The sequence below is a fragment of the Vigna angularis genome, chromosome 2 (assembly GCF_016808095.1).
Source record: "Vigna angularis cultivar LongXiaoDou No.4 chromosome 2, ASM1680809v1, whole genome shotgun sequence".
NCBI lineage: Eukaryota > Viridiplantae > Streptophyta > Magnoliopsida > Fabales > Fabaceae > Vigna > Vigna angularis.
Genome location: NC_068971.1, coordinates 46,740,262 through 46,811,081, shown reverse-complemented (window position 1 = coordinate 46,811,081; position 70,820 = coordinate 46,740,262). Strand labels below are relative to the sequence as shown.

Genomic DNA, 70,820 nt, shown 5'->3' with positions numbered 1-70,820 from the left:
ATATCTCATTTTAACAGTGTAATATTATTAAAATAAATATTACAAAATTTAATATTAAGAAAAGATAATTCATAATTAAAGTAGGCTATTACATATATTAAGAATATAATTGTAGTAACCTAAGTACAATCTAAATAATCTAAAGATTTATAACATAAAAGATTATAACGACTTTTCAACAACGACTTTTCAAAAAGATATTACAAACTTCTAAATAATTGCATTACTACTCTTATAATTTAGATCAACAGTTGTTTCTTTATTTCTTTACTCAATCAAAATGATCATTACAAAAGACGAAAACAAACATAAAACTAACTAACACAACAAAATGGTAAGCTAATTTACAAATGAGATAGTATATATCATAAAATCAAGTTATATTACATATCAAGAATTCATAAAAACATACATTACACAAACAAATATTATTCTAGACTCAATTATTCGGATAGATGTATTGATATCAGACGCTGATAAATTTTGCACTTGTGGTTCTTTACTACTCTGCAAAACCATTGTTAATGGATTTCACCCTACCAAACACAAGGTTAGTCCTTTCATCGTCATATGAACCCTATAACTGTTCAACACTTAAAACCTCCTCCTACTCTCACAAATAACTCATTCCCCTCTATATGAGTATGAATGATTATTAGAGTGTCGGAATAACCTCAAATACTAAATCCTTACATCAATACATATACTACAAAAACTCAAGCCTAATCCACCTTAAATCAATGTACATCATCCTAAAACAGTTCACATCCACAAATATTTACAGTATTAACATCCTATTATCATAAAAAATATCTCATAAATACATAAATTTGAGAAAATTGAAAAGCTGAAAAAATTTGCTAGTCTCGCTTAGCAAAAACATACATTCACTCAACGAGCAATGCTTGGAAGTCTACTCGCTCAGTGGACATCTCAGCGAGCGACTTTAGCACCGAAACAATTTTCGTAATAAATCACCCAATGAATGTCCAAAAAAACACCACTAAAGCTCCCCAGAATTTTTTGTGATAAAATTCACCCAACAACGTCAGGTAGCGTCCAACGACAATCAAGTCAGTTAGCTTTATGACTTTAAAGTTTTCTAGTGAGAATACTCTCGCTTAGCGTCCACAAAGTCAGTGAGTTCTTTGACTTTGACGTCGTTAATCAATACAACCTGAGCCTAGCAACCAAAGCTCTCCAAAAAAATTGAATTACACAGACTCACCCGACGAGTATACCTCTTGCTAGAGAGTCTGCATAATTCAAAGATCAAAATTTGTGTTTTTTAGACAATCTGAGTCATACCAAACCAATTTGATGTTTCATACCTACAACAACATGTCAATTTAGAAATTCAAATATCCTAAACCAACAACATACAAATTCAATGTTGTAATCTACAAAACACATCTAAAAGTTCTTAATAGACCAAAACACTTTTAACTTCACAAGATATTCTATCTACACATAAAAACATCACAAGAACGATCATATCATGTCAATTTGATCACAAATTAATTGAAACTCATATAGATGACATATGGTCATATGTGAAAAAAGTTCTCACTTAAACGTAAATAATATATTAAACCTAGAGAAAATAGGTAAAAAGATAATTTATACAAATTAAAAAAAACTGATCGAATAAAAGTAAAAAACTTGTTCTAAAGACGATTCAAACTATCTTAATTTTATTCAATTGTTATTTAAATGTTTCTTTATTAATCTCCACACCAATAAACATTAAGGTATTAAGATATGAATATGAATCCTTAGACTGAATTTACATTAAAAAAGTTTAAAAATTTACTTAAAACAACTTAATATTCATTTAAAATTATCTGAAACTAAATTTTATAAACAAAATCAATAACTAAAGTATGAAAAATAAAATTATAATTATATAATAATTTTGACAATAATTATAAAATTTAAATATTTTTATACTAGTTTTAGTTTTTTAAATTAAGAAAAAGACGGGTTGGTTGATTTTAATGCACCAAACCATTTAGAGGAAAAGGTATACTGTATTTAAATAAACTCGATAAATAAATTTAATTTAAAAATGTTTTAAATAGTTTATTTGGTAATTTAATTTAGTCTGAATTTTTTATAGTCCCTATTAATGGCTAGTTGGTGGAAAAGGGTTGACCATTATCGTCATTATTATTGTCATTACTATTTTTATTATTTCTTTCTAAGATCCATTATTCATTTTATTGGTTAGTCAATGTTCTAGATGATTGGTGAGCAAATGATGCGAGGCTTCAATAATTCTATGTTCTCATCTTCATCTTCTTCCAGTGGAATGGACATTGTTGTCAACTCTACGTACATCTTTTCTGAGTTTTCTCTTCAACTTTCATTATTATACACATCATATTCTCAACCTTATCACCTCTGCCGTTTTTTTAAAACCTTTCTAAACATGTCTGCCAGGTCGGAAACTACCTTCTTTTTTCACAACCATCAAATTACACTAATATAATCTTTAAAAACTAAAAAGATGAAAAATAAAAAGATTTTGCATAAGCTTTGTACATAACATCATAATATTATAATTTCAATTCACTAATGAATAAGTAAATAAGTAAATAATAAATTCTTATTTATTTTAATGTTATCAATAAAACATGTTTCCCCTGAAGTTTTCATTAAAATTAACTTTAGATTTTGACTAATTTTAATTTAGTTTAATAAACTTATCTAAAAAGCAAAATGTTCCAAACATTTATTTTGTAGGCTTGGATATTAAACGAAATAAAATAAAATAAATTTTTTTGTGATTTTTATTAAAAATATTTATTCAAATATTTTAACTGATATTATTACTTGTTTATTTATAAGACTAATGAATACATAATTAGAACATGACTACAAAAAAAGTTTAGAACAGTTAACCACTATTGAATCAAAACCTTGCATCATATAAACACAAGGATTATTATTGAGAAAACAATTAAAAATACGTAAAGTAATGTTTTATAATGAAATCAGTTAACTTTTATCATTAATACTATCATCTCCCCCTTTCTTTTCTTTTATAAAACCTCACAATCCTTTTAAATTAAAATTTTTTTTGAGATTTAAAATACATATATTATTAAATACATGCAAAATATCTATACGTATATATCACGTATTTTATATAGGAAATAATGCCTTCCTAACATTGAATTTTTGCAAGACTTTGAATTCGACGCATTTCTTAAAAAAAGAAACAAGGCATAATGCAATTCAATTTTTCTTTTTTAAAATGCCTTTGTCAAGAAAGCAAACATAGAATAACACGTTGAGTACTGTTTTGGCAACACCCAATAAACTATAAACTCTACAGTTTGTGCAAATAAAATACAATGATAAAAATAGTAGTTTGTTTGTTTGGTTCTACTAAATGCCTGTAATTCTAAAATATCAAAGTATTTCAGAATTGATTTTTTAAAATTCAAACTCAAATAATTTTAAAATAAATAAAATTACATATATTCGAATACTTCACTTAAAGTTATTATTAATTTTTATAAGCATATATGAAAAACAAAAAAAAATACTATAAAGTAGGGTTTAAACAAAAAAATGTGGACAACTAACTTTGTAAGGGGTGAACTAAATTTTATTGGTTTTGAGTGACTTTTTATTGTCACAATTTCAGTTATAATCGGTCGTTAAATAGTACGATTATTATTAGTTTAAGTAAAATGTAATTGTAATTAGTGGATCTTTTTGCTTGATAACTAAAGTTCTTATATAAATTTAATCATTTTTATCAATGAAAATAAAAATAGAGTTTTATTCATAAAAGTAGAGTTTATTTATTTTATTTTAGTTAGAATGATTTTTTTCAAGTTCTTGAGTTATTTAAGAATATTTTGATTGTATTAGAAAACTTTCTTATTTTTGTATGTTCACCCTCTTAAAAAGAATGATTTTTTTTTTCATCTTTCATATTCACCTATTGTTTTTCATTGACCCGAAATTCAAAAATTCACTTTTGTCCAAAATTATTTTGTAGTTATATCTCTCTCGTTCTATCAGAACAAATTAAGTAATTCTCCAACTTAACTTGAAATTTAAAACGTAAATCTTTTTCTCATTTTTGAAATTCTCTCAATTAAAGTTATATAATTCCATATATCTAAGTTTCTTAGATAGTGTGTAACCTAAATTTCCATAAACTTTTTAATTCACCTTCTCATTAATTTTTCAAATTCAATTCAAAGTTCTAACCCTATAAATAGTGAAAAGGGTTTCATCAAGTATATTTATCATATTGAGTTGCAGTATTAAATACAAAATTATATTAAATAAAATATAAATTTAAGAAAGTTAATGAATTAACATGACAGTATTTAAGAAGGAAGAAGCAGCAATTTCAACTGCCAGCTTTGCCACCAATGGAGTTCACCACCAGACACTTCGTTTTGGCAATTATGCTGCTGATGCTATCACGCGCCCCGCACGTGTCCCCCGCCACACCGTGTCCCGCGTGCGGCAACACCACGGTGCCGTTTCCCCTCAGCACCACCTCGACATGCGGCGATCCGCTGTACAAAATTCGGTGCAGCTCCGGCACACTCATCTTCGACACGCTGAACAACTCGTACCCGATCGAGTCCATCGACGCGAAATCGCAGCGCCTTGTGATACGGCCTGCTGCGCTCGTGCAGAACACGTGCGTCTCCACCGATAAGGTGCACCAGGGGATCCAGCTCAACAGCACCCTCCCCTTCAACATCACCAGTTCCAACACCATCGTCTACCTCAACTGTACCCTCACGCTCCTCCAGTCCCCCCTTAACTGCTCCGCAGCTAGCGCCTGCAACGCCTACATCAATGCCACCGCCTCCGCCTCCGCCTGCCAGAGCGGCCTCTGCTGCACCTATCGCACTGGCGGCTCCAGCAACTCCTATATGATTCGCGTAAGAGACTCTGGTTGCAGCGCCTACTCCAGCTTCGTTAACCTCAACACGGCTCAACATATGAGCCGCTGGCCCGAACCAGGTTTGGAGATTCAGTGGCTCTCGCCCAGAGAAACCGTTTGTGGATCCCAGGAGGATTGCGACTCTGCCACGTCGACTTGTGGGCCCGACGCCTCCTCTACTAGCGGGATCAAAAGGTGCTTCTGTCACGATGGGCTCGTGTGGAACCCCATCCAAGGGGTGTGTGCTAAAAGTGAGTTGTACAGGATTATACCCCTTCTCCTATTTCTTCTTACGTTGACTAAGTTTGGAATTCCGGTTTGACTTTTTATGCAGAAATTACATGCCAGAACCCAGACGGTTGTGGGGATTCAACTAATAAAAAGGTCATAATCGCAGGTATTAGTTTCGCCTTTTTGTTTTCCTTTTTAATCTCTCATTTTTATTTTACAAAAAGATTAACTTGATTTTTAGAATATGAACCAGTTTAATAGACATAATGCATGTTTAGATTAAAGTTTATTGATGTATGGTTGGTGAATTACTAGTCGAGTTTGGATTAAAACGACGGTATTATTTTCATTATCAAATATGATGATCTTGTAAGCGTAATTTGAAGAAAAGCTAACATATCTCAGTGAGTTTACTGAGAAATGTCATTTAAAAGAGGCCAAACGGTAAACCGAACAAAACACAACCGGATGTCGTCAGTATAAAAGAAGTTATATTATCAATTATCGGAAGTCATGTTTAATATAATTTAAGATAATTTTTTATTGTTAAGTTTAAAAGATTTATCCTATTGTGATTAGAAGATAATGTATAACCTTGTTAATTAACATCAGCACATGTATTATTAATGTAACTTCTGGATTTTTTTTAGGAAAAAATGTAAATTTTTTAAAGTCTATAATAATATATATTTGGATGACAATTGAAAAATTAATTGCGAGAGGATTCTAACTAAATTTTATGTATGAATATGGTATTGTTTAATAATAAGCCTTCTTGGTTTGCTATTTGTTAGAGGTGATTTTGTTTTGACATCTCTTTTTCATAGTCTGGACTAGTTGTAACACGGATTTCTTAAAAAAAGTCAGGGATGTTTCGTGCGGATAATTGGTCGTGCACTACATGATAGGTGAACACATAATTCATATACAACGAAATTGTTGAAAAAGCGCATTAATGACGGCATGTGAATTGAGTCTTTGTCAATAATGAAGGTCTGACTAATATAAATTAAATAGATAACAGTTGGAAGTTAAATACAGGTCAAAGAATCAACCTACCCAAGCATTGTGAGTTAATAGAAGAGATAAAATTTTAATTTGCATGTAGAGAACTAAATAAATATGTACCGGTACATTTTTGTGTGAATTTAGAGCTGATAAATTGCTGGTATATTTCATCCATTGAGGAAAAGAAAAATATGTTCTCAGTATCCTTGATGAGTGAAAACTTGACCACGATTCTGAACAATGGTTCTTGTGGCCTCTTTCGTATGATGCACTATTTATTTACAATTTGATGGTAACAATGTGCAGGTTCGGTATGTGGGGCTGGAGCAGCAATCATCCTTGCCATCATTGCCTTTCTATTCTACAAACGCCACAAGCGCATCAAAGAAGCACAAGCCCGGTTAGCCAAAGAGCGTGAAGGAATTCTGAATGCCAGTAATGGGGGAAGAGCCGCTAAACTTTTCAGTGGCAAAGAGATAAAGAAAGCCACAAACGACTTCTCCAATGACCGACTTCTTGGTGTCGGGGGCTATGGTGAAGTTTACAAGGGCTTTCTTCAAGATGGTACTGCTGTGGCTGTCAAGTGTGCCAAGCTTGGCAACCCCAAAGGCACTGATCAAGTCCTTAATGAGGTTCGCATATTATGCCAAGTTAACCACCGAAACCTTGTCGGTCTACTTGGTTGCTGCGTGGAACTGGAGCAGCCTATTTTGGTTTATGAGTTCATAGAAAATGGTACCGTTCTTGATCACTTGCAAGGTCAAATTCCTAAGGGCCGTGGTTCGTTTAGTTGGACTGATCGCCTTGAAATTGCACGTCAGACTGCTGAGGGTCTTGCTTATCTTCACTTCATGGCTGTGCCTCCTATCTACCACAGAGATGTCAAGTCTAGCAACATTCTGCTAGATATCAATCTGAATGCCAAGGTTTCAGATTTTGGGTTGTCTAGATTGGCCCAGACAGATATGAGTCATATCTCCACTTGTGCTCAGGGGACCCTTGGGTACCTTGATCCTGAGTATTATAGAAACTTCCAATTGACTGAGAAGAGTGATGTTTACAGTTTTGGAGTGGTGCTTCTTGAGCTTTTGACAGCTCAGAAAGCAATAGATTTTAACAGGGCACCAGATGATGTGAACTTGGCAATTTATGTTCATAGAATGATGGAGGAGGAACTGTTGATGGATGTCATTGATCCAGTGTTGAAGAATGTAGCCAACACTATAGAGCTAGAGACTATGAAGGCAGTGGCATTTCTGGCATTGGGCTGCTTGGAGGAAAAGAGACAGAACCGACCTTCAATGAAAGAGGTAGCAGAGGAGATTGAGTATATCATCAGTATTATTACCTCAGCAAAGGTAGTGTAGTAGTTTATTTTGATGTTAATGATGTTGTCGAGTTGTCTGATGTTTTTGATTTGGAAACTTATCGCTGTTTGTTGTTGCTATACTAAATTTTGAGTTCTAGAATTCAGGATCTTGTTTTGCAAATGTATCATATCTATGTAAATTTATTATTACCTTTGCCGGATGAAAAGTTCTGATGTAAAACAATTGCAAAAGCTGTTTCAAATCCTCGTCCTGCTAAACTGAAGCATAAAATATTCAAGGTTTTGAAATTGGATTGATTTTATAGGTTTCAACACAAGCCATTACCAATGTCTGAGAAATAATCCAAGTTTATTAGCCTAATAGCTTCAGTTAGCTAGTAATTATTGAATTGACAAGACAAGCACTTGTACGTTACGTCTTGTGGACATTTTCGAAGAACCTCGTTGCCTTACACCTTTCTCTCGTAGTCGAGAATAATTAGAGTTTACCTTTCTTTAGCTTCCTTTCTTGCACAGAAATTCAATCAGTTAAAGGAAAGTAAGTTGATAAATACTAGTGACAGTGAGGATGGATACAACTATAATTAAAATTACAAGAGTAATGTCAAGATATAGGAATTTTAGAGAAGAATGGAATGGAAGGCAAATTTGCAATTTTATTTGAATGGTAGCTGGATTGAGCTAGCGACCACATTCACAAACTTCCATTTTGAACTTCAAAACAGAAACAATAATTTATTCTGAGGACTAATACCACTTCCTCAAAAGCTTATGAAAAACAATGTCAGACTCTCTAAACATAGGTTAAAGCAACAGTGAATTTAATGAAATATGGTTAATATCTTCTTAGACACCCATCCACCAAAACCATGTCCATCCTTAGAAGGCGAAGGTGCAGGGGCAGGTGGTAGGGTTGGGGGAAGTGTTTGGGGTTGAACTGTGATAACAAGCTTTTGGCCAGCACTGCAGTGACCTCCAAAACCACATATGTACCATTTTCTCCCAGGAATAGCCAATACAATACGGTCACTTCCAGTAGTCAATGCTTCACTTGGTGGAGGAACAGTGCAGCTCTGGAATGCAGTTCCATTCACTTTGAACACATTGTGTTCTCCAACAGCATACTTGAATACTACAGATTATAAAATGAATACAGCATTAATATGAAGCACTTGGTTGTATTCGAATATAAAATAATTGAAATGATTCTTAAGTAATCATTACAAAAATCAATGATATTATGGTGTATTAGAATTAATGATTGGATGAAAATATAAAATAATTTGATGAGTTGAACATACCAAGTACGTCCCCAACAAAGAAGGTCTTATCAGCAGCCCAAGCAGAGTAATCAAAGCCCACTGTCCATCCATGATCATCCCCAACTACAATATCCTTGGCCACAGCAATGGATGGGAGGAAGATGGTGGCAATGACCACAAGTATGGTGAGTGGTGAAAGAGCCATAGTTGGCAACTCAACTTCTCCTTTATGTATGAGTGTTTTGTTAGTAAATGTCGATGTTGCTCATGTGCTGTGGAAGTGTGCAGGTTAGAAGTGATATATATAGAGCTCGGAAGAAGATAGTTCCAATACTGCGATTCTATGTTGGACACTTCAGACACAGACGGCTCAGGACGGCATGCCGAAAACAGAATAAACTTTATCTGCAAAGTGTCGTGTGTGTTGAAAGAGAATATAGCAATAGAGTAAGTAAAAAAATGCCCTATACTTTGTAGAAATAACCGATAAAAGGGATTCATCAAATCAATGTTCGAAGATTTTGACAGCACTGTGGTGTAAGGTTCATTTGACCAGTTCGCTTCTAACATAATGATGATCATCGACAAAAATACATGCAACAATCCCTTTTATCATCCTTCCTTTCATATTTTCCAATATAACTAATAATTATGTTTTCATTCAAACCCTTTTTTTTTATATTCAAAAATATTAACTATTTATCATATTAAAAAAGAAAAAAGTGCTTTTACTGTAGAAGTATTTTTAATTCAGAAAATTAGACTTTTATTTACAATGGTAACAATTTTGTCAAAAAATAGTTAAAAGACATTTTGGAAAATATTATTTCCTAAGAATGTTAACTGTTAGAAAGTTAAAAAAAGGAATGATAGACACATGATTTCCATTTTCAATCCCATATTGACATATATATATATATATATATATATATATATATATATATATATATATATATATATATATATATATATATATATATATATATATTTGTAACCTAAATCGCGATGAAAAAACAGACAAAAAAATATTAGTTTGAAAATAAAATTTTAGAATCGTTACAATAATTTATTCAGAAAAATTATAAAAAATCATAAAATAGTACATAATTTGTGAAAAGTAGATTTCAAAGCGCATGCACCGGATAGATAGTAAATGTGTAAAATGATGTCATTTTTAAAAATATTTAATTTTCTTCAAAATAAAAATATAAAATGTACTAAAAGAATAAAAAAATATTTTTAGCGGAATAGACAAAAAAAGAAAAAGGATTTTTTGAATAAATGTTGCTTTTTACATTTTTGAAAATTTTATATTTCTTGATATTTTTAATTTGAATGTCATACAGTGATGAAATAGACACCAAAAATGCGATCAAATAGACGCCAAAAAAAGTAAAAGGGAAAGAAACATTTTTAATATATTTTTTATTATTTTAATCGAAAAGTTGCATGTGAATAAGTGATTTAATGAAAACATGGGTAAAAGTAGAATACTAATTATGGAGGTGCAACATGTAAGTGAATGGTGAATGAAGTAAATCAGTCCAAAAGTAAATAAATTGGCGGTGCAGAGAGTAAATGAATGGTGTAGTGAGCATTATATGTATGGTGTGTGCAGTGAACATTGCGGTGCATGAAGTAAAACAAAATAAGCCAGTCCAATGATTAAAACAAAATGTGGATAAGATTAAAACAATAAATGTGATTGGTTAAAACAAAATGTGGATTAAAACAAATCTGTGAGAAGATTACGTTAATTTAAAATAAATGTGATTGGTTCAAATGATTTTAATTAAATATTGAATTATAAAAAAATAATACTATTATTAATGAATTATTTATCATTATAATTTTTATTAGTATTTTATTTAGATGTTGAATTATTTTCTCAGTTAATATTATTTTTAAATACTTTATATTTCATCATTAGTATTTAAATTATTGTTATTGTTATTATTTTATTTTTTTATTATGATCATTAGTTGTTGTAAATTAAAAAAGAAAACTATTTAGTAATTATATTCTTCATCCTTTCCAATCACCTCATTTTAAAAGAGTTAAAATCTTACTTCTTTTCCTCATTTATCCACGAATCTCGTGTAAGAACACAAAATGTCATTCCCACTTATTTCAATACGTAATATATATTAATTTAATTAAATGACGATATAAATAATACTTACGCATAATTTGTTTTTATTTGGTAACACTCGTACATTATTATCAAATTACAAGGGGTTTGATGTTACAATTCCACAATTTCATTGAACAGTTTCCTCCAACTCCAAGATTAATCATGAGATATTATGACGTTTCACAGACTTTTTCTTTTGGTACAAACTTCTAATTCTAGTTAGAAGACCTATCACTTCTAACAAAAGTAAAAATAACTGTTCCATAAAAACATGATTAAAAAAGCAATGGAAACTATATATATACAGGGATTGAATTCCAAGACCCTATATTTTTCTTAATTATTATTTAAGTGATATTATATATTTCTTAATTATTATTTAAGTGATATTATATATTTCTACAAATTCTGTGACTTGCTTGCTATTCTGCAAAAGGAAAAAAAAAGTCAACGCGTAGTTTTGTTTATTACACTCTGATGACTTTGACTGCAATTTAAAGAAATCACAAAAGAAACTTGCTTAGCTGATCACCATTTCTTTTTATTTTCACGAACCATTATTACAATGGAAATAGTCTAAACCCACAAATCCAGCTCCAGTGATAACTATAAAGACTTTTTATATTATCATATTATATATATATATATGTTAATTTTTTTATAATAAACACTAAAAATTACAATAACATTGGTTTTTATATGATTTTTTTTCAAGCAAGTTTATTTTTTAATGATAAAAAATAATATTTATTAAACTCTAGAAATTTCTAAATGGTTCAGTCAATGTTTATTTATTAAAGCTAGCTTCTGCTTTGACCAGATTTGTAAGGGATGAATGTATACAAAGAGCCTTACCAAGAATGCTTGCCACCTTTTAGGATCTTTCAGTTGAAGCAAAATTGAAGGCTTTTGTTCAATTTTTTCAAAATGTTTAATAAAGGTTGTATATCTGTATCTATATATAATATATATTTTTCATGAAAGTTCTCAAAATGCGTCCAAATATAAAACCATTAACTATGTTGAAAACTTGAATGAGAAAGGTATTATTTTATATATTGAAATTAACTCTCACAATAGAAACACGTAAAGTGGTTGTTTTGAATTATTGATGTAAAGAAATGGTTTTTGTGTTACGTAGAATTGCCAAATTAAAGTCGAAAACAATTTGGAATAAAATGGCAACTGGTTTTGCATTTATCTAAAAAAGAAAAAGAACGATCCGAGAAAACATTATACTTTAGGAAAACGCTGGATTGGCAAATAAACTAACCATTATGGTTAAAAAAGATAAAATATATTTATATTTTTCTAATTTTTTTAAAATTTGTTTTCTATTCTTCAAAAATACATTATTTTTGTTTTATAGGTATTATTCAACAATTCAGAAAAAAATAAAAAAGGTGTATTTTAGGAAGACAGGAAATTTATATAAGAAACATTTTAAGTTTAAAAGATATTAAAATAAAGTTAAATGCATGATAGTGACTTCTTAATTTCCTAGTATCTTTCCATATATATTAATGTCATCAATCACAATACTATAATTGTGAATAGAGTAATAAAGAGTTAAGGAACAAAATGAAATATGGAAAACCGTGAAAGCCGAAGCCACCGACGCTTTCACCAAACAAGGCCTAAGGTTCCTTGAGAGACTGAAAAGATATCCAATTAATTATTAATCAATTAATTTATTGTAATAACGATAAAAGAAACAAAAAAAGCGTGCGTGGTTATAGCAGTGTAAGGTTGGCGCGTATATAAACAAGGACGATGACGAGCGGTGACCAACGCCATTGTAACAGCTCACGTACTGAACCGTTGGGTTGTTCTTCGAGACCCACTCTGACTCGCCTGGTTGACTCGTTCGAGTTGGGGGGTTTCTGATTCGCCCCCAGACGGATCTCAATTTTTCCTCAGGTCAATTCTGTTCTCTTCGTCTTTCGATCTTTATTTTATTTATATATTTGTTACTGTTTGCTTTCTGCATGAATGGAGGTGAGGTGAATGTTTTATGTGGCAATGTAATTTGCGTTTGTTCTGATTCCGAATTGACGGTTCCTTTTTTTTTTTTTTAATTCGTGTTTACTCCGTTTTGTTCTTTCATCACGCGGTGTTTGTGTGATTGCATTGTACTTTAGTCTCATCCTGTGTTGAATTTGATGAAAACAATTGTGTAGTATCAGATCTGGTGCTGTTGTTAAGTATTCGGTAATTTGAATTCTCTTTTGCATGGTGCCTTTACTGCTTTGCTTCAATTTAAGCTTTTGTGAAGTATTGTATAACAAAATATTAAAAATACAAATACTACTGAAATTTCTGATACCTTGCATGACATAGTATATGCAATGCAAAATCGGGCTAGTCTCATTAGGCTTGGGTTCAATAGATCTAGAACATTCTTATGATGCATGCTTATTTGTAGAAGCTAGATTCTACAAGATAAAGACCAACAAAAAAGATTCAGCTAGATAAATAACTCCCTTGTATTTTCTCCAAAATGTGCTCTTTTTGAGAAATTCATTCCTGAAAATAGTATAAAGAAGGGGGCCTTTTCTCGTCAGTAATGTCAGTAAACTCAAATCTCTAACGCTATCCATTGAACTAATTTTGACAACACAAGTCAAATTTGATTCTCCCTAAATCCAATATCAACCATTTATATATATGAAGATTAACTCCTCGTATGAAAGTATTCTCAATATTATACACCATTTTATGCATTTTTTTCTCTAGCTCAATTCTTAACAGATCAAGCAATGTAACAGAAGGTAATAGTTGTGAATCAATTATATATCACTGTTTTACATGTATCTTTCTTCAGTAGCCAAACTTATGTTCCTGTCTGGCATATTTGTTTCTCTCGTCTGGAACTAATGCAATGCACTTTACATTGAGGGCTTCCTAAGTGGAGATATTTTTATCATTGAAAGTTATGCAGGAATCTTGTTAATTTGAAATACGGAGACAGTCTCACCCTGAAATTATCAGAAAAATGCAAATGTTTGCCGTGTACTGCACTTCTGAGAGATAGCACAGTTTATAGATAAACCTTGACTAGATTGGACCGTATTTTTTCCTTCATTGAAAGCTAGTAACATTGTATAGCTGGGTTTCATATCGGGCTACACCTTATGCTTCATTTTACTTTCCTTTCTATATCTATAATGTAATGACACACATAATTTGATCTTGTTTTTGCTTCTTTTGAAATTTGGACGAGTGTAAAGGTTTCAGGGTTTTATGTCTTAAGCTTTTTCTGACAAACTGTTCTTTCTTGTTTTTTTTTGTCATTTCAGTTACCATCTTTAGCTGCATTCGTCTCACGTCCTTTGATCACCTGTCATCTCAAGTGCAAATTCTTTGCCAGCTGTTTAAATTTTACAAGCGTCCGTGAAGAGTTCCGTGCAAGTTCCTTCCTGGCAAGCAGATTTATAATAGAGCAGAGTGAAAATTGTTTTACACATCTGGGTTTGTGTTCTCTGTTATTCACTTTTGATCTGCTTCTAAATTATAATTTGCTGGAAAAACAAAGGGCATCAATCATATCACAATGAAGGCACTGATTTTGGTTGGAGGTTTTGGAACGAGGTTGAGGCCATTGACACTCAGTGTTCCCAAGCCTCTTGTTGATTTTGCTAACAAGCCCATGATTCTGCATCAGGTAAAGCATTTGAAGTCTTTTTCTTGAACAAGTATGGACCATTCATGAGTAAATTAGGGATAGGCCTTGTCATTTGATCTATTGACTCTTACACTAATGAATTATTCGTACCATATTATTTTATCCAATAAATCACCATGAATCTAGCTGAATTGTCAATACTATGTTTTTTTCTTAGTTTTGTAATACCCGTATAATAAGAAAAGAACCTGTTTGTTATTCAAATCTGAATCTTGCTATTAAAACTAGAAAAAAATAATTGATTTTTTATTTATCAATTTAGAGTATCAACGTACATAGACTCAAAATTTAAAAGTTTTGATTGCTCTCAGTAGCTGTTCCCCACATCAATAATCTGTTTTTCGGTAGATAGTGTGGCTGTTTACACTTTTTGTTGATTGTATCTTCTTCCACCTTTACTCAAGAAGTCAATAAAATTGTTTTCTCCTTCTTGCAAGTGTAGGTATTTTGAATTTCATTAATCTTTATTGTCTTTTCTCCTTGTGTTTGTTCTCTTTACCATCTTATCACTGTGTATGCACTGGTGCATACCTGACTACGGATGTGTATGTGTGTCTATCCTTTTCGTATATATCTCTTAATACACTTAGTATACTACCCTACTAATTTATCTTCTAATTGTACTTGTTTTGCAGATAGAGGCTCTCAAGGCCATTGGAGTCAACGAAGTGGTACTAGCCATCAATTACCAACCAGAGGTAAGGATTTCATATCTCCTCACCATTCCGTTTTCTTAACGAGATTAAGGTAAATAAAGCTTTATTTGGCGTTGGAAAAACTTCCACCTGCAGGTTATGTTGAATTTCTTGAAGGAATTTGAGGCAAAACTTGGCATCAAAATCACTTGTTCTCAAGAAACTGAACCACTGGGTACTGCTGGCCCCTTGGCTCTTGCGAGGGATAAACTAGTAGATGACTCTGGAGAGCCATTTTTTGTTCTCAACAGTGATGTTATCAGTGAGTATCCACTTAAAGAAATGATTGCATTCCACAAAACCCATGGAGGAGAGGCTTCCATAATGGTGACAAAGGTAACTGAGTTGAGACGATTTATATACAGTTCAGATTATATACATATGCTGTACAGATTTGAGCTTTCAGATCTTATTTTTAGGTTGATGAGCCGTCAAAATATGGTGTGGTTGTAATGGACGAGACTACTGGACAGGTTGAGAAATTTGTAGAGAAACCAAAGTTGTTTGTTGGTAATAAAATCAATGCTGGAATCTACCTATTGAACCCCTCGGTTTTGGATCGAATTGAACTGAGACCCACTTCTATCGAGAAAGAGGTGTTTCCAAATATCGCAGCAGCGAAAAAGCTATATGCAATGGTCCTGCCAGGATTTTGGATGGACATTGGACAACCAAGGGACTATATTTCTGGTCTGACACTTTACCTGGACTCACTGAGGAAAAACTCTCCTTCTAAACTGGCCAGTGGTCCACATATTGTGGGAAATGTCATTGTACACGAAACTGCTGATATTGGTGAGGGATGTCTCATTGGACCTGATGTTGCAATCGGTCCTGGCTGTGTCGTTGAGTCAGGTGTCAGGCTTTCACGCTGCACAGTTATGCGAGGAGTTCGGATTAAAAAGCACTCTTGCATATCCAGCAGTATCATTGGATGGCATTCCACCGTAGGGCAATGGGCCCGTGTGGAGAATATGACCATCCTTGGAGAAGATGTCCATGTTTGTGATGAAGTTTACAGCAATGGTGGTGTGGTTTTACCTCACAAGGAGATCAAGTCAAACATTGTGAAGCCAGAGATAGTCATGTGAGGTTGCTGTCTTAAATTCATAGTGTGTGATTAGGAAGTTTTAAGTTCTTGTTTCCGAAATGTGTTTTCATTCTTTTTATTTGTTTTTTCTTTATCCGCATCCCAATCCGTTTTTCTCTTTGCTACATACTGTACAAGTCAGTTTCGTGTTTAGAATGAGTGATGCCATAATTTACAATGTTGTAAGGAGTGTCTTTGTAAAGGGTATAAAGTTGGTCGACTGTTCCTAGTTTATGTAATCTGAGGTGTTACTCTTTTATCTTTCTTTTCCAAGATTTCTTATTAATTATTTGAGATGAAGTTGGGCCTAAGTCATGAAACGGAGAGACTAGTACACTTTCGGAGTCCTAGGTGATGTTCTGCTAACAAATAAAAAGTATATGTTTTCAGAGTAATATATATATCTATATATATATATCTATATATATATATATCTATATATATATATATATATATCTATATATATATATATATATATGTGTGTGTGTGTGTGTACGTGTTATATTATGTAACACTTAACAAAATCCCTATCCGCAATGGATAATAGAAGGAATTCATGTTTTGCTCTTGGCAAAAGTTCTCTAGAAAATAACTGTGAAGGGTAAAAGCCAAAAGGTAACAGTTTTCAAGGTAGTGAAAAGAAAGCATGATGTTCAGTGTTCAGAATCGACTAATGTTTGATGCAGGAAAATAGACGGAAAAGGAGAGTACATTGACCTAGAAAGATTTTGATGCAGTATAACTGAACCTTAGCACCATTTAAAGCAAACAGAGACGGAGTTTGATGCAAGGAAGTTTACAAAAAGTTAGATAAATACTTAGTTCTTGACTTATAAAAGGTCTTTTTGATGTGCTGATAAAAAAAAAGTCTTTTGAGTTTACACGTATTTAGGAGTTTACACGTATTTATAAAGAAGTCAGACAATAGAGTTTCAACAAAAAAAAAAGTATATGGTGCATATAAATTTATTTTAATTTATGCAAAAAATTAATTAAATTTTTAATTATTTAAGATGTGTCAGTGAAGAAGTTATTTTTGGTAAGGCAATGAACTAAAAGACAATTACCAAAAACCTAAATATCCGTATAGGGATCATGCAACGTAAAGGTATTTCATAGATTTTCTTTGCAGAGATTTGCTTCGAAAGATATGCCTACTTAGCCAAAATAATTTCACGTCTTTGCATTTCCTCTGTACTCATAATTGAATTGTATTGTGATATTTAGCATTAATATTATACATTTATGAATAATTATAATTAATAGGTGTGACGATTCACCGTTGCATTGCTATTCCCATGTAAGTAACGAGGGAAAAAATAATAATCTAAAACTCAGAAAAATGCTTGATTTTATTCTACTTGATAAGAATTCTCAATATAAAAAAGAGCTCAGTTTGAGTTAGGAAGTGTCTTTATAAACTATCTTCTTTTAGAGGTTTCTCCTTTCTTTCGTCAAAAGATTCCAGTTTAGTATTAATCATGTGCCATACCATAAAGTTACAACAACTTTTACTAAATAATCACATTAGAAAATTGCAATGTACAATTCGAGAAATGAAATGGAGAGAAAAAAAATGTTATATAAAAAATTCTTATTTAATTCAAAAGTTCAGAAAAGAAGGAAAAGTAAAAGGATAAAATATCTCCTCCAACTTTTGCCCCTACTAATATTGGGATGATATTCTCTCTTTTCACTCCAAAAATCCCCATCCTCCTTTGAAGCAGAAAATAACATGTTCCCACTTTTTTGGAGTCAAAGATGAAGTATTTTTATTATTTTCACAACTGTAAAAGTGATATCACTTAAAAAAAAAAAAACAATCCTAAACAAATACCATAAATTTCCTAACGATGAGGGGAAAAACAACTCTCTAGTATAAATAACATCATGAACAGAAAAATCAGTAACAGATAGCATAAACATTTCTCCCCTCTAATGAATTGTACAATTTTACTCCACATTGAGAAAACAAAGCACATCCTAATGAATGACCTTCCTTTTCTCCCCTCCCTCCATGAACTTTTATCTTTAAAAACCAAGAATCAAATAGCAAGGTCTTTGTGGGTGTAGCTAATTGCTTTGTCACCATCCACTATCTGTCCACTTCCTTTGAGAATCCTGAACATAAGCAAATGAATGATTGTAGTATCAGGTATTATCCTTATAAGCCTATTGGTATGTGGCAAATCTTATTCTATTCACATAAAGCTTTTCCACCTTGTGTTGTTCAAATTGGACATGTCAGCTGAATGAAATGGCTAGTTATACACTAAATGGTTTGTATTGTTTCAATTATAATGATTTAATGACCATCAAGCTCATACCATCTGGTTGTTAACAATCCATCAACTCCTACTGGACCCCGTGCATGAATCCTGCTTGTACTTATTCCCACCTATAAAAAGTCCATGACATGAGACTTAGGAACTAAATCAACAACCTTGGCATTATATATTGATTTTGAAGAGAATGTTTAGAATAACATACCTCTGCTCCTAGACCAAATCGTGCTCCATCACTGAATCTTGTACTAGCATTATGAAAAACAGCAGCACTGCCAATATAACAAACATTATTTACAAACTGCCCTTGTAAATATGCTGAAGGCTCAAGAAGTTGATTGCTCAAGAACAAGGATTCTTGTGTTTATTAATATAAAACTAAGTCATAAAAGGCAATTGAATTACACAAAATAGTGAGATATTGTTTAGTAGAAAATGTGATTAGTAGGGCATAAAAAGACATTATATTTCAAAAATTGCCTGTCAACTTGGCGTAGAAACATATCAGCTACTTCATGATCTTCTGTAACAATGGAATCAGTATGTGCACTGCAACGAAACAGAAATGTGACAAATTTCAATCCAAAATCGAGATCTAATTTGAAATGAGGCAGAGAGAGATGGATGAAATGGAAATAAGCTTCCAAGACATTATCTACAAATAAAGAGAACCGTGCCTTCCATGAAGATTTATATGATCAATAGCTGCAAAAACATCATCCACAATTTCAACTGTGCATGTCAACGAGTTGTACTCATGATGTAACGAACGAGCAAGAGGAATATTTAACAAAGGACTTGCCTTCGGTCCTCCAAACAATGTAACACCTACATGAATTTTAAACCATATCAGCATTCCAGAAACCTTACAAGCTACCTTTTACAGTACATTTAACTTAAGAAACTATCCTTCAATTTTGGAAAAGACATCATGGTCAGACATTCACCAATCCAATAGAAATGTTAGCCAGAAATCATACCTTCTGTCCGTAGGTCAACAATAATATAATTGAGCCAACCTTTCTCTACCAAGTCCTTGTGAACAAGAAGTGTTTCCTAAAAATTGAAATTTGAACAGTGAGTAGAAAAAATAACTGGCAAACAAAGGTTGTGCTTTCATCGATTACATAGAATAATAGAAATTACCATGGCATTGCAGCCTGCTGGATAATCTATTTTTGCATCCAGTACAATCCTCTTTGACATCTCCAAATCAGCAGATTTATCAACATAGACATGACAAATTCCATCTGTTTGGCAATAATGTGGCTTTATTACAGTAAATTCATTTGACAAAAGGATTTACCATATTATATCAAGCACTTTGCTTGCATGTTGAGCAGAAGGGTCTTACCAGCATGACCCAGAACTGGAATTTTAGTCGAACTCTTGATCTGAGAGACAAGTTGGTTGCTGCCTCTTGGAATCACCAGATCAATTACATCATCCAACTGAAAGAAAGGCAAAATGCAGACTCTAGCTTTTGTTTAATGAACCAAAGATCAAAGTGAGCAAGTTTATAAATCAGAAATTAACATCTACTTTGTACCTACCTTAAGTAACTCGGGAATTTCTGCTCTTGATGTCACAAGTCCAATAAGTTTTGCACCGACAGAATCTGGTATGGCTTCAGTAATGACCTGAAGTTCCAGCAATGAAAAGTTACACAGAACATTTATTAATGAGACTGAAAATATCAAATATATAATTTAAAAGAAAACGATTCACAAATTGCCATTTATTTTGAAACTAAACTTTGTGCAAAATTGCATTTGATCTCTTAGCCTCCTTGCCTCCTTTCAAGAGAAGCCCATTCCCACTTTGGATAGCCAAAGATGCTATCTGTTAAGATACATGAAGCTACTGGCTTAGAATGCAGATAAACAATATAAAATCAAAAGGTAATCAAATTAAGCTTTTTGTTTCTTGAACTGCAATTTAGACAGTTTTTAATCCAAAAGAAATTTCATCCTTTCATGTGATACGAAAAGAAAAATTCATATTATTTTAAAGGTCTGATCGCAGCTTAGTAGGTAATATAAGCTGTCCAAGCATGTCATCTACAGAAAGCAAATTGAAAAAGGAATGTAAATAAAGGCAGGGAAGGGTAAAATTTAGAAACTGACACAGTATTATCCAGGTATCAACTGAAGGTTCAAAAGAAAATCGAAAATGTTGGTTTACCTGCACTAGTGCATCAGGGCGAGACTCAAAAACAATTAAAAGAACACCTAAAGGTGATGATGTTTTCTCCAAAATCAGCCCTTCTGCGAGCTAGATAAAATGTAAGCCGTCAGAAATATTATAGATCAGTAACTATTGTTAACAATCAAGTGTGCATGAAAAACTTTTAAACCGTATATTTTATGATTAAGCAGAGATTGCATCCACACACACGACTTCAGACAGCTTTCTCATACAAATTCGTATATAACATAAACCATTTCATTCTTCTCTAGTGGCATAATGTAAAACTAGAATCTGTAATAAATACAATAAATGGAAGGAACTCAATTTTAACTTGGCACAATGTAAAACTACTATGATCCATACATAAATTAACACACACACACACACACACACACACATATATATATATTATAGCTATAACAAACTTTTTGTTACCTCAGTTCGTTTAAGCACTCGACCAATGGGATCTTCCATGTTTGCAATAAGTCGAATGTTGTTTGCAAGGGTTGCAAGCTGTCATTCATCGTCATTTATCATCACAAATTTTATAGTCTGTTAAAATTTAAATAGTTTCATTCAACTATAGGTTAACTGCCTTGCCTTCTCCTTCTTTAAAACCAGCCTAGCCACCAAGGATTTTTCACATCCTTCTTCTTGTGCAGCAGCAACATCGGATTCGTTTTCAATCCTGATCTCTTCTTGATGTGCTTCCAAAGCATCGGCTATTTTTAGTAAAATTTGTTTCCTCTCTTCTGAAGACATAGCCTGTAATGTAAGATATGGAGATCAGAATGCTAAAGTAGGAATGATATACTGACAGCTTAGTATCCACAATCCTGTGAGTGCTTAGGTATAAAAGAAACCTGAAGCCTTCTGGAAGAGTCCCTAGCTGCTACTGCCATCTCCCGAGCATTAAACTCTTTTATTGGGGCCCATTTATGGGCATCTTTATGGAAAAGGGTTCCAATAAGTTGTCCTTGGAGAACTTTAAGGATATTTTCTGCTGCAAAACCACTGAAAAAAAAAACAAGAAAAAACCCACGTACACAGATGGGAATCAGATAGAGTAGGTAGCATACATAATGGATTTCATAGTGTTCTTGCAATTATGTTTTCTGTTTAAAAGATCAAAAATTGAAAAGGGTCAAAAAGAAAATTTAGTGATCTTACATTACATGACACTACCATAGATTTACTGACTAAATACGTGGTCAACAAATAGTCATCCAAATACAGAAACAGAGAGAACAAATAAAACAAGTAACTGTATACAAAATTAAATCAATAACTGTTTGTATTTCCATTTCTCAAAGTTGCTTGGGGTTCAGTGAAAATTTAATTAGTGATGTCACATGTCTTGTCTAGATAAAAAGTTTCTAATTGAAAATGGAGATACTGGAAACTGCTTTAAATAAAATCTAAAGAGGATACACAAATATGCAGTAAATAGAATTGGTATCAGTAATTCAAAAACAAGTTTCAGTTTAAATTTTGTCGGTAAATAGAGCACCTGGTAATGATAACAGGAATGCCAGCTTCAGCTGCATGAATAGAAGCCTTTACTTTGGCAGTCATACCACCTCTTCCCACTCTAGACTTGTCTCCAAAAGTAATTTCATTTTGATGTTTCTCTTTAATGTATGTATGAATAAGCTTTGAACGTGGGTCACTTGGAGGACCACTATAAAGACCCTCTACGTCACTCAACAAAATTAGAAGATCAGCTTTTAATTCCAGTGCCAATAAAGCTGATAAACTGTCATTATCCCAAAATATGCCAGAAGAATCCTGCACAAAAATAATTTGGTGACACTTTTAGTACTCTCTAATTTATTCTCTTACCTGACCTTTTTTTTGGGAAGAAACCAAACATTAAAACACCCTTTATATAATATAAAGGATAGAAGGATTTCAACAAATTCTAGGAATACTTCACAGACAGAGAAGGATCATATTCAATGTTAAACAAGCATGAAAGTTTTCTTAAATACGTTGAGTTGGCTGTGGACAAATTACTAAATTAAAATTTACTTACATTCATAAGAAAACATCTTATAAAGACTCAATATTTAAGTTTAACGGATAAAGTTCAGAAAATTCATCTGAAGAAAACAAATATAACCCGCAACTCTACTTCAAGCTAGCATAATCATTTATCATAACATCAAGAAATAAAATAATAATGCTGACAAAAAAAAAGTAAAAAAACATAATGACACCAATTTTTAATAAAGGTACATTGCTTGAACAATCAGCTCCAAGATTAAGTTCAGCTGAAATAACAAATCAGACAAGTAGAATAACAAACCTCATATGGAGCTTTCCTAGTACTAACTGCATCGTTCTCGTTGAATATGGGAATAACTTTTAATCCTAACAATGATTTCACAGTTTCGCTGAGTTGCTTTCTGAAATCTTTGTCTCGAAAATCATTGTCTGTCACAAGAAGCTGGGCAGATGTCACATCTAGCTGCAGGACAGGGAGAGAAAGTAATATACGCATCAATATCAATGTCAGTTATCCTAAAATAATATAAGAATGAAATATGATATGTCATAAAGGGTAAACAAAACAAAAAATCTACACAACGCATTTGGAATGCAAGCAGGCATAAGACGATAGTTCAGTCATGAACATTAATTAACAACAATTACCTGACTAAACAAAGAATCATAAAGAGCCATAAGGCTGTTCTGTCCAACAGCAGCACAAGCCTTGCCATCAAGTTCAATTTGCGGCTTCTGAAGATCAGCAAAGCTGTAAAATGTGTCCCATGAAAGACCAAAGTAAATTACAATTTCACCAACTTTCAAGGATACACCATACATGTGCATCCTCTGATAGCAAATAAACAGAACAAAGGTGTTAGAACTTTATTACCTGCTGTTAATTAATTTTCTGTATCTAAGCCTTTGGCGACCAAGGCCAACAGCACCTGATGACACCAAAATAATCTCATAACCAAGAGAGTTCAGCTCCTTAATCTGCCATGTATTCTCAAAAGGGTCACACATGCCAAACCCAAAATCCAATCTTTATTCCTGGAACAATATATATACATATATATATACACACACAAAGCAACCTGCTCACAGAGTGCCCCTAATTTTCCAACTGCCAACCTTCCATCTTGGCGAGTAACCACAGCAGTCCCAACCTTCAAAACCATACAAAACAACCTTAGCCATTTACATCATCCTATGGTCCAAGCAATGCACACAGAACAAACCATTTGATGCACAACACAGAAATGAAACAACAAAAGGATAATATATATTGTGGAGAGAAAAGAAAACCTTGATAATGATGCGCTTAACATCTTTGAGAAAATGTCTATTAGGATCTGCGTTCTCCATACTCTGACCAGCAAACTGTGGTTCTTGTTCAGTGCAGTTGGCAGAGAAGAAAGAGAGTCTGCCTGTGAACAGTTTTTAATCTTAAAGTCACGTGTTGATAAAAAGGTTAACACTTTACACCACGCCGTCACCACAGATATTCACATTTTCTTTCATTTGTTTTAAATTACATCCCATATAGTTGGATAAATTATTCCTGAATAGTTGGTCTACATTTATATTTAAATTTTGTCTAAATTTTCTTTTTCTATTATTTTCCAGACAAAATTATAAGTTTTACCGATAAAACTTTAAACACGAGATAAAAATTTAGAGGCAGTTTTAAAAACGAAGAAAGAATTTTTTGATAGGAATTAAAAATAAAGAAAATAAAAAAGTTTATTTAAGACAAAAAAACAAAAAATCTTAACTTTGGAAAGTTTTTATTTTTTAATTATAAACATATCTGATTTGTCGTTGTTAAGACATCAATGTTTCTTTCACAGGTTTTTAAACTATGAACAACAAAACAACTTCTAAACACAACACAAACAATCCGAAAGTTTTGGTTAAAGAAAATGTGTAGATGAGAGTACAATATCTCAATAAAAATTAATAAAATATTTATTATTACCTCTCAAAACTGACTAATAAAACCAAAATGGAGGGCTTCTTCATCTTTTTGCTATTTATATAATTCTTTTGTAAGGAAAATGTTGAAATTTGTAGAGAATTGGAAATTACTGTAAATCATCTTAAATTAAAGTCCACGCGGTTGGATGTTCTTGAGCCAACTGTCATGTTGTTATTAACATTTTTTATTTTAAATTTTTAAGCACTCTCTATCTAAAAAATTTAATGCTAACAATTAATTAAATGTTGTGATAATGTATTTTGAAGGTACTTATTAGCACATATATCATGTATAACCTTGAAATTAAATAATATATAATAAAATGCTTATCTTAATATATTCGTTTCCTGACTAAAACTATAGGTGCAGTGGCAACTTTGTGGTTAGGAGTTTGAGGGTTCAACTACCTAATGTCAACTCTTTTAATTCTCTGTGTAAAAACTTAAAAAAAAAGTACTAGTTGTCATTTCGTGATCCAATAAAATTCAATAGTTTTTTTTAAAAAAAAAAAGTGTTCATAAATTTTATATGAAATAGTCTCTTCAACCTCTTATTTTGAATTTTTTTTGTTTAAAAATAGGATTAGAAGTTAGTGTTAGTAATTAAGAAAGATACAATTATTTTAATATTATTTATTCATATATAATATATAAATTATACAATATACTTGTGATAGAAGAAAAAAAGAAAATCATTTACACTACCTTATAGCAGATATAAAGAACTTTAATAACTTTAGATAAAAATTGAATATATTAAAATAACACATTGTTTTGCCTTCAAAAGTTTTGTTAGAGATCTGTTCCTTTTATTTTATAATAAAATTAATATAGTCAGAGGTAGAATTTTTCTGCTTACTGAATGTGTAAAGATATTTAAATTTTAAAGAATAAAAATAGCAAAGACAGTCATTTTTTAAAATTTTAAAATAAAATGTACAATTTTAAAATTATAGAATATATATATATATATATATATATATATATTTAAATGCAAAAGAAAATTAATCTCATAAGAGGATGTCATGTTTCTGTCAAAAAGTACAGCGAAAATAGACTACTCTTAATTGTGGTCTTCAACATGTCATGCACGTCCATTATCCAATGCAAAACTCTGAAAATTTCGAATAATTTTATTTTTATGTATTTTAATTCAACTTTTTGTTTACACAGCTTTAATATAAATTTATTATATTATCATGTTTTTTTTTTATAAATAATACATGCATTAGAATTAAATATCAGTTAATATTGTTAACCTAGTAAGGATTGGAGATAACTCACCAATAAAATCAAATAAAAGATTAACTTTTGAAAAGTTTAGTAAGAGGTGAATGCTAGACAATTTTATGGAAGCCATGGTTTCTGTTAAGGAAAGTATTTATGAATGAAAAGAATATTTAAATTTTTTAAATAGTTTCCCTTCTACAAATATACATCTTAAACTTGAATTTTATTTTAATAATTCTCAAACTTTATCCCATTTGTAGATACACCTCTTAATGTAACGTCTAACCATGGAGTTCTTATGAGTCAGGCTACCGAAAAGCAAATGCATTTGGTGATATGAGTAGTCAAATCAATTCTTTTAAGCTATCCTTCAACCGTATAGTCCCATACCTATACAGTCTCCAGATCCCTCTCATTCCGGTGTATGTTCGATTCGTCCATGTACCCCTTCCACTCGAAGCCTGCCAGGAGTCGCTCCTTGTCTGTGCCCCTGCACCATGCCTCTTGCACCGGCGACACTCCCCGCCCTCGTCTCAGTGCCCGGGTGTCACATGCAATGTGAGGACCTGAAAATAGGTGGCAAGAGCTGATAGGTACTCTGGATTAATGAAGCCAGGCTCTTAAAACCCATTAAGCTTAAAAAGCAAATTTTCCAGCAGCTGGTTCATTAGGTCAGCCCTTATCTCTCTCTTGTTCTTCATTTTTTCCTCCTTCTCTCTACTACTCCTTCTCATTCAGCCGTTGCATGTCCGATTAGGTGGTGCCTAGATACTCCTGACGCCGAGAGCTTCAAGTATCACCGATTACTTTCTCGTTTCAGTTGGTGAGTGTTCTTCTCTTTCTCTGTGGTTTCTAGGGCTGTGAACATGCAAGTATTCTACTTTGCATGTGATTAGTGGTTCTTCCTTCACTTTCTATCTCAAATTAGGTTTTGAGAACCGTTCTTGATCACTAAATGGTGAATCGTAGGGTCCTGTTGAGTCATTTTCACAGTGCAAGGTACTGAAGAGACGCGTGTGTGAGCTGTGCTGTTCAACTTTAAGGTAAGGGGAGCTAGACATTCTTTGATTTAATTGTATGGTGTGCATGTGTGATGAAATCTGTAATATTCTGCTATCTGGACTATATGTTAAGTTTTGAGTGTATGAAAAGGTACATATTGTTCATATGTTATGAAATTGTGTTGTGATGTTTGGAATTGATTTGGATGGGTTTGGAATGGTTATAATTGATCAATTGGAAGTGAGTGAAGTGTGAAGTCTGTATAACCTTGGTTGGATAGGAAATTTGGAGCTTATATAGTTCTTAGTTCACTTTGAGAGGAAGTGGGATAATGAATTTGAGAGTTAAGGGTCTAGGGCTCTTGTAGTCTGTTGGGACAATATGGGGAGGTTATTTGTGACTTGTTAGAGTCATCAAACTGATCAAAACAGGTGTAAAATGGTTGAATCGAATTTGGGTCCCTAAGTGGTGGAAATTTACGTTTTAGAGTTGAATTTGAGTTGTAATTACTTTAGAATGGTAGTAGGAAGGTTTTAGATCATCTAGACAAGTTTAATTAAGTATAAAATATAAATTAGAGGTGTTAGAAGTTGGGAAAAATGATTAGAAATGGTAAGGGGTGTGTGAGTTGCATAATTTAGCAAAACTTACGTTCTGTAGATTATGCAGACTCGCTAAGCGAATGTTTTCGCATAGCGAGTCCTCGTAGAGAGGTGCTCTCTGTTTGATCATTTGCACCGCGAGTTGGTGCGCTGTGCGAATGGCTAGAGAGGGTTGCTCTTTGTTTGGTGATTCGCATAGCGAATCCGGGCGCCGTGCAATTGGGGGTTGCCTGAGAAAAGACTAAATTAATTCGAATAGCGAATTTGGGGAGCTATGCGAGGGTTTAGGGTGTGATAATTTGTATTAGAATTTTTAGTTTAGCATAGCGCACAAACTTGGTGTGCTATGCGAATTTTAGCTGTCCCCTTGTCAGGAAAATTCGCCCAGCGCATAAAGGGTGGTGCGCTATGCGAAGTTTAGCTGAAAAACACTCCCTCCGTCAGGAAAATTCGCTCAGCGCACCAAGGGTGGTGCGCTGTGCGAATTTTTGCTGTCTTGCCTTGCACTTTGGTGCGCTGTGCGACCTGGTGCAGTGAGTTTCGCATTTTTCCTCATCTGTTTGAGTTGTTTGATGTTTTTGACTGCCAAGATGTATGTATGTCTATATAAATGATTTGGGTGGCTTGATTTTGCTACATGATTGAAAGTATGTTGTATTGTATGTGAATTATAAGTTTTGGAAGTATGTATGAAACAAAGTTGTGATTGGCGTAAGTGTAACAGTATGGTTGATGGACGTAATTCCATGGACCTCAAAGGGAGGTTACATGGTGGTGCCCTATGTCATTGGACGTAATTCCATGATCTTCAAGGAGAAGATTCATGGTGGTGCCCTAGTGTTTAGAATGGTCTATAGGGAAGCTCAGTCTTGGGGGTTATCTTGACGCTCCAATGGTCTTTCTTTCTCAAGTAGAGAGGATTGAACCATGTGGTGAGGAGTAGCAGGAGGTCTTAGTCTTGGGGGCTTCCAGTATGCCTCAAGGCCCGGAACAGGCTAACCTCGTGAGTGTGGTAGGGTGGGGAACCCAAGTTTCATAAGCCACCACGAGTGCATAACCCGCCATAGTTCGGTAATCATTCTAAGTCCGGACGAGTCAAGTGTCAAGTGCAACAAGTTATGTTTGTGTAGTCTAGTATATCTGTCTCTAATTGCTTATTGTATGTGACTGTATAACATGATTTTTGTATATCTAGCTCACCCTTCTTCTTGTGTTTGTTTGTTGTTTGTGTCGTGTTTCTGTTGCAATGATCATCCACTTGGATGTGAGGATAGGTGGATGAGGTATCCCTAGAGCAGGCTTTGGATAGTGTTGAGGTTGCAGCTTAGTTTGTTTAGGATTTTTTAGTTAAGTTATACTATCTTGCAATACTCTTCTGGGTGTTTAAAGTTTTAAATTATAGCCATTTTTGGGATGACTGTAATTATTAAGACTTTAGCTGCAAGTTTGACTCATAACTGTTTTCCTATATCAGAATTGTGGACTACCATAATATATATAATTGTTATATTTTTGGGATGTTACACTTAAAGTTTTAATTTATTTTAATTAGAACTCAAACAATAAAAATATTTTGTAGTAAAAAATATATTCCTCAAGTAAACGGGTTGGGAGATTTGAGATCCGTGTTGTGTGTTGCGGTGGTCCCAGCTGCCAATTCCTAATCCACTTACACTTTTTAGTTGGTATTTTAATACACCACAATTATTAATCTACCAAATTAATAAATATTATTAATGTACCATGTTCTCACCACCTCCAACTAGGGATGCCTACCAATTGGACCAACATGGCAACTAAGTACCAATTCATTATTTTTATTTTTTTATATTCATTCATATAGTTATATATGTCCATGGAATTTTTTTTAAAATGAAAATTTGAACATAAACTCAAATAAATCATATTCTTAAAAAAAATTCAAATAAAGTTACATTCTAAAATATAAATTGTGGTCTATTTACATTGTTATGCAGTGAGGGAAGCCAAATGTGAGTAGGAGAAATTATCTTGTAGAGCTTAAGGTTCCAGATTTTATTCCTTATGGCCGTCAATTCCTGCACCCAATTTATTTCTTATGCACCTCCCTAAATATTTTTAATATTCATTCTACCTTGAGTAGAAACCCTAATTTTTGAATCTAAAAATATCTTCTGCCTAATTTGAAAAATATTAAAATTAAGAAGGTTTAAAGACTTTTATTATATTTTTAATGATAGGTATGTTTGGAAAGTATAACTTTTATGGAGGTGCAAGAAGAAAAACAAGAAGGTGCGGGAAGTAGCACCCTTGAAATCCACTTGATGAGGGACGATTTGGGTCACTTCTATGTTTTATTTGTGTACAATTGAAGAATTGTTTCCAAAATACTTTTTCAAGAATTAAAAAATAAGAAAGTAACCTATATTAAAGGTAATTTACAAAAATTCACAAATATAATTTCTCTAGATTCTTATTTCAACTTGAACAAATTAATTTTAATCTATAAGAAACTTTATTTTATATAATTTTATTTATATTCCACTTATAGAAAAGTTTCCGGAGAAAATCGTGAAAAGAGAATCTATCACAGTAACAAATAAAATGATTTAGATTTCCAAAACTTAAATAAATTAATATCTCTAAAAAATAACTTTAATTTCATGAAGTCTAAATAAAAATACATAAATAAAATCATAGTCGAGTAATCCAGACGGGTACAGATTAAAAAAACATGTACGAAGGAATCCGACCAACCTAGCATATTTTACTATGATGCAGTCTGCCCTTTGGTAAACTTTTTTTCTTTCTTCCTTGTTCACAGTTCATTCTCCAATTTTTTTGTCAAAAACTTCCTTTTACACTATCTTTCTATTATTGATGATACAATGCAAAACTATAAATTCAAAGGCAAAAGTTACATAAAGCAAACCAACTCATCATGTCCAAAACACTATAAAAACTAATCAAGAAACACCACAGTCAAATTAATAGAAAAGTAAATATCACACTAAACACCACAAGAACTCATGTCCCAAAAACTAAAGGTGATAGCTATTTGAAAGTTTTCAAAATAACATGGTTATTGTCAAGAATATATACATAGTTGATTGATGTACATAATATTTTTACAGTACATGATTAATATAAATGTCACATTAATTTGTTATATTTACAAAAATATAATCAATCATGAACCAAGTTCCCCAGCTAGATTCTTTTGAGCTGGATTCTCATTTTCACATCCTATTCATATAAAACAACCTGACAACTGAACCTAAACTGCTTATAAAATTTATACAAGCTGCAGATCATATTGAATTGCTTTAGTCATAATATCACGAATCTGTACATCCTAGATCCTAATTAAGATATGTAACAGTAAGACATCATTTTCAGCTCCACTAAAGTGTTGAAATGAGAGATCTGGTAATTACAAAAAAAAAATGAAAGGAACTGAAATCCGATAATTACAAAAAACATGAAAGGAGCTCAGATGTCGAGAACAACCAAATCAGAACCTTGTACTTGCAATCATCAATAAACCAAAATTACAAAAACCATATCTGTTGCAGATAATTCTACCCAACGTTTTAAACAGAGTTAGCCAGTAGCGTGGGTCGGTGTGGTGTGGGTAACAATGACAGTGATTTGGATTTTATTCTTCATTACTGCAATGCTTAAAGTTATGCAAAGAAACGGACCTTGATGAAGACAGCCAAAGCTATTTGCAAGAAAAATGCAGCAATTACAGCCACCGAAACATCATTTCCGTCTATAAAAGACCTTAGGTTCAAGGCAACAAAGCTAGCTGAAGCAACGCCTGTAAGGATTATTATGATCCAACGAAGAATTCCAACCGGAACAAGCAATAGAAACTGAAAAAAATCACGAGTAGTGTTAGATATGTTGGAGAGTGTGTTGCTAGTATTCCTCATCTCATGTTCTATGAACTGTTGCGAAATGAAACTACACAATAATGAGCATACTAACATTGATAAAATAATATACCATACTTGGAAAATCAAAACTTACAGAGGACATAATGAAAATGGTGAGGGAATACCCCCACATGCACCAGAACCGAATAAGGTTAGCATTTGAACCCATATACTGAAGGAAAAAGTAGTATGCCAACGGGACCACTATAACATAACCATAGATACACCACGCAGCCGCATTTACGAAGCTGACATCAAAGCTCCAAGAAGTAGTGTTATCCACATGTTTCTGCGTAAGGTATGTGGCAATATTTCCAAGTAAGGCAAGTACAAAAACCAATGTTGTTGAGATCCATATTAGCCCGTATCTGTAATAAAGTAAAAGTAATTATTAGAAAATTAATACGAACCGCTAAATTAATAATTTTAACCCAAAAAGGAAAAAAAAAAGAATGCAAATATTGCCTAGCTCCACCATATCTGCCTTCATGTTCTCCCCACATATTTGAAGAACCGAAATTTCATTAATTTTTCCCCAAAATTGCTGGATCAATATATATATATATATATATATATATATATATATATATATATATATATATATATATATATATATATATATATATATATATATATATATATATATATATATGAAATTGAGTGAAGAATTATTTCAATAACTGCTTCCATTATGGGGGGGAAAAATTGCAAGAAGGAATATTAGACAGTTATGCACTTCTGCTTTTGAGCTAGGATGCTGAAAAATTATCAGGTAAAAGTTCTCATTACTTGACACATTCCATGCACCCTAAGCGTGCATAAAAAACACGTTATGCACCATCTATTTCGCTCACATTGCTTTAATTTTCTGAAATTCTGGTTAAGAAGTGAACAATTTGAATGGGTGCACAGGAAAAATGCACCAAAATGGAGACAAAAAAAGGTGGCAGAAGCAAAAAGGCCATTTTTTTCTCCTACATATTTTATTGGGACAGTTCAGTTGTCAACTATAGTTTTTCACTTTTTCTCCAAGAATCAGAAATCCACATTTAATACAATGGGTATCTCTATTTTGATTATTGAAAAGAAAGAAAAATGGGATTAAAAGAATAACTCACAAATCAGGATTAGCATCTATCTTGTTAAAAAAATCTCCGCCAACTGGATTCAAGGAACTCATCAATCTGTTTACAACAGCATCCGTGTCCACGTTGAAATATTGCGTGTAGGATGAGACACTGAAGATTCTCCGCCAGTAGCTTGTTGATTGTTGCCCAAATGCTTCTACAAAGACGAACAATATCAATGAATGACATTAGAATAACATCAATTCACAATAAAATTTAAAATGAACCAACAGCAATTTTTCTTGCATCAGACTGTTGAATTTAGACGGTGAGATTGAGAGAAAGAGAGAATAGAACAATTTAGAGATGATTTAAGGAATAGGAAAGTTTTAGAATTCTTGTCCTATTTAGTGTATAAGTTACACATATCCATATAGAGAGAGATCCTACGGTATATTGGCTAGAACTACAGTACGTAATGCGACTTCCTAGACACTGCTGCCCATGAAATTGTTTTTACCATGTGATAGTATGGTAGCATGATATAGCAACCACACTTTTAACACAGACTATAAAATCAAATATCAGCCAGCAGAATGAATCATCTCTCGGTCAAAACATGCAACTGAAACCAAATGTGTGCTTCAAGAAAACAAATCATATTTGCAACAATGATAAATAATATTCAATTATTAGTTAAAATCATAAACAAAATATTATTTGAAAGATCTAGCTCAATCGGTTCACATAGCTCATTGTCTGAAATAACTAAAACTAAACAAAGTAAAAAGACTCTCTGCAATAAGTCATAAATCCATCACCAAAGTATTCTGAAGATGTGACAAATCCAAAATGTGACGCGTATAAAGTATACATACTTCACCTAAAAGTTTGATGACATACCAGTTGGAGTTCCAGAAATTTGATATCCATGTCCTTTGTCAACCCCATTGGTAAGGGGGAATGTTTGCATGCTTGCATAAGGAACTGCAAGAAATGTCACAGACCACCTTTTTAGTCCACTGAAACTTTTAACAGAGAATATCACACATCTCAACATAGGAAAAAAAGGCAATCCTACTAATTCATACCGTTATGAGCTGTGCTCTTTTCATCGGCTATGACAGCCTGAACAGCAATACAGAAAACAAGAACCATAATCAATATCATAGATTTTCTATTAACTATCAAACAAAAATACTAGTATTATTGCCACATGAGATTTTGTTGAGTGTCAACGTGTTTCAGTTCGGGCCTTACATCTTCTCTTCTCTTCTCTTAGCTTCTGTTTAGTTTTTATGGTTTTTTCTATTTTTTAAAGGCCAGTCAAGAGAGTAATCAATTTACACAAGAACAGGTATATCAGATTATGAAAATCATTGAAGAAACCAAAATTGATACAGCACATAAGATGAATAACTTCATTGGTGAATCTTCTGCTGAGAACACTGTTAAAGGTAAGAAAAATAATAACTCTTGGATCGTAGATACAGTAGCAACTGATCATTTTCCTTTCTGTATGCCTAATTTCATATCTTTCCGTAAAATTAAACCTATAAGAATTAAGATGCCCAAAAGATCATATGTTATTGACCATTATGATGGAACCATGCAATTACTTGAGTCATTTCCTTTGTATAATGTATTGTACATACCTGATTTTGATTTTAATCTAGTTTCTGTACAAAGGATTATACAATCCCATAACTGCAATATGTTTACTATATTTTAATCCTCTGTTCATCAAGCTGCTATATGTTTACTAATCCTCTTGGAGAGCCTTCAAAGCTGCTATTTCCAAGCTCGGATTAATGGATAAATATACTCATGAGCTTGTGGGGGGATGTTGAGTGTCCACGTGTTTCAGTTCGCGCCTTACATATTCTCTTCTCTTAGCTTCTGTTTAGTTTTTACGGGTTTTTCCTGTTTTTTCCTGTTTAGTCACGTGTCATCTATACAATTCTTCATTTCTCAGTCATCTTGTGCATGTTTGTTTCTCTTGCTTACACGTTTTCTGTTTATGCACGTATCTTGATCTGGTTTAATCCTTTACCTTCTTCATCTTCTCGTTAGCACCATTTACAGTGTGTATATCATGATCCCAGAAACTCAATAGGTTTTTCCTTTTTCTCAAATAAATTAGTTAAGAGACACTGCGTGTTTGGGTAATCGATCTGAATAATCTCTATTCCAAAACTGTTGCCTGTATCAAGATTTTTTTTTAACATGTAGTACATGCAAACCTGAGCTGAGACTTTGTTCAAGTTATCCAAACTCAAATTTCATTCAAACGTTATTCGGAGAATTCTAATGCCTATTAAGTTATCAGCATCGTTTAAGAATTTCCTGAATACTTGCCTTATAATCTGAACCACAAGTAAAAAATAAGCAAGCAAGTAATTATAGTTTTGTTCCCAGCTTAGTAAGAAATTAAAAAAAAAAAAAAAAAAGTGAGCGGAGACTCACGGGAACAGAACCGAGCAAATGGCTGGTGTTGCTTATGGTGTAAGATTCGCCCTCCATCGAACGTAAGCTGAAAAGTACGAGTCAGAGAGACATTACGAACTGGGAATGCTTCCGAGTTAACGGGAAATCCCTAGATTGCTGAACCTCTGATTATGTTACTTACATCACTGGAATGCTTTTGGTCAATTCATTACTTCGCCCAAAGAAAACTACAATTTTGGGCCCCAAAAACGTCATCAGCCCAGTAGTACTGAACATATAAAAAAGGGCTCTTCTTTATGCATCCATCCTGCACCTCCAAACTTTTCCTTTTTTTCCATTTTACCCTCTTCAACAATAACAAATTAGATAATAATATGAGAGAACTAACTGGATAAAAAATATGGGAGATGTAATTCTAGATAATTTCTTTTAGAGCTGTAGTTGTTGAATTTTAGAATCAGATATACAACTAAGCGTACTAAATTTCTAAATTTGATGAACACTCACAAAAACTGAATTTCATAATCTAATACTAAAAAATTTGACACTTAACTATATTTCAAAATTTGATAAACATAAAAATCTATAAATAATATTTCAAAATCCAATAAAAAAAAGTTAAACATAATAAGATTTCAAAATTCAATAAAAAAATTACATATGACCATATTTTAAAATCTAATAAAAAAATTTACATATAATAAAATTTAATGAAATATAAAAGTTGATTAGTGTACTCTTAGGTTCCAAAATTATGAACTAGCATGAAAGCACCTATAAAAGTAAAAAAAAACACAAAATTATGTCTGAGCCCGGGTTCGAACCGGGGACCTCTAGTGTGTGAGACTAGCGTGATAACCAACTACACCACCCAGACAAGTTCTGGTATACGACCTTATAGCCACATGTATTTAAATAATACTTGTTTACAGTTTGTCTTACTCATAAATGCACTGATGAAAAATCGCAAAATCTAGTGGAGTGGATTCATTCCTCTAAAAGCCACTAAAATAGTACTTAATAAGTGATATTATTATGGAAATGCCTAACTATTGGAAACTATAGTTGACATTTGACAAGACACAACATGTTACGATTTACTCTTGCAACAATATTTCTTCTGTACAGGTGAGTATACTATTGATATCTTACCTAATAATTATCGGACCACTTCATTTTATCACTTGAAAAACAAGAAGAACAAAAGTTTGTTTTGGATTCTATTCTTTTTCTTTTTCAAAATTTTCATCTTATCCTTGTACTTTCAAACTGATAAATTTAGTTGTCTAACTTTTTAAAATATATAATTTTAATATTTTCTGTAATGACTTGTTATCTTCCCGAAGTTAATTAAAAAACTAAATTCTCATATTTTTTTAAGTTTAAGGGCTACTTAATCATTTATAAAAGTATATAAATCAAAAACCATTTTTTGTTAATAAAGAGATAAATATGTGTATTTAACTGAAAAAATATATATTCAATGAATTGATGTTGCCATTAATGTGAAGTATAAAATGGTACAATCTAGCATTTTATGTATTGAGATTATGGTATAATCTAAGAGAAGAGGAATATTCGTGCAATAGAGAGAAGACAAATAAAAACTAGGAGAGAAAAAAATGATAGATTAACCTTTATTCATGTCTCTTCACGAAAGTTGAAAGAGCAATGAAGAAGTTGAGAAAGTTTTACTGATATATAGCAATGTAATTGGATACACCTAAACGAAATGTCCAAAATCAAGGATGAGATTATTATTGACAATCCTTCGTCAACACCTTTTGAAGCAAGTGTAACAACACTTAATTAGTGATAATGTACTGAAATATTGGAATACTAAATTTAACATAAATAAATAAATTTATATATATAATAGTAATCATCCGTATATGGTTCAAATTTTCAATTCTCACTAGACACCTCATGCAAAAAAGCAGATAGAATGACATGTGTGTTGAGCATTTCTATTCATTTTTAGTTATGCTAAAGAAATAAAAGTTTCAAAATAATTTTATGAATTTTTGTGGTAAAACATAAATTATAGGTACCGATCGAATGAGTCACAAAGGAAAATGACAGCGGTTATTTTCGCTTAAACGCAATGGTTCCGCAATCGAGGCATATACAGGTGAGACAAAAAAGGGTAGGCTTTTTGTCTCGGTTATGAAACGAGACAAAAATGTGTGTTTTTTGCCTCGATTCAAATCCAACCGAGGCAGTAAAGGGTTTTTTTTGTGTTTTTTTTTTTGTTTTCACTATTCACTAGGTCAGTTGTTAGCCCTTGATTGCAATCCTTCAACGTTCACCGCTCCATCTCACACCACCATCATCAAAGATTCTCAATTGTGAAGAACAAAGAATGAGGACGGCGAGCTCCCACCACCACCTGTAGAGAATCAATCAAACATCATCATTCCTGCAGAGAATCAATCAAACATAAAAAAACCCAATCGAAATCAGAAAAAGGGAGGGAAGGAATCTTCCTCCTTCATTGCGAATCAAAACAGAGAGAAGAACAAGAACAAGAACGACCACTGTGCCCTTGCGCCCCCACCACGTCTTCGCACGCCCCCGCCACGTCATTGTCGCGCCTCCACCGCGCCTCTATCGCGCCATTGATGATCCATCTGTCGCGCCTCCATTGGAACAGAGAAGAGGAAGGAAGCCTCCCCCTCGCCAACGTGAAAGAAAATGGGAGAACAGAGAGGAGCGACACAACTTCTATTTGAAAATGTCTCTATTCGCGAAATTTAACCCTAAACACATGTTATGACCTCAGTTATTTTTTTAACCGAGGCAATAAGAGTCTACGACCTCGGTTTTATAAAGAATCGATGCCTAAACCCTTTCAAAAAAATAAAAAATAAAAATTTCAGCTATTTTATACTTCGATTCTTTAAACAACTGAGGTAATATACCTTTGCGATAATTACAAAAATGTCACTATGCCAGTTTTAGGCATCAGTTCTTTTTGAACCGAGACATATATGTTTTTTATAATTACAAAAATGTCACCACGTCAATTTTAGGCATTGATTCTTTTTGAACTGAAACATATACGTTTGCGATAATTACAAAAATGTCACCACACCATTTTTTGTTTCGGTTACAACTAAATCGATATCAAATGCACGAGTTAAAATATTTTTTTTTTACTAGTGAGTTAATTTCAACTTTTTTAATAAATTAAAGTTAATTTTTCTGCTAGACTCATTTATTAAATGAGTATAGTGAATAAGTAAAAATTTTCGTAAATTAAATTTAAATTTGGTCTACTTGTATAGGAGAGAGTGTGAACCTCACTCGTTAAAATATAATTATAAAGTTAAAATGCGTTTAATCCGTAAACTATCTTTAAGTTTGAATCCTTATTAAGAGTTTATTCCCTTTTAACAGTGACTTCATAAAAAAACTAATAATATTTTGTAAAACAAAAATATCTTTAAATTTGAAAATAACATTTTTAACTTCCTACATCTTCCTAAGCTACTTTTGTTAATCTTTTAAATGTCGGTTAAGATTGTGACATTAATTATTTTGAAAAATAAAACTGCTTTATTAAAGTTATTATTTGTTTTTTCATTGATTTTTTATGCTAATTTTTCCTTTTTCCTTTTTACTTTATACTTTTAAGGACACAATTAAAACGATTATAATGAATACTGCTTTGAACTTTAAATTTATAAATGGTAACTTTGGTTGCAAGCACGTGATGATCTAACCTTGCTTTCAAGGTCTCACGTGAGGCATATTATATGAAAATAATTTTTTCACCTTAATATATATATATATATATATATATATATATATATATATATATATATATATATATATATATATATATATATATATATATATATATATATATATATATATAAACAGATTATAGTATGATGTGATTTTCCTTTTTCTTGTTTTGATTTGATAGCTTCGGTATATAAAGCTTTAAGCTTCCATGTCTCTGTAATAACGATTCAAAAAGTTCATTTAGTAAGCTCAAACACATGGTTAAAGACAACATAATCCAGATGAAACATGTGCTTCAGCCTATTCTAAAAGAACATCATGAGTGTTTTTTTCTTCTCATATGAAAAAAGGTTATTGAAAGCTATAAACATATCCTGATACTATTATATAGGTATGGCATGCGTAGACAATTAGAAAAAAAAAACTAAAAATTACATAGTTACACAACTAATTAATTAATCACTTTAGTCCAAAGACTTATATTAATTAATCATTTTGGAGCAAAGTGATTAAGTTTTTAATTAATCATGACTATATGGCCTTTGGATAAATGTGACCGAAAGTAAAAGTTAGCACTGCCCAATTGTTGGAGAAACAGATCCAGCTATATAAAAGAATTGAAGGAAGAAGAGAGCATGGACATGCATGCATGGTTGTAAGATGCTTTTCTTAGTACTGTTTACTTTTGAAACTTCTAGTTTTCAGCGCCTCTTCTATAAATTTACAATCATCGTCACCTTTCTAATGGCTCAGAAGGCTTTTTCAACTTTCTTTAACTTTTCTTTCGTGCTTTTTCAGTTTAATTATCTCATTCAAATACGGTGACTTAAAAGATATTAAAATGGTTTTCTTTTTCAGGCAAATGTTATATTATACAAATATTCTTTTTAAAAAAAAAACTCAAAAATATAAAGAGTGTTGGTATAGAAATAGATCACTAAAATTGCATATATCAATTTGAGAATTACTTTAACTTTAATTTATATTTACATCAATTTAATCAAAAATATTGTACTGATTTAATTAAAGTCGTTTAATATTTAAAAAAAAAATTAAGATATCATATTTCTTTATCATAATCAAATGATAATTTTTTTTAATAGTTATGAAGACCTTTTAATGGTTATATAATGTTTTTGATATATTATAATTAATATATTGGTTAATTTAACTAAAATATTACCTGTTTTGAACTATATAGAATAGATTTAATCCTCCTAAAGGTATAAAATAATAATATACAAGTATATAAAAAGGTATCTTTATAAAAATTTTCCTTTTATATTTTTTATCTTAAGTTATAAATTGAAGATGATATAACTTTTTTTAGGTTGAATAAAACAAAATCTACACTGACAAGTTGCAATATTACAGCGCTGTGTTGTGTGTGAAATGAGAGAGCATGATGCTTGTCGTGTCAATTACAAGATATACAGAAAAAAAAGGTTTGTTTTGATATAAGGAATAATATATTGGATAAGCATTTTTTATTCGCAGCTTAGGAATGGAATTTTAAAAAATGGAGGGCAGTTGTCAACACGCAATAATTATTTATAGATATTAATCTCCCAACCTTCATTATTCTAAAATTGTTCTTCAAGTAACAACTATTCATTTACAAATTTCTTACTTTATAGTGAATACTTCACACAATTTCTCTCATACTTTTGTTTCATTTCCACAATAAACTTTTTATTGACTTCTGAAGAAATACAAATTACTCATCTTAAATCATATTGACTTTATATATATTAATTGGTGTTGACTATGATCTAAGGAAATATTAAATTAATATAGCTACACTTTGATTGTTCGGTGAAATCAATATATTCTATGAAACACATATATCTTTGGATTTTTTTCATGTATATTATATCAATGAAAAATATGATTAATTAAATCTTAAGTACATGATAAATTTATTGAAACTAAACATTGTTATATTTTTTAATTGAGTTTGTTATTTAAATTTCTTATTGTTAATTTTGTGATGTAATTATTATCTTGTTCAATTCCTATTATTTATTTATCTTATAAACTTGATTAATATAAAATAATATTGTTAATATTAGTGATTTTTATTATTTTCATTAAAATTAAATAAAATAGACAATTATTTTGTTCTTATAACTAATGATGCGAAAGCTATTAAAAATCATAATGACGTAGTTATCATTTTTTAAAATAGAACAATAAAAGTAATTTTTTGATTATTTTACATTAACCACAATATTATTTTATATTAATATAAATAAAATTAATAAAAATGTATATATATAAAATAATTACAAAATCGTAAAATAAATTATTTATTAATAGTTATGATTATTTTTATTATTTTATTGGTAATTAATTATGAAATAAGAAAGTAATATCATTTAATAGAAAATATTGTTTAGTTTGATCCTTACTTTATTTTTTTTATTTTTCTAAAATTTAGAATTGTTGTTCTTAATTTTTTTTTGTTAAATGAATGATTTTTTTTCATATTTATAATAAATATTTAACTTTTAACCATTCTAAAATATGAAAAAAAATTGAATTTTAGATGACTATGCAATATTTAATTAAGAATGTAGATCTTTTTAAAGTATTACATACTAACATGTAATATAAATCCTAACAAATGTTATTGGAGATAATTAGTAAGATAAAAAATGTCAAATAATATTATGACCAAAGCGACTTTTTTTTTCTTAAGGTAAAATATTGTTAAAATTAATATATGAATAAAACATTTTACCAAAATTCCCTTGTACTAAGACTGATTTTAACCTAAAAAAAAAAGTTTGTTTTAGTTGTTTATTTTTAAATTATGATATGTTAATAATTCTTTTAACAATTTTTTATAATAAATTATGTATTATTATTTTATTGTTTGATATATTTAGAAGGGATCAATCACAAACGGTCATTTATTATAAAAGAAAGTTGTCAAAATTGTTAGAAAAACATTTTGTTTACTTTTATTTTTGATTTTGATTGCAGGAAGAAAGTGAGAATCGATTGGTGATGAGCAATGACATTATTCTTCTGCCATATATCTTGTACAGCTGTGAACTAGCTCAGGAAAAGACCCTACAAATAAACAGTTGACCATTTGCGAACAAAAGAACAATGAAACTCTGTTTCGATTCAACTCACTCACTGTCTGTCTCTGTCACAACTCTTACCCGCCAAAATGCTCCCAACAAAAGGTCATAAAGAGAAAAACTTTCATCTTCAACTCCACGGCATTCCTGCAAGTGCAAGTGTAAATGCAAACACAACACAACCTCTTTCTCTTTCCTTTCTCTCTCTCCAGATATATTCCAGTTTGATTCTCAACAAACAATCCACCGTTACTTAATAATATTCTCCCATTCTTCAAGAACATATCTTTCTGCATTTGTCTACTTTCTCTTCATTGCTTTCCAAGCCAAGAATCTCTCTCTCTGCCACTTCCTCATAGATTCCTCTCCCTCTTTTTCAGCCACTATTAACGATCTCTAATCAACCTTCTTTTTCATCTCCTCTCCCCTTTCTCCTCTCTTTCTCCTTTTCATCTTTCATCCTTCCTTTTCCCTCTTCTTCTTCTTCTCATCCAACCACAATAATCTATACATACACATGGCTCCTCCCTCAGATATCAACCATCTTTCTCACCCTTGCATATACGGTATTTTATTTTTCTCTTTCTTCTTCTTCCTTATTCTCAAAAAACAAAACACCTTCTTCTGCATAACACTTGCCATCATCACGTCGAACACAAAATAGATTTTGCAAATTTCAGAATAGCCACGTCAAACTATTTTTTCAACTTTCAAGTTAATTTTTTGGTTGATGTTGATTTTACTAAATGGGTATGGACGGTTGTACTTGTTCTGAAAAAAGAAAACATTTTTTACTTTGCATGAGTCCAGGAGTTGTGTGAAGTGTGTAATAAGATATAATCGAGTCGACGGACCAAATTCGATTTGTACTGAAATTTAGTGATTCTAAATTCTATCTGAAACTTTTTGTTGTTGTTGTAATTTTGGTGTGAAGCAGGGGACTTTGTTTCTTCGTACTCAGAGAGAAAGTCTGGTTTTATGAAATGGTTTGGCAAGATTTTCAAAATTGGGTCAAATAGAGGAAGGGGTGGTGGTCGTCATCTAGAGCAACCTGAAGAGGAAAACATGGCTTGGTCAGCTCCATCTAGATCACGGGTAAACAAAAAGAATTGATGTTCTGTTTTTTTTATTTGATACTCTGTTTTTTTCCAAGGATTTCTATATCAATTGTTGTTATTTGTTTGTTCCTGTCGAATTATTGCTGTGCTCAAAATTAAATAAAACAAGCTACTTCTAGGCCGAATCAAGACGAATTAATTGTCATCATTCATATTTTTTTTACAGAGGACTACTTCTTAACCGGACTTTAGAAACTTAGTAAATCCAAGGATTAATTTTTGACTTTCCAATTGAGAATGGTTTCACTCAAAATATTCATAACTCAATTGTTTCATCTTGGTCCTGATTTGTAAACTGACATCCATTCCTTTTTGGTACAAAACAACAATGATGTCAGGAATCAAAGTGATAATTTGTAAAGTCAAGACCTGCAACTTTTTACCTTTACAATTTTAGGAACAAAATGGGGTTTCACTCAAAGTCAATCATCATAACATAAGTACTAGAAAGTTGACGTCTTTTGTCTTGTTTTTGTTGATTAGACATCTTCCTGTTCTTATGAAGTTGAATTGAGTCTTGTAACTTGGGACTACAGCTTAAAGCACATAGTGACTTTTACACTTTTTTCTTTCAATCCTTTTTTGTTAAGCAATGTTGACTTATATCTTATTTGTGCACTACATAATTTTCTGAAGCCTGCTTCTTATGTTTAGGTTATTTTCTACTATTGTGTATAATCTCATTGTTATAAAAAAACATTACCAATATCTTCAGACAGGAGACTTCATAGTTTTAAGGAAATTAAAATAAATTAACCTTGAATTGCTTTCAATTTAAATTACTTTGTTTCTATATATTTTATTTAATCAAAACGCTTTCAATTTATTTCATTTTAATTTCTTTGTTAGAACATTGTCATTATATACACAAATTTATTTTTACATTAAAATTATTTAATAATTTAGAATATTGTTTAACCATGCTTTTAATCAATGTCAGTTGAGATTATTTTTCAATACATTACCGACAAAAGTCTAAAAGTTTTATTACGAAGAATTATTAGTTTTTATAAAGAATTATTAGTTATTATTTTCACACTTTTTTAAAAAAATTTAAACCATTTTTATAACTTTTAAGAAAATTAAATTCACAACTTTTTCTATCATTTCTTTTAACTTTATCGATAAACCCCACCTTATATTTTTTTCTTTAAATTTAAAAGTTGATGAGTTGGGTGGAGAAAAATGATAAAAAAAATGTGTAAAAAATACATAAAATTAAAAACATTTAAAATATTTCAACAATAAATATTTCAAAATTCTTCTATAAAAGTAATTATCTTCTCAAGGCCTTTTGAATGTTTACGACGAGGGTTCATGACTGGATATGCTATGAGTTTTTCTGGTTCTTCTAATAAACATATGTTGAATAGTGTGATTATGGAAGTAGTATTGGATAATATTCTTGATGTGATTAGGATGACCGTGCTAGATCTCGGAAAGAGAAAGAAGATTTGGACCATGCAATTGCACTTTCTTTAGGCGAAAATTTTAAGAGACCAACGGGTAGGTGCTAAAATTTGAAAAATGCACTTTCTCCGTGACCATCGTCATGTAATTAAACTTTTGTTGTTGTTGTTGTTGATGATAAGGGTATAGATGGCGAACAGGAGCAAGAATTGATGAAGATTATGCAAAGGCTCTTCAGGATCGCATGTTCTCTTCTGCTCATCCTCCATATGCCCCTGTACCCGCTTATCCCCATGGATATGGGTAATTTTTCTCTCTCTCGTAACTCATACATGTTGCCCACACGTCAAAATTACTTCATATTTCTCTAGCTGTTTATGTTTTTAGCATAAATTTGAACAAATTGTTTGATTTTGATTTCATTATTATGATTCTAACACATTACGAATTTATTGACACCTGGTAATGTACAGCATCGCGTCGCATAGCAGAATATGTGGAGGGTGCAACCAAGAGATTTATGGCGATTGTTTAGGAGTCGGTCACAGTTATTTTCATCCAGACTGCTTTCGGTGTCACTCTTGTCGTTACCCCATTACTGAGCGTGAGGTAGTTTGATCCTCTTAGGATTAAGATGAATCTGATATCATCTATACATATATTACAGTACTTATCTTCAATATTTTCCCACAATAAATTCATGTTGTTTACTCTTTACAATTTATGCCAATGAAAGTATTATTTTTAACTCTTCTCTTTTATTCGTATCTTACTTCCCTTTTTTTTCTGTTGATCCAAGTTTTCTTTGTCAGGGAAGTATCCGTATCACAAGTCCTGTTTCAAGGAATTGACCCACCCTAGATGCGAAGTTTGCTATCAATTTGTAAGATTATCCTTCCACTGTCTTCGCTTATTCCTATTTTTCTGCTTTTGTTACTCCTAGTTTTTTTTCAAAAGGCTCATTAAATTTCAGCCAATTTCATATGAAAATGGTACAATTAGTCTACTTGTGACATTTGAAATAATTTTCATTACAGCACTAATATCGCTATATCCTATTCATTATGAATATTTAGAAGATTGCGGAAATTCTGTTATGGAATTAGGCTTCTGTTGTTGTTGCGAAAATTCTTTCTATTAATAAATTTGATTATTTATCAGAGGACTAGCCTAGTAAAAAGATCATATCCTCTGTGTCTGTTACTATTGATTTGTAATCTTTAGGGTTAGACAAAAGCAATATTAATGATTGTGGTATTTTATTTCACTTTCAGATACCAATAAATGCTGCTGGTTTGATTGAGTATAGGTGCCACCCCTATTGGAACCAAAAGTATTGCCCATCTCATGAGTATGACAATACAGCTCGGTGCAGTAGTTGTGAAAGATTGGAGGTACTAACATATATAGTTCTAACTTTTTTCATAAAAATGGAAGTAATATATTTTTTTCACAAGCATCTCCACTTTCTGATCTTTTATTTTCTTTTTGAATTATCTTCTTGAAGTCTCGGAATGAAAGATACTGTAGATTAGAAGACGGAAGGATTTTGTGCTTTGAGTGCATGGAATCTGCTATAAGCGACACTGGTGAATGTCAGCCTCTTTATCATGCTATCAGAGACTATTACGAAGGAATGAACATGAAAATAGATCAACAAATCCCAATGCTTCTTGTTGAGAGACAAGCACTTAATGATGCCATTGTTGGAGAGAAGAATGTAATGAATCGTTCACTAATTCATCTTTCAGCTTTAGAATTTATTCAATTCCTCTAAACTCTTTATTGGCTTTTACCAGGGTTTCCATCACCTGCCAGAAACAAGGGGCTTGTGCCTTTCAGAAGAGCAAACTGTCACAAGCGTATATTATTTTCTTATTTTTTTGCTTGTTTAACGAAACGTAGCTTTCATGAACCAACTTCAAAAGTACCCGTCAATTATTTCAATGAATTTATGATATATTGTGTTGTTTCAGGTGCAAAGACGGCCAAGAATTGGAGGTCATAGATTGATAGGGATGAGATCTCAACCTCAAAAGCTGATTAGAAAATGTGAAGTCACAGCTATTCTTGTTCTCTATGGCCTTCCAAGGTAAGTAGCATTTAAATACTATAATATAATACAGTACCAAGCCCCTCAAGGGCCAAAAATAGACCATGTGAATGTGATTGGATGGGCCAAAACCCAAAAGAACAAACATATTCTATGAAATTTTTTACTGGTTGCAGGTTACTCACAGGTGCTATACTTGCCCATGAGCTGATGCATGCTTGGTTACGCCTTAAAGGTGATAATGGCGTTCTTATAATTGTATTGAACTGTACATTTTACCCGATTTCTTATCTCACTTCACTTTGCCTTGAACTAATTAAGCAGGTTACCATAATCTTAGTCCTGAAGTAGAGGAAGGTATTTGTCAGGTCCTCTCTTACATGTGGCTTGAGGCAGAGGTGATGTCATGTTCTAGAACCATGCCATCAACATCATCAGCTTCTTCTTCCTCCTCCTTCTCCCACTCATCAAAGAAAGGTGCAAAATCTCACGTTGAACATAAATTGGGTGAGTTTTTCATGAACCAGATTGCCAATGATTCTTCCCCAGCTTATGGTGGTGGCTTTAGAGCGGCCAACGAAGCTGTGAATAAATATGGTTTACGTTGCACTCTGGAGCATATTCGTTTGACTGGTAATTTCCCAGTGTGATAAGAACCCGTTCACATAGGAATTTGGAACTAGAGTTTGATGTTGTAATATCGGTTCACATATGAGACAAGGTTGGACATCATTCTTCCTGTTATTTCATACCCCAGGGGGAATGTGGTGTCTCTATGTAAGGATATCCATGTCCAAGCCCAATAATATTATGCATGCCTTGTTTTAATTTATTTCGTATTATATGCGAGGATTTTTACTGGAAATAATTATATTAACAATTACAGATATCTTTTTACAGAAATATATAGTCTCTAAAAAATAATTATATTACTACAAAAAACTCTCAACTAGTTAAATCTCAACTTAGAATATGTTTAATATTTATAAATATAAAATGTAACAAGCGGGTTCAAATTGTACTTTCGATTGCCTTAATTCAATTTCTTTTTATAAATTATTTCTAAAATCATACACTTTTTTTAAAAATAGTTATGTACCATAAAAGAATTTTTTTAACTTAATAAATAATAATGCGCTTAACATTCCATAATATTTATAGTACTTAAAATATCATAAAGCATATCTTAGATTCTAGTTTTTTAATTTAGCGGTTTAATCATATATAATAATTATAGTACTACAGTATTATTTCAAGAGGTCAAGTTAATATGATATCCTATATTTGTCAGCTGTGAATCGAATCATGTTTAAGATTATAAGATTAATCCGGTCAAAAAATGTAGATTATGTGGTAATAATATAGACAAACCTGACCGAACTTATCAGCCTTTGTTTAATACGACTTTCCTACTTTCATTACCTTTTTGCACTTTCCTTTCCTTTATCTTTTTTATTCAATATACCTTTTTATTTAAAAAATTATAAATCATAATGGTCTTTTTACTATTTACATGAAATGTCTCTTCACAACTACATAATAAATAAAACCGTCTTTTGTCAAAATCCACTCCATTTTGAGAGAAAATTCTAATATTGATTAAGTACATATATAAGTATTTATAATACTCGAGTTTTCAATTATATATAGAGATGAAAGTATATATATATATATATATATTATCTTTTAAGTATTTAGTTATATTTTTTTTCATCCTTATATTTTTTTTTCTTATTTTTTTACGAAATTTATTTTATATTTACAAAATCTATTCATGTTTTTAAAGTATTTTTTTTATCATATTATTATTTTTGTATACAGTTATATTTAAATCCTAAATTATCAATTTTAATGAACCAATTTATGAAAACTTACTTTTGTAGTTTTTCCAAAAATTTGTTTTCTTTTGAACTGCACACAAACTAATCTAATAAAAAAATGTGTTTTATTCATATTTTTTTACTAAAAGTCTTAAGAACATCTGTCGAACCAAATTATATATATAAATAGAAATTAATTAATTAATTAATTAAAAAAATATATATATATATATATATATATATATATATATATATATATATATATATAATATTTAGTAAAACATCAATAATATCAAATCAATTCATATAAGAACGTAATAAGATTTGTTTTAATGAAAACAGTTTCTACTGCTTAACTTGTTAAACTTTAAATCTAACAATAATCTCCCTTTTTATATGAAAATGACTTTTGACAAAAAGTATTTTTTAACTAAAATGAAAGGAAATTTTTTTTCTACACTCATCTGTTATTGCATAGATATACTTAAACAATATGCTACAACGCAAATTGAACAATAAATATTGAGCAATACATCAAAGTTCAGATACATATACCAAGGGAATACCATATTACATAATCTTATAAGTTTTAGTAGAAAATAGAGCATCTGGGTGCTCTTAAGATGCCATTATCTCCACCACATCACTGTTACCATCAATTTCCATTTTTCCTCTGCACAGTCTTATAAGTATACCTTTTTGCCAAAAATATAAAGAGACACAAATTTAGAGCATTTATGATGGCCAACAACCAATAAAACAAATCTAGACGGCTTGAATTTATATCCTTTGCAATCCAACTTTTGCCATTCTTCCCCGTTACATTGTCCACAATTATTATCAGAAAGCTGCTTAAGAAGTATCCTACTCCAAACACACTCAGATATAAAGCTATTCCCAAGCTTCTCATCGAGTCAGGAACTTGGTCGTAGAAATACTCTTGTAAACCAACTATCGAAAGTGTATCTCCTCCAATTCCAATCATCAAGTATTGGGGTACCAACCACAACACACTCATAGTCTCATGCTTTCTTCCCCCTTCTGTCACAACTTCATGTCCAACCATTCTTAATCTCTTTCTTTCTACCAAGGCAGCAACAACCATGATTATGAGTAACAATGTTAAGCCTATGCCAATCCTCCTTAGGATGCTGATGCCTCTTTCGTTACCTGTGACTTTCCTCAGAACTGGCACAATAATCTTATCATATGTTGGGACAGATATCATAGTGCAAATAGCGGTAACAGACACCATGGAAGCTGCTGGGATTTTGAAATTGTGACCTATATTTAAGTTCATAGCAGCTGCTTGTTTGACAAACAGTGTCTGGCTCTGAGCTATGCATACACCTATTATTAATGTAGTTAACCATATGGGAACAACATTCACAATAAGCTTTGTCTCCTCCACTCTTGTCACTGTTGCTAATCTCCATGGATTCTCTTTCTCCTCTGTATCTTCAACTGGGAATTCTCCGACTTTGGGATTTCATGCAATAAAGCAGGATTTAGAGGACAAATCAAATTCCTTTTCCTAATAGCTGCAGTAAGGACCTGAAGAATTTGCATTAAAGGGTTTCCTTCTGTCCTCCTGTACCTATAAAAAGGCGTCCCCATATAGAAAACAATGATAGTTAAAGCCATACAGATAGTGAGAATGAGAAAAGCAACTCCCCAGCTAACAAAGTCCTGAACATAGGCAACCATTGTTACCCCAAACACCATTCCAGAGCACAGTGTAAAAGACCACCAGTTAAAGAAAGACATCTTCTTCTTTCGTTCTTCAAGGTGATCGTCATCAAATTGATCAGCACCAAAGCTTTGTAAGGACGGTCTGAATCCTCCAGTAGCCAAGGCGATGCAGTAAAGGGCTAGGAAGAAAACCACTTCATGAACCTTCCTTGTTCGATCACATATCTCATTGTTGCATGGTTTTAGACTTGGAATGAGTTGAGACATAGTCAGCAGGCTTATTCCCTGGCTTGACAAACCCAACAATAGACGAGTTATCTCAAAAAGAACTCGCTCGTTGCATGTAATATTGATTAAGAAAATAAAAATATACCTTGAGGTATACGAGGGAAGAAAAGATAATCATATGAAATCGACCTGTGTAGGCATCTGAAACAAATCCCCCAATCAGAGGCATCAATGTTGTTGCTCCTAACCAGTAGTTTACGTTCTTGGTCGCTGTTTTTAGGTCTTCATGCATCACTTGGGTCAAGTACATGATAAGATTGTTGGATATCCCAAAGTAGCACATCCTTTCACTAAACTCAATTACTGCCTCAAATAAACATGTATGTCACATATTTGAGCTAATTATGCTCGTAATAAACATATTTACTACGAGTTTTTGCATTGTTAAGTTTCAGTTCAGCTATAATTTATCTTAACACCTTGTTACTAAACCCAGGTTGCTGAAGTTGACCTTTCAACAATGATCTGAATCTTCCTAACACACTCTTTTTAATTAACAGTATTTGATGAGAATTAGTGCGAGTATAGACAGTTAGCTACGAACTAAGTGATGAAATAAAATGACAATTTTCTTTAACAATTGTTGCAACTTGTAGGACAGTAATGCAAAAGGAGAAATCGATATAAAAGAAAACTCAATTGAAAACACTAGTTTATGAGGTGAAAAAGCTTAAATCTTTAACTCTCTTACTGAGGACAAAAAGAGCAGCTTTCCATGCACCGGTGGAAGAACGTAGAGGAACTCTGTTCTTATAATCCACAGATGCATCATGCACCCATTTCTCATCTTCACTTTTATCTCTCTTTTTCTTCTCAATCTCCTGCTCCATCAACTTTGTTTTCAAATCAAAGAAAACTCATCAAGAGCCTTCTGCACTGGTTGGTATATTGAAACATAACGTTTTCTTTAAAGTCATTTTAACTAAAAGTTATTATAAATTAAAATGATTTTTTGAACACTTGTCCACACACATACAAAAAATTATATATGTTGGAGTAACCTTTGATTTCAATGTACGTACACTCGCACATTATATATTACATGTGGCTTTGTAATTTGTAAGGGGGCAGAATGAGAGTAAGCAGTAGCTTTGGAGTAGTGTGGTTATTCTTACAAGTTCAATTCCTTATATATATAGCCACTTTTGCACCGTTGAATTAAAATATCATGGTTTGATTTACAAGAAATCTCCCATTTTCTTCTTCCAGATTGAAATAAAATCATTTTAATATATGTACAACACATGTTAATTTTCACCGTATAGAATCTGATATATTGAAACAGAACCCTCAAGTAAGAAATTAGATATCTTGAGAGCGGATTCCTTCGATCAACAACTTTTGTTTTTCAAAATAGTAAATTAAAAAGTTTTTCTTCATATAAATTATATATAAAAAAATTTATATCAATATAAAGTTATTTAATATCTTATTTATATACAATAAAATCAATATAATGTTTAATTTTAAAAACATACTTAAGTATAAATAATTATATTAGCTTGTTATTATTTTCCCATATTCTAATAAAAATGGATATAAATTGATTATTGATTACGAAGACTAAACAATTCATATAATTAGTTAAGAAGTTAAAGGAAGATTTTTGTTGATGAGAAGAGTACACAGTATAATTTTGATTACATTAATTTTTTCTTTTATTATATGATTAAATATGGTTTTAATTTCTAAACTTTAACGAAAAATTGAAATCCGATATTCTTCCAAACTTCAAACTTTGATACAGTCTAGTTGTTAAACTGTAAAGATAAATAAATATAATATTTTTAATTTAAGAATCTTAATTCTTTTTAAATGTCAAAGGGCATTTTATGTTTACATTTCTTATGAAGTTTCTTAACACTTAAAAATTTAATGTCCTTGGATCACTCATTTTTGAAAGTTTAACAACAAAATGTAATAAAATTTACGACAAAAACAAATTTTAAAAACAAATTTTAATTTTACATACAAATTTTAATTTTACATTCAATTTAAAGACTAAAAATATATTTAATCATTTATTATATTAAAAAGAGATATGATAGGATGTGTTTTCTAACTGAAATTAAAAAAAAAAAAAACTAAGATAATCTGTAAAGTTGGAACAATCTGAATTTCAGTAAATATAAGGAAAACAACAGATTACATAGGTACTTGATTACGAAGAAAATATGAAAAGGTACACCCAGTCGCTAACATGCATCATGGAAGTGTTTCCATTCCATCAGCATTAGAACCATCAATTTCCGTAGCTTTCATCTGTACAGTCTTATAAGTGTACCTCATTGCTATAAATAGAAAGAAAAACAAATTTAGAATATTTAATCCAACCATCAACCAATAAAGTTTATCTAAACGGCTTGAATTTACATCCTTTGCGATCCAACTTTTTCCAATCTTCCCGGTGACATAGTCGACGATTGTTAAAAGAAAGCTGCTGAAGAAGAATCCTACTCCAATCCCACTAAGATACAAAGCCATTCCTATGCTTCTCATTGAGTCAGGAACTTCCTCATAGAAATACTCTTGCAAACCAGTTAGATAAAATGCATTTCCAATACCAATTATAATGAATTGGGGTATCATCCACATCAAACTCATAGTCTCCTGCTTAGTTCCATCTTCTGTTACCACTTCATGTCCAACCATTCTCAGTCTCTTTGTTTCTACCAAGGCAGCAACAGCCATGACTATGATTAACAATGTTAAGCCTATGCCAATCCTCCTAAGCATGCTGATGCCTCTTTCATTACCAGTCACTTTCCTTACAATTGGAACAATGATTCTATCATATATTGGGACAAACACCATGGTGACAAAGCCTGCAAGGGACAACATGGATGCTGGTGGGATTTCGAAGCTATTACTTATCTTTAAGTTCATAGCGGCTGATTGTTTGACAAAGAGTGTTGTCCCATATGCTACAGATACTCCAACTAATGCTGAAGTTAGCCATATGGGAACAACATTCAGAATAAGCTTTGTCTCCTCCACTCTTGTCACTGTTGCTAATCTCCATGGATTCTCTTTCTCCTCTGTATACTTCTCTTCCACTATTGCAGCTTTGTCAAGAAACCTATTCATTTATTCAATTCATTACTTTTCGTTGTATACTGAATTTTAGTTCACAGCTTCAAGTATATAATTTATAACATAATCATTCAGAATGATACATATGCCGAGTTATGTCTAACAAGAGAATGTACCTGAACCTGCTTGTATGACTTAGAAGCCTTCGCTGGGAATTCTCTGACTCTGGGACTTCAAACAATAACGCAGGATTTGAAGGGCAAGACAGATTCCTTTTCCTTACGGCAGCAATTAGAACTTGTAGAATTGGCAAGAAAGGGTTTTCTTTTGGCTTCATTTTGTACCTGTAGAAAGGAATCCCCATATAAAAAGCAATGATAGTTAGAGCCATAACAATTGCGAGGGCGAGACAAGCAACTCCCCAGCTGACAAAGTCCTGAACGTAAACAATCGCTGTTGTTCCCAGCAGCAATGCAAAGCTGAATACAAAGGTCAACCAGTTGAAGAAAGACATCTTCTCCTTTCGTTCTTCAAGGTGCTCATCATCAAATTGATCAGCTCCAAAGCTTACTGAACACGGTCTGAATCCTCCAGTACCCAAGGCCAAACTGTATAGACCAAGGTAGAAAACCACTTCATGAACCTTATTTGTCTGATCTGATATGTCATTGTTCAATGGTTTTAGATTTGGGACGAATTGAGACATGGTCAGCATGATTAATCCCTGGCTTTACACAAAAAGTAATGAGGTTTCTTTTCCATGGCAACAATGTGTTCTGCGCATGCAGAGCTATATATAATCATGTGAGTATATGTTATATATGTGTATGTATGTAAGTAAATTTGTATGCAGGGTGAGATATGTAAAATTGACCAGAGACAGAACACGAAGGGTAAAATCATGGGTTACCTAGTTGCATGAAAACATATGCAGTAGAGAAAGTAAGAAAAAGGAAAGATGAATATATATATATATATATATATATACCTTGATGTATAAAAGGGAAGAAAAGAGGATCATACGAAATCTACCGATGTAGGCATCACCAACATAGCCCCCAATTAGAGGCAACAATGTTGTTGCTCCTCTCCAGTAGTTTACATTATTGGTTGCTGTTTTGAGATCTTGATGCATCACTCTAGTCAAGTACGTGATGAGATTACTGCCTAAACCAAAATAGGCTATCCTTTCACTCATTGAAACGGCTGCTCCAAATTGAAATAAAATCCCCAAGTTATGCTCATATCAAACACATTTATCTCATAATTTTATTACTGCTTTTTAAATTTGACCATTTGAATTGTCTGTGTACTGATAGTATAATACTGACTTTTGAGTTGTTTTTTTACGAGGATGTGAAACAAAAAGAAAAGTACTAACCAATTGATGCATTGAAATGAAATTGATTATAACCATGAAATGAAATCATGTTGTGTAAATTATCCATGCACAACAAAAGGGAACTTAAGTAAAGAGGTATCTTACCAAGGACAAAAAGAGAAGCTTTCCATACACCGGTGGCAGCACGGAGAGGAATTCTGCCCTTATAATCAACACAATCATCAAGCACCCATTTCTGTTCTTCTTTTTCTTCACTTTTATGTCCATTTCTCTTCATTTCCTGCACCATGTTTACAACTTCAAGGTGTTTGATAAAATGATCTCTTCACCTTTTGATATCTACTGTTGGTGTCGCCTCTCTAACGGCATTTGAAATGCAAATAGCAACAAGAATCGCTACTTCACTTATTCAACTGCATTATTAACTGCTTCGAACACAGCCTGCAAGTGAAAGATAATAATGATTAATTATGCTTAATTACTTAACTTCTCACTGAGCAATTTATGGGTTAATTAATGATTTCAATACTTCATTATTTCACCCAAATCAATCTCATTATGCTGATTCTTTTATCCCCCGCACTATATAAACAATACAAGCAACCATTATATATGATAAAAAATAACAGTAAGCAAATAAATTAAGCAAATAACTCCTCATGACACACAATAAATTATATACGTCAGAGACTCTTTTTAAAAAAATTATATGCTTTGGAGTAACATTTTATTTCAATCAACAGCCATGCATATACACTCCCTTGTTATTGTAAATGGCCAGGATGACTAAATCATGTAACAAACTTGGAGTTGCTTATATATATATATATATATATATATATATATATATATATATATATATAATTTTTTTTTCCTTTGTTTATAAAAAAAGTATACAACAATGTAAAAGATATTTATATGTGCGTCAAATTAAACTGTAAAATTCCCTGAGACTGTTTTTTTAGTAGAATACAGATTAAGTAATCTAGTTATAATTTAGATAGTGATATTACATTTGTTAACATTTCCTACTATTTTCGAAATTATGCTTAAAATTATAGGATTCTTCATCGGGTTTTTCATATGATTAAAAATAAATTAAAAAAAGAATTAAATATGTTTTTAGTTATTCTAAATAAAATAATAATAATTTTATGTTAGAATCTTGTATGAAACATTTTTATTTAATATAGACTGACTTTTTACTAAAATAAAAAAAATAAACGGCTTGTTTTTCAGAATTAAAAGTATATTTAACATATAAAGAAAATCTTGGAAATTAATAGTCTCGTTTTTCTTTCTTAATTAAGAACTTACTAAATTAAATTAACGGGATTTAATTCTTAGTGTACGTAATCTGTTTTTCTTATTTAGCATTTGGGAGTTTTGTAATATATTTATCATTACAAAGAAAAGTAGTCAATTTAATTAATAGTAATAAATTTGTTTTAATATATTTGTACAATATGAACGGACAATCAAGAAATTGGTTAGCCACTCAAAGTAACCTGTCTATTAAATCCAAACTTGTTATTTTAATCAAAAATTGAATGATTATACCATTGACTTAAGCTAGCTAAGGAAATTTGATTAGACTAATAATTAATATTTAAGTGATTAAATTATAATTAGTCTTACTTGAATCAAAAGTTCATTAGAAAAATTACAAATAAAAATCTAGGTAAGATGATAAGTTACGCACTAATTACATATTTATTATTTTGACACTGTTATATGAACTAATTTTTAAGATGAAAATATGATGAATGATGATGAACATAAAAACTTAGAATCAAGACGTTGAACGACTGTAAAATTACATTCTTTACAATAGCTTAACAAATTCAAACCCAGTAAATATAATTGAAAACAATACATTAAAGATTTGGTTCAGCTGAAGATGTGTAGCGGGATGGTTGAACCTTAATACTCTCATGAACCCACCATCTCCACCTCATCAATCTTATGACAATCAGTGTCCATGCCTCTCCTCTGTACAGCTTTGTAAGTGTACCTTTTTGTGACCAAGATGAACAGACACAAAACAAAAGCGTTTATGATAGCCAACATCCAATAAAACCTATCTAGACGACTTGAATTTATGTCCTTCCCTATCCAACTCTTACCATTCTTCCCTGTCAGATGGTCCACCATGATTATTAGAAAACTGCTTAAGAAGAATCCTACTCCAAGCACACTCAGATACAAAGCCATTCCTAAGCTTCTCATTGAGTCAGGAACTTCCTCATAGAAGTACTCTTGCAAACCCACTAGGCAAAATGAATCTCCAACCCCAAGGATTAAGTATTGGGGTATCAACCAAAAAACGCTCATTGTATGGTGCTTAGTAGACATTCTTAGTCTCTTTGCTTCTACTAAGGCTGCAACAACCATGAGCATAACAGATAATGTCATGCCGATGCTGATCCTCTTAAGGATGCTGATGCCTCTTTCGTTACCAGTCACTTTCCTCAGAATTGGAACGATAATCCTATCATATATTGGGACAGCAACTATGGTGCCGACCGCTGAAACAGAGGCCATGGAAGCTGCTGGGATTTTGAAGTTCTTACTTATCTTTAGGTTAGTAACAGCTGCTTGTTTCACAAACAATGTTGTGCCTTGAGCCACACATACTCCAACTGTCAATGATGTTAACCATATGGGAACTAAATTTAGAACGAGTTTTGTTTCTTCGACTTTTGTCACTGTTACTAATCTCCACGGACTCTCCTTCCGCTCACCATTTTTCTCTTCAATTATTGCAGCCTTGTCAAGAAACCTATTCATTGAATTGATCTGCGTTAACTTCCATGAATAAATATACATTATCTAATATGAATCTGCAAAGTCCATGTGTGATAAATACCTGAGCCTGCTAGTGTGTTTTAGAAGCCTTCCTTGGGACCTTTCTGACTCTGGGACCTCATACAATAAAGCAGGATTTGAAGGGCAAGACAAATTTCTTTTCCTTACTGCTGCAATTAAGACTTGTAAAATTGGTGTTAAAGGGTTTCCTTCTGGCCTTCTGTACCTGTAAAATGATTTTCCCACACAGAAAGCTATGATAGTGATAGCCATAATAATAGCAATGGCTAGGCAAGCAACTCCCCAGCTGACAAAGTCTTGAACATAAACAATCACTGTTGCACCAAGTAGCAATGCAAAGCACAGTCCAAAGAACCACCAGTTGAAGAAAGACATCTTCTGCTTCCTTTCTTCCAAGTGATCATCATCAAATTGGTCAGCTCCAAAGCTTTCCAAGCATGGCTTGTATCCTCCTGTGCCTAAGGCGATACAGTAAAGGGAAAGGTAGAAAATCACTTCATGAACCTTCCTTGGTTGTTGGCATATACTAGTGTTGCAAGCCTTTATACTTGGGATGAATTGAGACATCGTCAACAGGCTTAATCCCTGCTTCACACATCAACAAATGTAACTACATAAACAAATTGGAAAGAAAAGAAAGACAATTCCAGCCTGAAGTTCAAATTGATATATGTAGTGTAAGAGTATAAATTACAAAGTATAGTAAAAGGAATTCAACTTTAACTTAATCTCATAGCTCTTGTTAAAACAACTTTTTGTTTAGTTCTGATATCATAATTAAAAGTATGCTTTAAATTTAATTCAATTTCATAAAAATCAATTATTTAATGAGCTTTATACCAGTTATATAATATAGTTTGATGTTACTTTTACCCGTACATTAGGAGAAGGAGATTTACCATGAGGTATACAAAAGCGGAGAACAGAACCATATAAAATCGACCAGTGTAAGCATCAGCGATAAATCCCCCAACCAGAGGCATTAGAGTTGTCGTTCCTGACCAGTAGTTTACATTCTTGGCTGCAGTTTTGAGGTCTTCATGCATCACTTTTGTAAGGTACGAGATGAGATTGTTGGCTATTCCAAAGTAGCTCAACCTTTCACTAAATTCAATTGCTGTTCCAAATTTAAGCATAATCACCAAGTTATGTCATGAGTGATCATATAACAACCATGAAATAAATATTATACGTGGATTAGACATTAGGTACTAGATTAGTGAGTGATCATATAACAACCATTTTTGGATTAGACATTAGAGATTAGATATATTATAAATGGGCCTTTTGTTTCTTCCAACATTAATATCAAACACAAATATTAGACATTTTTATTAGCTTCTTTTAGACTACCAAGAACCAAGAAAAGAAGAAAGTTCTCTAAAATTGTTCAGAAGGAAATTTTGTTTTCTCTACTTTTGGAATGCATAAAAATCATTCGACTGTTACAATAACAGTAACAGTGTGGGCTAACACTCTGCTTGCTGAAAACTTGTTAATAAGTTTGCCTCTACAATTTTCCATACGGCAAATTAAAAGTATAAATGTTCTAGGACATGCCAGTAGTTTTTGAAAAGCTTGAAAGTTCTTACCGAGGACAAAGAGGGAGGCTTTCCATACACCAGTGGAAGCACGGAGAGGAACTCTTCCTTTATAGTCCACAGAAGTATCATGCACCCATTTTTCTTCACTTTCCTTTCCCTTCTCCATTTCTTGCTCCATCTTTAGAAATGGAAAGTGTAAAGTAAAAGATGGATCTTATATAGACAAAGGTAAAAGGCAAGCATGTGGTTGGTAGATACACCATTTATATGCATGCAGTAAAGAGAATAGTTATTTAGCAGGTTCTGTATTAATGGTGGTAATAAATCTCAGTACAAAGTCAATGTGGAATAGAACTCTAACACGGCACATATGGCTTCAGAAGATATCACAACAGAAATGCATTAGATTATCATATCAATCTAATTCAATTTGAGAAGGGATTATATGTATGTTGTAGTCCAATCAGTTGATCTGTAGTCCGCATTTTAAATTAATTTTGTTTTACTTTTGAATTTATTTCTTTTTCAAATTTGAAGTTATAATTTAGAAATTGTGTTCCCTACATAATTACTCTTGTATTCCATTTTATGCCACCGACATATTCTTGTTAGTTTTCAAATCAATATTTAAACTTTGATATCTCGTACTAACGTCATTTTAATATTTATAAATTATTTGTCATAGTATACAAATTTATTAAAATAAAATAAAATCAAGAGGTTACAAATTAATTTGATTTTCATATTTTTCAATAACTTTTGATATTGTTCTTTCTGTGTTTTTTTATTTCTTCTTTCTCTGTGTGTTTTTATACTTGTTCTATATGATAGATAAATAGTGATGTTTCAACTTAATTAATTAGAATATCTTTATTTCATAACCATGTTTTATAGGAGAGTGTTTATTTAAAAAATAAAATCAAACAAAGTAAAAGAACAAAACATAAGAATATCTTTTCGAAAACTAAAAACATAAGAAAAATGAGGTACCGAAATTCAAAAGATTATTGTTTCTAAACCAACTTAAATCAAATTATTGTTTGAAATAGATTTTTTATAGATTAATATTTCTAATAAGCAGGTGATTCGCATTGTAAAATATTATGATAATTATTTTATATACTCTGATATGAATGTTTTATTTTCTAGAAACTATAATGTTTTATTATATTTTGTAACATAAAGCTATCACGTAATTTCTAACACCGAGTTTTGTTGACGTATAGAAGGGAAAGCATGGAAAAAATAAATGAAACTTTAAGTCATTTTCACAATTTAAATTATATATTTTTTATTTAAAAATTTATTTAGAAATTTTAATACTTTTTATTTGGAATTCTTTTTATTTTTCTTAAAATTTTGAGATTATGTGTCATTGTTTTATAATAAAAATGATAATATATAATAAGACGACAAAGTTTAAAACAATCTCACCTATCACATCATGTGTCTTTAATAAATTATCGTTTTTTTTAATCTCAAATTTTCTCCTTTTCTATCTAGTTACATTTGAATAAATTATCTTTATCTTAAATCTCAATTTTTCTTCTTTTCTATCTCGTTACATGCGTAGGTTGTTTTGCCTATATATGATATATATGAACTTGATATATTAATCTCTACTAGTTATGCATGTAGTGTTATGATGTTTTCGTGAACTATTTCACATCGAAACCAGTTAAAGTTATATTTTTTTATTAGAAAAACAAAAAATAGAGGTAAAGTATTTATTTTCACTCAAGCAAAGATTAGTCACTCAAATTATATTTTGTGATCAAAATCTACACGAATAAAATTCATATGTATGTATAATTGTTAGGATGTTGTGATATATATTTTATTTTGCGTTATAAGTACTAGGTAAATACCTTCATGGTATTAGTACATTTTGAACAATATGATTAAATACATGTTATATTATATAATACGTATGGTGATGTATAGGTATATTGTAGTATTGTGACTCTTGTAATGAGAAATACCTAAGATAATATTCTGTAGTATTAAACATGAAATTTATCATAAAAAAAATTCAATTCATTGATGATCTGGTCATTGAAATGAAGATATCGAGAATTAAAAAATATTCTTATATTTCAACTTTCTATGCATACAAATAATTAAGTAATTACGGTGACATAAAAAATAGCTAAGGTTAACTTTTAACAATAATGTTTTCAATGACTTGAGTGTATTTGTTGAACATATTTAATCGAATCTTCCAAAAGACATTGACTGTGAAAAATTATTTTGAATCTTAAGAAATCCATGAAAAATTAATTATTTATATAATTTTTAACAAAAGTGATTTAAAGAAAAATTATTGTATTAGTGTAAAAATATGAGAATTTTATTATAAGATGTGATTTTTTTTTATTGAGTTATCATATATTTATGTAAATACGAAATAGAATCTGTTACAAGCTTATAGATTTATAGATAGTGCACCTAATATACAACCATATATTTGTTATATATACCCATTTAAATATGATGAATAATATACAATTTTCCATCGTATTTTGATAAAATTGTATTCAAGATTAAATATTAGTATATTCTACATATAATAGCAAAGAGAAAAGCAAAGTTGCTAAGATTTATTTTTTCTTTCTAGTATTTTGAAAGTTTAAAAATCTATATTGTTTTGAGAATACGATTATAGAGCATTTATACTTATGAAGGTTATCTATAGATAAAGTAATAATATTAATAATTTTCCGTTAAATATAAATTAGTTTGATTTTTTTATCAAGAACATAATATAAGAATAAGTATTCGAAGTAGTCTAAGAAAGGAGATCATATTAGAACTAATAATTTTGCAAATAAAGATAAATCTCCAAGGTTCTCACCTCTGAATAATCTCCCTTTCAAAATAGTTTGAAGTAGTACTAATAAACTCCACTAATAAATACCATAGGAACATAATGTTCAGATGTTTAATTAGTTTGCATCGATGTCTTTGGTAATAATATTAATTTATTAATATAGTCATCAATATAATCTTTAATAAATTTGTATACATTGCTAATTTAATTTCAATAAATCGCATTCCTGGAAATGTAAGTAATTCATCATAACAACATATGTTGCATATAATGCACGAGTTACCATGTTACTCACACAGCGTAATTCAATATCAAAATTGTACCATACTTAAAATCCCAATTTGTACAATAAGTCTGATAAACCATAATCACACACTTACAATATATGAAAATAGACATGTAAATGAATCGAGTAGGATTGAACAAATTTAACAAAATAAAATTTAGACTTACAGTGAACAAACATAGAGTAAATAATTATTAAAATTATATTTTAAATTTATGATGTATAATTTAAATTATGATAAATATTAGATTTATTAGTTACTTTTTTAAAAATATTAAAGTTTGTTAAAAAATTGATATATTAAATAAAACATAAAGATAAAACTATATATCAAATCTTAATTATTCATTTAAACTATCTTAAAAAGTATCATGTAATTTGTTTTTTCAAATTTATTCATCACCATTGTTACTATAATTGTTATTGTTATAATTACCGTAAGTATTATAATCACTGTTGTCTTTATTATAATTAACAAATTGTTGTTGTTTATCAATTTTGATCATGCATGACAGAGCAATCCGTTCCAAAATTATATTAATATATTCTTCAATTTTCATTCCAATATCATTTATTGTCAGCTTAAAACCTAAGAACATCATCACAGAAACAACATGAGTAGTTATTTTTTTAAGGTCATGGCCTCAAGGAAGAATAAGAATAAGAACTTGTGAAAGCAAACCAGATTTTTCAGAGAAAAAAAGTAATGAAGAGCTGATATAAAAAAAAATAAAAAAAAAATTAACAAAAGGATACTAATATTGCCAAATTTATAGAGTGAAAACATTTCTTACCTTTATTGAGAGGATTTTTTTTATGGGGAGAGAAGTGTGTGTTTGTCCTCAAAAGTAAAGAAACACTATGTTTTGGCTCCTCACAAACAATGTCTTCTTCTTTGAGTACAAACGATCGAATTATGCTTTTATGGTAAGCACTTCCTTTTGCGTTTCTTCCGTCACTTAACAGTTGAATTAGGAGAATAAAGAAAGATTATGCTATAAAAAATTAACCAATGTGGTTCACGTTAATTAATATTAGATTAAAATTAGTAATTAATTATAATAACTTTCTTATCAGAACATTGGGCAAGTCCAACTTCAACCGTGTCGGATATGATTAATTACATAATCTAATCAATAAATTATTTCCTTGGCTTTTTGAAGGGTTTAAGTTATTGTGCATCTATACCTTTGCACATGAATATTCGTATTTAGATTGACATTATTGAGCCACATCTATCAGAATGGATTGGATTCTTGCAAATGGGTTTTCATTAATGCTAATTGTATTTTTTAGTAGTAATTTCATGGTGCAAGACAAAAGGAGAAGGTATCAATCCTGATACTTTATTAGGAAAAACAACGTTTTAGCTACCATTATTATTATTCTTTACTTTTAATATCCCCGGCATATATTCCAACCACACTGAAAAACACTGCCACTACTTACGATGATAATATCAATATAGGAATAGTTATTAAGATGATAAAAGAGTAAATAATTTTTGTGAGTACTTATTTAAATTCAAAAGAATAATCATCAAAATGATAAAATCGAAAAATAATTTTTTTATTATAAATAGTTCTTTAAACTTAAAAAATAATAATTATGAGAGTAAGATTCGAAAAAAAGAAAATATGAAAGAGGTGTATCTTTTTCTATATAATTATAGATAGGATATTCAACTGATAACTTGGAGATATGTCCAACATTAATTGAACATTATTGGACTTCCATCTCTCAACAAATTGGTACTATGTGGATTAATACTTGACGCTGCCAATTGCTTCCTACACCCCATGTTTTCCAAAAATATAATAATGTAATTGGGATTGAAAAAAGATTTGGGTATGTTTGACCTTAACATTTTTTATTGATTCGACCAATAATACTTGTGGATTAAATTAGAATAATTGAGTTAGTCGTTAAATTGATTCAAGTCTTATACATCCTAATCGGAATAAGCTTAAGTTCTATCAAAGAACTTCACAAGCATTTTTTAAAATTTTGATACGTTAAATACTTTATTTCATTTATATATATATATATATATATATATATATATATATATATATATATATATATATATATATATATATATATATATATATATATTACTTTAATGGTAACATAAATGAGAAAAGCACTGAAACGCTTATAACTATTTTTAATAACTAAGAACACAAATATTAAATAACTTGTGTTTTTAAAATCACAAACATTCTTCAATAACACCTTTTTCTACTGTTGCTTTTGTTCAAAACATTGTTTTTTTTCTAATTGAATGCTTAGTGGTTGGTAATTATGTGCACAATCAATGAATCAGAAAGTTAAAGATTTTGAAGCAATATTTATGTACAATTATGAAAGGGAATAAGATAAGAGAGTAATGTGAAACTATAGGTAGAGTTCCTTAATAAAAAACTATGCACTATAAGACCAAACACCAAAATCTGAATGCATGTATTTAAGAATGAGTATAGCAAAGTGAGGACTACAGATTGTTAACACTTGTCATATCTATTCATTTTTCTGTTGTATTTTTCGAAGGCTAGAGACCAGCCTCTCATGTCTTCCAAAAAAACTAGAACATCAAGGAAATGTAGCAGAAGAAGGTAACACTATTAGCTACGTTTTCAAATACAGAAAGAAAAAAAAAAATAGTCCCTGAAAAAAGTTGTTGTTCCTGGTGTTTTCTACAAGTTTAATTGGAACAACAAGATTTCTTCTCGACACTAGCAGACATATTTGAGACATTTATGGTAGTCCCATGAGGAACGTTAGCAGTGGAAGCTGCTTCCTGTGCAGCGAGTGCCTTTTTACTCATAATTTGGTAAATATCAAACAAAATGGTCTGAAATGCTTTCTCAACATTGAAGGCCTCCAATGCTGAAGTCTCTAGGAATGACAAACCCTCTCTCTCAGCCAAACTTTGAGCATCATCGGTAGAGACTGCTCTGAGATGGTTGAGGTCAGACTTGTTTCCAGCCAACATAATAACGATGTTGGAGTCTGCATGGTCCCTCAGTTCACGAAGCCACCTTTGTACATTCTCAAATGTTTGTCTCTTCGTTATGTCATACACTAACAAGGCACCTACTGCTCCTCTGTAGTATGCACTCGTGATAGCCCGATACCTCTCTTGACCAGCTGTGTCCCATATTTGTGCCTTCACAGTCTTCCCCTCCACCTGTATACATTCTACACATTATTTACAATACAATATGGTTACAGTTCGTGTTTTTCGAAATTTCAGGAAATAGAACCTGTAATGTTCTGGTTGCGAATTCAACCCCAATCGTAGACTTAGACTCCAAGCAAAACTCGTTCCGGGTAAACCTGGAAAGGATATTGGATTTTCCGACACCAGAGTCTCCAATGAGTACGATCTTGAAGAGATAGTCGTATTCATGGTCCACTTTGTATGCCATGCTTCCAACACTCGACACCACCCAAGACCTGACCCATTGCAAAATCGGTTCCCAAAATCAAGTACATACACATGCATGTCCATAATCACATAATCATAACCAATGTTTTCATCGTGTTCCTTGATATATATTACAGAAAGTTGTAAAGAATGTAGTCATATATAGTTCATGTGCAGCATAAAAAGAAGGAAAAAAGAATGGAAGAGACGAAGGGTACTAACCATAAGAAGAAGGTGAAGCAAAGTGGGGTGACGATGATGGAGAAATGCAGGGATTGAAGATGCAAAGATTGGAGAGAAGGAGGGAGAGAAAGAGAAAGAGAAAGAGAGAGAGAGAGAGAAAGAGGAGGAGAGAAGAAAATGTATTTTGAAAGGTCAACAACGAGTGGGCGCAAACAGAATAAACCCACGACGAGCAAGGCACTTTGAACGGTCATTCATTCGTGTTGAGTAAATCACGCCAACCTCGGTACACTTTTACTTTCCATTTCCATTTTTTAACCATGTGCACACAAAACTTTCAACACACATGTTCTTTTCAGCGTCTCTATTTTTATTTTACAAAAACCAATAACCCTTTTATTTCTTTCTTTATCTATAGACAATTTATGCACTAAATATCTTGTTAATCTAAATATAATTGGGTTTACAATTTTTAAGTGGCGTCACTAAGAAGTAAGGTATATTTTTGTGGCCCAAGTTATCTAGGTCAGTTTTTTTCTCCATTCATGTCCCGCGGCTTATATGGATTTGGGCCGGGGTGATCACCTGTCCAAAATAAAATTATATTAAAAATTTAAATAATATTATATATATATATATATATATATATTAATTCATATATTAATTCATATATTAAATCTTTATATGTAAAATTCTTGTGTTGTTGAAGTTGGTGTTTAATTTTCATATATTTCTTATAAGAACATTTTGTACACACAGAAATTAAGTTGATAATATAATTTGTGTATATGTCGTAAGCCAATGATACATTCTATATTCGATATTTTTTTTAGTAAGAGTATAAATCTTGTATTGAAAAAAAAATACAAATCATTGAAATTGAAGGCTCGTTATTCTGTTTTGAGTTAAAAATAATGTTAATTCTATATGATTGAAAGTCTTCTTTACAATGAATTTAGGTAAATATTTCTCGTTAAGACTGAGTGATGGTATGATTAAGAAACACTCGTAGTGGTTGCAAATGCTTCCCTTTAAGAGGAAATATCTTAAATCTATATAAGGTTAAAAGATTCATTATTTATATTGATGCGTAATATGACCTTATTTAAAATATTCATTACTTTAAGATTTCACGTTAAAAGTTGTGTTAATTTCTGGATTCAAGATTATTATTTGTGTTTTCAATAAATTCTCATCTCAATAAATCCATGAGTTGGTGTTAGTTTAAATTTCACCTTAAGTAAAAAATGAAAAAATTGAATACTATATACATAGATCAAAATCCATAAATTCATTGACTTAAAAGTTTTTTTTTTATGAAATTAACAATCTCTTGTAACGATTGAATTCAAGTTTTTTTTTATGGGTTTCTAAGTAAATTCTTCACTCAAAATACATATATATTTTTCATTTGTTTTATGAGAAAAGTGTGCGATAAACTAACAGAATCTATGAATATATATTTCGCAGATTTTAAATATAAAAAATGTGTAAGTTGAAGAATGGCCTTTGTAAAATAAAATGAACCAAGCGTGAGGCTCCGATTCAAAGATAAAATCTGAAGTGCAACTCTAGTTTTATTTCTTCCAATCTTTTCAACCACAAATACCTAAATCGCTTGTGCAAAAATTACAACCCATTTCTCCTAAAATTAAAACTTAATAAAGAAATATCGAAGTGAATACTCGATCCAAAATCCCAAATACTACTGAACCTTAACATCTCTTTTTCTAATCTTAATTAAATCTGTTTCTCTAAATATTGTTAAATATGTTCCAATTTTAGTAAAAAGTTTTCATGTTAATTAAATACGGATATAAATATAGATAATCTCTAATTTTTTACGTAAAAACATTAAGACAAGTATATATAGAAATATACAATTAATACAAAACCGGGTATTTATATTCTAAGTTAGTAGAGTACATATGAAAACTACTGCAACAACAAAAGAGCTGAAACGTGCCATATAGAATTCATCTCACAGGACATTTGTCTATTAAAAAAGAAAGTTAAGGCATTTATAAAAGTAAAACACAACTTATACTATGAAGGTAAATACCAATTTCAATTTATAGCAAATTTAAGGCAAGAAAAAAGATACAACAACCAATTCAGGATATGTTTAATCTATTTTTTTAAGTATTTTTTAATTGGTAAAAACGTGGTGCAAGATACAAAAGATTTATATGAACAAATATTTCTACACTTTTTTTTTCTTTAGCTTTTTAAAAACATTGTTTTCAAAATAGCTTTCAAATAGAGTAAAGTTACCTTTAAATCCGACACAACCATAAAATAAACCTATTAAATCCTAAATAAAGAGTGAGTATTTTTTTCATAATAAATTGAATCAAACACATAATAAATTTATCATGTTACTTGTTCAATGGGATTATATATAAAAGTCTTTTATGCAATTATAATCCATTTTCTTATATTGTAATTGGTTTATCCTTGCTTACGTGGACAACAAACATAAAAAAAAACAAAATACCAACAATCAGAACCCTACTTATGATACCAATAATAAATTCCTTGATATTAAAATTTATGATGTTTATTGAATTGATAATATGACTATCTTTAAGTGACATTTTCATTTTCTTGTAATAGTTTTAATTTTAAAATAATAGAAGTGTTTTAAGTAATAACTTCAATTTTGTTTTATTTTATTTAATTTTTACTACATTAATGAAATGCATTTATTTTACTTAATATCTTTTAAAAAAATATTAATATATGATTTAAGATAGAGTCACAATATATAAATAAAGTTTAAAATAATATTATAAAACATATTTAACGGTGGTATTTATATGTTCTTACATTTGTAAAACCATTGTCTATAAGATTAACTAAAGCTGTCAAAATGGGTTACAACCTGTGGACCAAACTAGTCCACCACGGATTTGGGTCGGATTGAGTTTTAAAAAATTTTATTTTTTTTATACGGATTAGATTTCAACCCGACTTATTTAAATCTGGCTCATGTGGATTGAACCCGTGGTGGGCTGGGTTGACCCACCAACCCACCTACCTAATTTTATTTTATTAAAATTTAATTTTAATTTTATAAAAAAATATTTATTATTATTTTTTGCTTGAAAAAAATATTTAAGTTCCTTATTTTCAAAATTAATTAAACACACATGGAAGTGTTTGGGAGTGAAATTTGTTTAGATTTAAATTATAGAAAACTTGTAATTTTTTTTATTTAAAAGAAAATTAATTAAGTGAGCTAACCCGTTTACTCACCAACCCGTAGTAGGTCGGGCCTGGTTTAAAATTTTCTCGCTCGTTAATAAATAAGGCGGGTTGGGTTGACTCACTAAGTGACTAACCCGTAGTGGGTCGGGCCGGATTGGGCCGGGTAGGGCCGGATAGTCCGTTTTGACAGCTCTAAGATTAATAGCTTAATATGCGCAATAGTTTTATAATTTTTGCTTAAACATTTTTTCGTTGCTTTATATTTTAATTAACTCTTTAAAACATACAATCACAGTTTTATAATTTTATAAATGTGACTTAAAATAACAAACAACACTATAAAAAATTGTTTTATCTAAATGATGCTAAAATGTTGTCCATTGTTATATTTTAAGTAATGATTTTTAAATTTTGTGGCCTAAACAAAGGAATCATTATTTATTAGCTTAGTTACGGCTAGATCATGATCATGAATTCGTTGTTGTTTAAAGTCTTTTCATTTATTAACTTAGACAATAACTTTTATGGTTCAGACTACGATTTTTCATTGTTGTTTAAAATATTTTCATTGTAGTGATATTAATGAAATATAAATAATAAAATCTAAAAAATTGTTGCCAAAGGCAAGTGACAAAGATAAAAGTATATAAGTTGGGTTTTACAAGAGTGGAATAAAATTTGTTTCTTTTTTACATTAGCATATTTGAAAGCAAAACTAACTATCATAAGATTGACTTAAAAGTTTATTTTATAATAAATATTTTATACATAGAATCAATGCATCCATCGATAAGTTTATTAATATGAATTGATAACTGTCAGATGACAACACTGAATTATTCGAAATTTCCTCCCAAGACTGCAACAACCAATTTTGCGGTCTTCTGCTAACTTGTTCCAGAAAGGAGTCAATTTGTTGATTATTGTGTTATGATTATGAAAAAGGACCTGCACACTGCAATAAATTTGAACAAGAATGTGAAGGTGGATAATAAAAACATACATCAATCACGTCCCAATCTAAGAACGGTTGGATGATGAAATTATTTAAATCGTCTAGAAAAAATGAGAAATTTGACTAATATGAAAAGAATAAAATTCATAAATTTAATGTTTTAAATATCAATTTCTCTCATGTCTTATAGATAAACCTTTGAAAAAATTTATTTATTTAGATGAGGAAACAGTTGTTGTGTATCTGATGTTGATTTGAACCCCACCTCGTTTGGTTGCTAGCTGTAGTTGGCATGTGACATGAAAACAAATGCTTTTGTTTGCTGTTATCATTTGTTATTGCATGTTCCAATCCTGCAACTCAGAGATTCCAACACATGCAAAACCCTCTTTCATTTATTAGGAAACCATAACAAATGATAAAAAAGAAATTGTTTGATCGCTCCTATCTTTGGTATAGAGCTATCGAAATGTATCAGAATCCGTTGACGCAGCCAAAACATTACAAAACAAATATCACCAAACATTTTGTAAATATAATTGGAGAATCTCGTCATCATTTGAAAGTATTTATCGAGTAACTATATATAAGTTCAATCCGGCAATGTCTTTTCCGACGATAAAACAAAAATTTTAAAATTTCACTTTATGAGTGAAATTGTTTTTACTGTGAAACGACTTGCTTTCTCAGAGTCTTCGGATGAACATATCGTGAATGTGACATTTCTCCAATTTTTGTTGGGTTTTACAATGAACGAAACCAAGAAAATTTAGTTATAATTTTAATTTAAAACGACTCATTCTATTTATATCTTTTTTATAATAATTAAAAAGTAATGAAATTATAATTATAAATTTAAATATAAATTTTATAATTTTATAGT

At 31.2% G+C, this 70,820-nt stretch overlaps 9 protein-coding genes and 1 non-coding gene across 12 annotated transcripts; 3 read left to right on the top strand and 7 right to left on the bottom strand.

The window, feature by feature from the left end:
- The first annotated feature begins 4,358 nt into the window (after positions 1-4,358).
- On the top strand, positions 4,359-7,654 carry LOC108327793 (wall-associated receptor kinase-like 20). Its single transcript, XM_017561500.2, has 3 exons — positions 4,359-5,175; positions 5,259-5,321; positions 6,470-7,654. Exons 1-3 carry the CDS (start codon positions 4,398-4,400, stop codon positions 7,528-7,530), a joined length of 1,902 nt encoding a protein of 633 aa, XP_017416989.2. The 5' UTR covers positions 4,359-4,397; the 3' UTR covers positions 7,531-7,654.
- A 475-nt stretch (positions 7,655-8,129) lies between these two features.
- On the bottom strand, positions 8,130-9,127 carry LOC108328775 (blue copper protein 1a). The gene is made up of 2 exons (XM_017562663.2): positions 8,795-9,127; positions 8,130-8,625 (listed from the first exon to the last, which is right to left on the bottom strand). Exons 1-2 carry the CDS (start codon positions 8,958-8,960, stop codon positions 8,315-8,317), a joined length of 477 nt encoding a protein of 158 aa, XP_017418152.1. The 5' UTR covers positions 8,961-9,127; the 3' UTR covers positions 8,130-8,314.
- Positions 9,128-12,550: 3,423 nt separating this feature from the next.
- On the top strand, positions 12,551-16,620 carry LOC108329618 (mannose-1-phosphate guanylyltransferase 1). The gene is made up of 5 exons (XM_017563922.2): positions 12,551-12,809; positions 14,189-14,553; positions 15,210-15,272; positions 15,366-15,605; positions 15,689-16,620. The coding sequence occupies exons 2-5, from the start codon at positions 14,443-14,445 to the stop codon at positions 16,358-16,360; spliced, it is 1,086 nt and encodes a 361-aa protein (XP_017419411.1). The 5' UTR covers positions 12,551-12,809; positions 14,189-14,442; the 3' UTR covers positions 16,361-16,620.
- A 1,368-nt stretch (positions 16,621-17,988) lies between these two features.
- LOC108327695 (delta-1-pyrroline-5-carboxylate synthase) lies at positions 17,989-24,273 on the bottom strand. The gene is made up of 20 exons (XM_017561382.2): positions 24,132-24,273; positions 23,921-23,992; positions 23,716-23,819; positions 23,490-23,592; positions 23,143-23,304; positions 22,345-22,622; positions 21,698-21,848; positions 21,435-21,599; positions 21,270-21,347; positions 20,829-20,918; positions 20,400-20,486; positions 20,198-20,284; positions 19,999-20,095; positions 19,791-19,894; positions 19,625-19,700; positions 19,322-19,472; positions 19,125-19,193; positions 18,850-18,916; positions 18,687-18,757; positions 17,989-18,480 (listed from the first exon to the last, which is right to left on the bottom strand). Exons 1-20 carry the CDS (start codon positions 24,189-24,191, stop codon positions 18,405-18,407), a joined length of 2,148 nt encoding a protein of 715 aa, XP_017416871.2. The 5' UTR covers positions 24,192-24,273; the 3' UTR covers positions 17,989-18,404.
- Positions 24,274-30,925: 6,652 nt separating this feature from the next.
- Positions 30,926-35,264, bottom strand: LOC108328231 (uncharacterized). Of its 2 annotated transcripts, none has more exons than XM_017562064.2 (6): positions 35,091-35,264; positions 33,716-33,752; positions 33,528-33,611; positions 32,676-32,841; positions 31,652-31,925; positions 30,926-31,494 (listed from the first exon to the last, which is right to left on the bottom strand). In XM_017562064.2, exons 1-6 carry the CDS (start codon positions 35,145-35,147, stop codon positions 31,303-31,305), a joined length of 810 nt encoding a protein of 269 aa, XP_017417553.1. In that variant the 5' UTR covers positions 35,148-35,264; the 3' UTR covers positions 30,926-31,302. The 2 variants fall into 2 exon arrangements, with proteins under 2 accessions (XP_017417553.1, XP_052729787.1); XM_052873827.1 differs by having other exon boundaries at positions 32,676-32,838.
- Positions 35,265-35,875: 611 nt separating this feature from the next.
- Positions 35,876-35,949, bottom strand: TRNAV-CAC (transfer RNA valine (anticodon CAC)). The gene has a single exon. It is a non-coding gene; the product is annotated as a tRNA-Val (tRNA).
- A 6,166-nt stretch (positions 35,950-42,115) lies between these two features.
- On the top strand, positions 42,116-47,323 carry LOC108326911 (protein DA1-related 2). Of its 2 annotated transcripts, none has more exons than XM_017560515.2 (12): positions 42,116-42,480; positions 42,849-43,009; positions 44,451-44,538; positions 44,625-44,745; positions 44,916-45,051; positions 45,242-45,325; positions 45,717-45,836; positions 45,950-46,162; positions 46,242-46,304; positions 46,419-46,534; positions 46,672-46,730; positions 46,820-47,323. In XM_017560515.2, exons 1-12 carry the CDS (start codon positions 42,432-42,434, stop codon positions 47,143-47,145), a joined length of 1,536 nt encoding a protein of 511 aa, XP_017416004.1. In that variant the 5' UTR covers positions 42,116-42,431; the 3' UTR covers positions 47,146-47,323. The 2 variants fall into 2 exon arrangements, with proteins under 2 accessions (XP_017416004.1, XP_017416005.1); XM_017560516.2 differs by having other exon boundaries at positions 42,121-42,480; positions 42,852-43,009.
- A 1,500-nt stretch (positions 47,324-48,823) lies between these two features.
- LOC108328001 (protein NRT1/ PTR FAMILY 5.7) lies at positions 48,824-63,029 on the bottom strand. Its single transcript, XM_017561768.2, is given in 10 exon segments — positions 48,824-48,979; positions 48,981-49,779; positions 49,782-50,292; positions 50,381-50,598; positions 50,987-51,087; positions 56,712-57,452; positions 57,540-58,084; positions 58,399-58,616; positions 59,092-59,221; positions 62,954-63,029. Coding segments are annotated over 9 exon segments (3,309 nt in total). The 5' UTR covers positions 62,954-63,029; the 3' UTR covers positions 48,824-48,933.
- On the bottom strand, positions 52,393-55,276 carry LOC108327598 (protein NRT1/ PTR FAMILY 5.6). The gene is made up of 5 exons (XM_017561285.2): positions 55,200-55,276; positions 54,815-55,111; positions 54,317-54,534; positions 53,505-54,052; positions 52,393-53,374 (listed from the first exon to the last, which is right to left on the bottom strand). Exons 2-5 carry the CDS (start codon positions 54,957-54,959, stop codon positions 52,501-52,503), a joined length of 1,785 nt encoding a protein of 594 aa, XP_017416774.1. The 5' UTR covers positions 54,960-55,111; positions 55,200-55,276; the 3' UTR covers positions 52,393-52,500.
- A 1,654-nt stretch (positions 63,030-64,683) lies between the features above and the next one.
- LOC108328116 (ras-related protein Rab2BV) lies at positions 64,684-65,936 on the bottom strand. Its single transcript, XM_017561921.2, has 3 exons — positions 65,812-65,936; positions 65,426-65,618; positions 64,684-65,349 (listed from the first exon to the last, which is right to left on the bottom strand). Exons 2-3 carry the CDS (start codon positions 65,588-65,590, stop codon positions 64,864-64,866), a joined length of 651 nt encoding a protein of 216 aa, XP_017417410.1. The 5' UTR covers positions 65,591-65,618; positions 65,812-65,936; the 3' UTR covers positions 64,684-64,863.
- Positions 65,937-70,820: the final 4,884 nt, after the last annotated feature.

Bases quoted from the DNA above. Each gene is read 5' to 3' on its own strand.
- LOC108327695 (XM_017561382.2), bottom strand. From the start codon at position 24,191: ATGGAGAACGCAGATCCTAATAGACATTTTCTCAAAGATGTTAAGCGC. The intron at 19,473-19,624 runs GTATGATTTCTG...AAATTCATGTAG, and splicing joins TGTTGACCTACGGACAGAAG to GTGTTACATTGTTTGGAGGA. The intron at 18,481-18,686 runs GTATGAGCTTGA...GCTTATGTTCAG, and splicing joins GGATTGTTAACAACCAGATG to GATTCTCAAAGGAAGTGGAC.
- LOC108328231 (XM_017562064.2), bottom strand. From the start codon at position 35,147: ATGGAGGGCGAATCTTACACCATAAGCAACACCAGCCATTTGCTCGGT. The intron at 33,612-33,715 runs GTATGAATTAGT...CATTTCTTGCAG, and splicing joins AAAGAGCACAGCTCATAACG to TTCCTTATGCAAGCATGCAA. The intron at 31,926-32,675 runs GTGAGTTATTCT...ACTTTATTACAG, and splicing joins ATAGATGCTAATCCTGATTT to ATACGGGCTAATATGGATCT.
- LOC108329618 (XM_017563922.2), top strand. From the start codon at position 14,443: ATGAAGGCACTGATTTTGGTTGGAGGTTTTGGAACGAGGTTGAGGCCA. The intron at 14,554-15,209 runs GTAAAGCATTTG...CTTGTTTTGCAG, and splicing joins AGCCCATGATTCTGCATCAG to ATAGAGGCTCTCAAGGCCAT. The intron at 15,273-15,365 runs GTAAGGATTTCA...TTCCACCTGCAG, and splicing joins CCATCAATTACCAACCAGAG to GTTATGTTGAATTTCTTGAA.
- LOC108327793 (XM_017561500.2), top strand. From the start codon at position 4,398: ATGGAGTTCACCACCAGACACTTCGTTTTGGCAATTATGCTGCTGATG. The intron at 5,176-5,258 runs GTGAGTTGTACA...CTTTTTATGCAG, and splicing joins CCAAGGGGTGTGTGCTAAAA to AAATTACATGCCAGAACCCA. The intron at 5,322-6,469 runs GTATTAGTTTCG...AACAATGTGCAG, and splicing joins TAAAAAGGTCATAATCGCAG to GTTCGGTATGTGGGGCTGGA.
- LOC108326911 (XM_017560515.2), top strand. From the start codon at position 42,432: ATGGCTCCTCCCTCAGATATCAACCATCTTTCTCACCCTTGCATATAC. The intron at 44,539-44,624 runs GTAGGTGCTAAA...GTTGATGATAAG, and splicing joins AAATTTTAAGAGACCAACGG to GGTATAGATGGCGAACAGGA. The intron at 46,305-46,418 runs GTATATTATTTT...GTGTTGTTTCAG, and splicing joins AAGAGCAAACTGTCACAAGC to GTGCAAAGACGGCCAAGAAT.
- LOC108328116 (XM_017561921.2), bottom strand. From the start codon at position 65,590: ATGGCATACAAAGTGGACCATGAATACGACTATCTCTTCAAGATCGTA. The intron at 65,350-65,425 runs GTTCTATTTCCT...GAATGTATACAG, and splicing joins TCGCAACCAGAACATTACAG to GTGGAGGGGAAGACTGTGAA.
- LOC108328775 (XM_017562663.2), bottom strand. From the start codon at position 8,960: ATGGCTCTTTCACCACTCACCATACTTGTGGTCATTGCCACCATCTTC. The intron at 8,626-8,794 runs GTATGTTCAACT...TATAATCTGTAG, and splicing joins CTTTGTTGGGGACGTACTTG to TATTCAAGTATGCTGTTGGA.
- LOC108327598 (XM_017561285.2), bottom strand. From the start codon at position 54,959: ATGGTGCAGGAAATGAAGAGAAATGGACATAAAAGTGAAGAAAAAGAA. The intron at 54,535-54,814 runs GTAAGATACCTC...AATTTGGAGCAG, and splicing joins AGCTTCTCTTTTTGTCCTTG to CCGTTTCAATGAGTGAAAGG. The intron at 53,375-53,504 runs GTACATTCTCTT...ATAAATGAATAG, and splicing joins AGTCATACAAGCAGGTTCAG to GTTTCTTGACAAAGCTGCAA.